Source organism: Miscanthus floridulus, chromosome 6 (genome assembly GCF_019320115.1).
Source record: "Miscanthus floridulus cultivar M001 chromosome 6, ASM1932011v1, whole genome shotgun sequence".
NCBI classification, from domain to species: domain Eukaryota; kingdom Viridiplantae; phylum Streptophyta; class Magnoliopsida; order Poales; family Poaceae; genus Miscanthus; species Miscanthus floridulus.
The window spans coordinates 45,842,146-45,914,234 of NC_089585.1; the positions used below are offsets into that span (position 1 = coordinate 45,842,146).

The window sequence follows — 72,089 nt, forward strand, 5'->3', positions numbered from 1 at the left end:
TGGAAGCTCCCATCACTAATCATGATGGGTCGATTGTAATCGAAGAAATTCTAGCATCTAAGCAAGACGAAGATCCTAAAGATGTTTTTGGAATTGAAGAGAAGAAACACGTCGAAGGAGATTCCAAGTACTGGCAACCCGTATGGTGTCCTCGTGGGTTGAATAAAACTCAATGGCGCAAATTGCAGCGTGCCCGACATAAGCAACAGAAGAGGGAGAAGCTTGCCAAGATGGAGAATGAAATCCTCAACCCCGTATAGGTCGAAATCCCTCTGGAAGTTCAAAACGCCACTACTACTACCGGACCAGTCGGCTAAGTCGACTCTAGAGTCGGCTAAGAGAACTCCTGTGTTGAGCTAATCAGCTAAGCTGACTCCTGAGTCGACAGAGCTGACTTTGCCTGCCCTTACTGCTTCAGAAGGTCCAGAGTCAACTAAGTTGGCTTTCGAGTCAGCTGAGCTGACTCCTGTTGTCCCGGGTGCCAATAAGGTATCCTCTAATGATTTTGCTACTACTATTGCTGCTCTAGTTGGCATGGAGGTTCCTGAGGTTCCTAACAAGGAGATCTGTTGACTATGAGCCTACTCCAGAGAGAGTGGAGGTCAATGTAGTTGTTTTATCTACTAATTACTACATCGTGGCAGATGACTCCACGACAGCAGAATTTAATTTTGCAACGGAAAGCGTTGTATTTCAGAAACCAGATGACTCCATCAACCATCTCAAGCCTCTACATGTGAAGGGTTATATCAATGGCACACCAGTCCATAGCATGTTAGTGGATAGTGGGGCGATAGTGAACTTGATGCCGTATTCACTTTACAAGAAGCTCGGTGGCACTGATGAGGAGCTGATCAAGACTAACATGATGATCAGCGGTGTTGGAGGAGGTGCTCCCATTTTGGCCAGAGGAGTTGCTAACATGGAGCGCACCATTGGAAGCAAGACTTTGGCCACGACGTTCTTCGTCACCGACGTGCAAGGTAGCTATAACTTGATACTTGGGCGTGATTGGATCCATGTCAATCGTTGTGTGCCATCTAGCTTGCACCAATTTCTCATCCAATGGGTGGGAGATGCTGTTGAGGTCGTGCATTTAGATTCATTCGGCTGATGTTGCTACAGCCGATGCTCCTACACTCAGGGGGCATGATGCTATTGCTTGCTTATCTGGTAGAGATCTTTCTAGTTTTGAATTTATTAGTGTTACCAGGCAAGGTTTTGTTTCTATGTCCTTGAAGCCGATTGATAATCAGCTCAATATCATCATGTAATCATTATTGTAATGGATGCTAACATTGAATGGTAAAAACATCGTGTTGAACAGTATCGGGCTAATAAGACTGATGCCTGTGAGGCTATTGATGATTTTGATGAGCTCGATAAGTTGGGCCAAGGTTTTACGTCGGCCTGACCCTTTGGAACAAGTTGATATTGGGGATGGCTTTGTGCCCCGGCCGACGTTTATTAATCAAAATTTGGAAGCCGATTACAAAGTTGAGTTAATCGCGCTTCTCAAGGAATATGTTGATTGTTTTGCATGGGATTATACAGAGATGCCTGGATTAAGCCGAGAGCTTGTTGAGCATTAGCTCCCTATTAAGAAAGGATTCAGGCCATTCAAGCAAAAACCCCATCGATTTAATTCTACAATTTATGATAGGATTAAAGAAGAGATTAATCGGCTGTTGCAAGCGGGGTTTATACAGCCATGCAGGTATGCGGAGTGGGTCTATAATATTGTGCCTGTTGAGAAGAAGGATTCTAGGAAGATCAGAGTATGTATTGATTTTAGAGATCTGAATAGAGCTACTCCGAAAGATGAGTATCCTATGCCTATAGCCGATATGCTTATCAATGATGCTTTAGGACACCGGGTTATTAGCTTTCTTGATGGTAATGCCGGTTATAATCAGATTTTTATGGCCGAGGAAGATATGTCTAAGACGACCTTCATATGTCCTGGGTTTGTTGGTCTTTTTGAGTGGGTTGTGATGACATTTGGGCTAAAGAATGCATGTGCTACTTATCAAAGAGCTATGACTTTGATTTTCCATGATTTAATTGGGGGTGATTATGGAGGTGTACATTGATGATATTGTGATAAAATCGGCCGCCCATAAATCTCATTTAGCTGATTTGCGTCTTGCTTTTGAGAGGATGTGCCGTTATGGATTGAAGATGAACCCACTCAAATGTGCTTTTGGGGTATCAGCTGGAAAGTTTTTAGGCTTCATAATTCATGATAAGGGCATAGAGGTTGATCCCAAGAGTATAGAGAAGATCAAGAAAGTTAAGGCACCTACGTGCAAGAAGGACTTGCAAAAGTTCTTGGGAAAAGTGAACTACTTGAGAAGATTTATTGCTAACTTGCCCGAGAAAATTATTCCTTTCACCCCTATATTAAAGCTGAAGGATGAATCTGAATTCACTTGGGGGGCAAAACAACAAGAGGCATTTGAAAAGATAAAGGAATATTTGTCAACACCACCGGTTCTTCATGCACCTAGGAGAGGAGTTCCTTTCAAGTTATATATTGCTGCCGAAGAGAAGGTAATCGGGGCTGTTTTGACTCAAGAAGACGAAGGTAAAGAATATGTGATTGCTTATCTTGGTCACCATCTTTTTGATCCCGAGACAAGGTATGCCCATATAGAAAAAATATGCTTATCACTGTACTATGCTTGCGCTAAGATGAGACATTATCTTTTGTCTAGTACATGTGTTGTTGCTTGATAATCCGATGTGATAAAGCACATGTTATATCGGCCAATTCTTCGTGGAAGGATAGGCAAATGGGCATACGCACTAATAGAATATGACTTGACTTTTGAACCATTGAAAACATTAAGAGGTCAAGTTCTTGCTGATTTTATTGTTGAGCATGGTATTGATTTAGATGATGAAGTCAATTACCGTACTTTTACTCCATGAAAATTATACTTTGATGGATCGGTTTGTAAAGATGGCCAAGGTGTTGGTATTATTCTTATTTCTCCTAATGGTGCTGAAATTAGAATGTCAAGCCGATTAGATTTCTCTTGTACCAACAATCAAACCGAATATGAAGCTCTATTATTCGGGTTGATCATGTTGCGGTCTATGGAAGTAAAACATGTTGAAGCTTATGGTGATTCTTTGCTGGTAGTACAACAAGTTGCTGGTGAATTTCAATGTTTAGAAACCTGCCGTTACTCGCAAATAGGTGATTAAACTATGATACATGATGAAATAATGGAAAGGTAAATGGTGACCAGGTAGGGATATGGATTTGGTACTGGTGGGTGTGAGGGGTGTGCCCTACGGCCAATAGGGCATAGCTCGGTTACACTTTTTCCTTGTCCGTGTGATTAAGGACCGATCATTGCATATGACTCTAGACAAGTCACAGATTATTGTCCCGGGCGCATACTTGGGTATGGGCGCAGGAAGGCTTGCTGCCCTCTTGTCATGGATCTAGCTAGACCGATTGATGGGAAGAGGAGGTGGTGGAGGTCCTTGCACCACACTAAGTCCAAGACTTAGAGGTGGGGGATTGGAGTCCAAGTTTGGACGGGGACCTAGACACTCGGGATAAGAGAGTGGTGGGTTAGTCCTGCTTGTGCCTAGGGTACAAGCGGGCGTGTATTTTTGGGGCACCCAGCTAGGGCACATTGATTCGCGAATCGCTGGGCGATCCGGTACGGCTTGTCTGCGGTTTAGCACCGTAGTAAGAATTGAAAGAGGAAAAGGAGAAGGAACATAACTGATTGCTCAACCCATGCTTGAAAGTAGAACAAGTGCTTATATAGATTGGCTAGATGAAAACTTAATATGGCTGATAAGAATAATACATGAATAAGGACTCACTGTTAGTATTGCTTTCTGCTAAAGAAAACCAGCAACCATAAAGCCTAGCATATTCCTTGGAGTCAGAAAAGTATTCCCATAGTCGGATAAGTCTTGCGAGTACATTGAGTACTCAAGGTTTATTTACCCCTATCGCAGGTGATGCTTGAAGAGTACCTTGTGTGGAGGATCCTTCTGGTGGGCTCAGACGGAATCCTCATCCCTACCGCTAGATGTTATTTTTAAATTCCGCTATTATCATTCCGAACTCTGGTATTTAGTATTGTAATAATGTACCTTTTAAGAAACTCAATGTATGAAATGTACTTGTGTTGTAACTCGTTCTCATTATTGGATCCTTGGGAAAAATGTGGATCTTTCGGGTTCTCCCTCGTGGTGTGCCCGACGGACACCACTCGATGTAGCTTGCTTTCGGGGTACTTAGTGTCTGGTGGAAGACGAATGCCTCCGTAGTGCGCTATTTTGGGCGTTCTGCCATAGTTGGTATCAGAGCCAATAATGGTTACAAGTTCCTCAGTCTTTTCCAAAACTAAAAATTTGATCACAAACGAATTTTTGCGAAAAGTTAGGATGCGATTAGTGTAGTGTATTTCAGTATAAGCCCTACTATATGGTTTATCTAGGATAGTGGCACTGGTTTTATCTAATCAGTTTTCTATAGGTACACTGACTTACGTTGCGTAAGAAATCGCTGAGTATACAGAAAGTGAGTGTGCGATGTGCCAAAAAATTTATGAATGCCGCTATATTCTGGCTTGAGTGAACGTATAGGTCAAAGCATGCATCATGATAATTGCATTTTACTTGAACTAAAATTCCCCTTCATGTATAAGTGAGTAGTAAATGGTAGGACTAACTAAATGAATGCTTTTAATACTTGTGCTGTCATTCTTTTACTCCTAGATTCTGATTGGGGAGGTGGTGTTCTAAGTATGGTTCATCTCTTCTTACAGATGAATTCAGGTCTGGATGCGGAGAGCACTAGTTCTGGGCGGCGATGAAAGAGGGCCAGGGTGATAGTGCTTGGGCCTTTGAGCGTGGCAACGAGTGAGGTTTAAGAGGTTCCACCTCTGGTTTCTCATCCTTTCCTGACACCGCCACCGCATCCGCCAGATGACCCACGTTGGAACGTGGAAAAATGGTGGAGCTGTTGGATGCTCGAGAGAGTCCGCTTTGCTGCATCACCAGGAGGAACCGCTTCGTGCCATGGAGATTATGGCACAGTCCATCGTGGGCCCCTTGCCCACGGAGGGTCCCTGAGGCAACGGTGGGAATGGGGGTGGTGCTGCCGTCCTGAGGAATAGTCCTACTTACCAGATCTTCCTCAAGACTCACCCCCCCGTTCATGCTTGTCGGATGAGCCTCTAGAGGTGGAGCACTGGCTTCACACGCTGGAGCAGAAGTTTCAGCACTGCTCAGAGTGACCGATGAGTAGAAGGTGCACTTTGCGTCTTAGCAACTTTTAGGGTCCATAGGTGCCTGGTGGGAAACTTTCTAGGCCACGGAGCTACCGGATCATCCGGCAACATGGCAGGAGTTCTCCACCATCTTCTGAGAATTCTTTATCCTTGCTGGTGTTATCAACCAGAAGGTGACTGAGTTCCTAGAGCTGTGCCAGGGGAGTAGGATGGTAATGGAGTATGTGACCTAGTTTAATCACTTGGCTCAGTATGCTGACAGTTAGGTGGATACAGATGACAAGAAGAGGGAACATTTCTTTTGGGGTCCCGCTCCTCTCCTTCAGGAGAAACTGTATCTGGGGAACTATCAGACCTTTGGGGCTCTGATGAACGCCGCCATTGCTCTTGAGGGTTTTTAGCGAGCATCTCAGGCGGAGTGGAAGAGGAAAGCGAGTGGCAGCTGGATCCTCTAGCCACCCTCACACACAGAAGGTACAAGTTGTTAGGCGAGGGCCCTATCAACCATCTGGTAGGCCTCCGTTCGGTCACCCCAGCAGACGTCGTAGACTTCCTCTACTCAGTACCGGGCACCTCTACAGTAGGTGCAGCCTCAGTAGTCTCAGGGATAGTAGGTCCCACCTCATTAGGGGTTTGGGAACAAACCTGGTGCTTGTTTCAAGTGTGGCAAGGATGACCACTATGCCAGGGAGTGTCCTCAACATCAGGCAGCTCAGTCGTCTCAACCGTCTGCAAATTCCAAGCTTATTAGAGGACTATTATCAAGAGGAAGGTGCCTAGCAGATCTGGCCAGGTGCACTTCACGGATGCTCAGGCAGGTTGTGTAGGCAGGAGACAGTTATGGCTAGTATGTTTACCATCGACTCCCATCCAGCTTTGGTGTTGTTTGATTCTGGTGCATCGCATTCCTTTATGAGCATGGGGTTTGTAGAGCGGCATAACTTATCACTATTGGCTATACCGTATGCCTATAAGATTCATACTACGGGTTCATAGATGTTCATCAATACCCACATGGATATAGTAAGTTTGGTATTAGCCACCCACACTTACCGTCTACAGTTCATGATAATGCCTGGGCAAGGCATTAATGCTATTATTGGAATGAACTGGTTGCGGGTGTATGGGGTAGTATTGGATATGCAGAGAAGAAGCATGGAGTTATGGCTTCCTTCTTCTAAGGATAGGATGTCTCTTATTATACCCTCAGAACCAGTCTTACCTGTTGCTGCCCATGCTGAATCTACTCCTGATCTTACCTCTATTTCGGTGGTATGTGAGTTCCCGAATGTTTTCCCTGAAGATCTTCCTGGATTGCCACCAGATAGAGAGGTAGAATTCTCCATTGAGCTTGAACCTAGTGCTGCTCCCATCTCCAGATGCCCGTATCGCATGGCTCCGAGAGAACTAGCAGAAATGAAGAAGCAACTAGAAGAGTTGATGGACAAAGGTTTCATCCGCCTGAGTTCTTCACCATGGGGTTTGCCCGACTATTTTCATGAAGAAGAAGGATGGTACCTTGTGGATGTGTATGGATTACCACCCTCTTAATGTGGTAACAGTTAAGAACAAGTATCCCTTGCCCCGCATAGATACTTTGTTTGATTAGTTAGTTAGTGCCAAGGTGTTCTCGAAGATAGATCTCCGATCAGGCTATCATCAGATCAAGATCAGGCCACAGGATATACCAAAGACAACTTTCTCTACTAGGTATGGGTTGTATGAGTACCTAGTGATGTCTTTTGGTCTCACCAATGCTCATGTCTTCTTCATATACTTGATGAATTCCGTTTTCATGCCAGAGCTGGATAAGTTTGTGGTGGTTTTCATTGATGACATCCTGATCTATTCTAAGAATGATGAAGAGCTTGCCCGACACCTCTGGACAGTACTAACTCGACTAAAGGAATACAAGTTATATGCTAAATTCAGCAAGTGCGAGTTTTGGTTAGATCGAGTGCAATTTTTGGGGCATGTGTTGACACCTAAAGGCGTTTCTATAGATCCCAGCATGGTGAAGATGTATTGGATTAGAAGTCCCCCAAGTCTATGCATTAGATCCGTTAGTTCCTTAGTCTAGCTAGATACTATCGGCGTTTCATCCCTGATTTCTCCAAGATAGCCCAGCTCATGACCAAGCTGCTCCAGAAAGAAGCTAAGTTTGATTGGAGTCTAGTTTGTGAAGAAGCTTTTCAATCTCTAAAGACTTTTCTGACCACTGCTCCTGTGTTGGCCCAACCAGATATTGAGAGGGCCTTTGATGTATATTGTGATGCCTCGAAGATAGGGTTGGGGTGTGTGCTGATGCAAGATGGGCGTGTGATAGCTTATGCTTCGCGCCAACTGAAGAAGCACGAGGTGAACTACCCCACCCATGATTTAGAGCTAGCTGTTGTAGTCCACTCTCTAAAGATTTGGAGGCATTACCTGTTGGGCAACAAAGTGCATATCTTTATAGACCATAAGAGCCTCAAGTATATTTTCACTTAGTCCGAGTTGAACATGAGGCAAAGGAGATGGTTAGAATTAGTAAAGGATTATAATTTAGAAGTCCATTATCATCCAGGAAAGGCCAATGTGGTGGCTGATGCTTTGAGTCGTAAGTCGCATCAGGTTGAGGAAATACCCTTGTCACTCCACCACACAGAGGTGCTAGCTCATATTGCATTGACCTCAGAATTGCTGGAGCAGATTATTCAGGAACAGAAGGAAGACCCTGAAGAGATTCCTCACATGAGGAAGTTAATGGCTGAAGAGCGTAGACCTCATTTTAGCATTGATGAGCGGGGGGTCCTGAGATACAAGGATAGACTGGTGGTTCCATCCAATGAAGAGCTGAAAAGAAAGATTTTGAATGAAGCCCATCATTCAAAGCTATCTATCCACCCTAGTAGCAACAAGATATACCATGGTCTGCGGCAATTGTACTGGTGGTCCTACATGAAGCAAGATATTACCCAGTTTGTTGCGGAGTGTGACACTTGCGGTAGAGTCATGGCAGATCATATGCGTGCTCCTAGATATCTGTAGCCTTTGCCCATTCCTGTTTGGAAATGGGAGGATATTTCCCTGGATTTCATTGTGGGTTTACCCCACACCTCCATGGGCTTTGATTCTATTTGGGTCAATGTGGACCGTCTCACCAAGTCTGCCCACTTTCTTCTGGTGGATACTAGATACACTGCCAAGAAGTATGCGAAGATATACTTTGATCAGATTGTGACCCTACATGGAGTTCCTCTCACTATCATCTCTGATAGAGTGTCAATTTTTATCTCTTGTTTCTAGGAGACACTCCAGGAATGTTTGGGTACTCATCTTCTCAGAAGCTTGGCATACCACCCATAAACTGATGGTCAAACAGAAAGGGTGAACTAGGTGCTCGAGGATATGTTGAGGGCTTGCACCATCTCTTTTCCTGAGAAGTGGGATAAGTGTTTGAAGCTAGCTGAATTTTCATATAATAACAGCTACCAAGAGAGTATCCGCATGGCACCATTTGAAGCTTTATATGGACAGAAGTGTAGGACGCCACTGAACTGGGTTGAAGTAGGAGACCGTGGGTACTTCAGGCCTGATTTCATAAAGGAGGCTCGAGAGAAAGTAAATATTATTCGTGAACACTTGAAGGTAGCTCAAAGCCGATAGAAGGCTTACGCAGACAAGCGAAGAAGGCCTTTGGAGTTTGTAGCTGGGGATTATGTGTATCTCAAGGTATCTCCTATGAGAGGGGTACAACAGTTTGGTGTCCATGGCAAGTTAGCCCCTTGGTATGTGGGTCCATACAAGGTGTTGCAGCAGTGTGGCCCCATTGCTTATCATCTCCAACTCCCTGAAATTCTCTCCGCGGTTCATAATGTGTTCCACGTCTCATAATTGAAGAAATGTCGCGGGTCCTGGAAGAAGCTGTGGAAATTGAAGGACTTCCGCTCCAACCCGATCTGTCTTATGTGGAGCATCCTATAAAAAATCTTGGATGAGAAGGAGAGAGTGACTAGGAACAGTGTGAAAATTTTTTACAAGGTGCAATGGCAAAATCATTCAGAAGACGAAGCCACCTAGGAGCAAGAGAGCTACATATTAAAGCATTACCCCCATCTCCTCTCTGGTTCGGATAGTTAGTTACTGCACCAAATGTACACCCTATCTCTTTCTCACACTAGGCACATGAAATCTCGGGTCGAGATTTTGTTTTAGGGGGGGTAGATTTATAACACCCTCTGTGTTACATTGTATTATTCCTGCTAAACATTTCTTATGCATCAGAATTATGTGCATATGTGTATGACATGAATTAGAATTCGATGTTCGGCACTTGAAACGTTCATACGAAACATGAGACAAAGGTTACGTTTCATATAATACTGTTTAGTATTCTGATCGAATGGTTGTCGAAATAAAAGTGCTATAGAACGTTTGGCTAACGGTGATGAAATTTGTGTGGTCATGGACCAGGATAGCTGGTTAGAACATCGAGTAGGCCAGATTTGGGGTTCGATGCGAAACCGTTCGGAACGACGCCCATTCGCGTAGGCTTGAAAGAAGGTCGACGAAGCTAACTTTGGCCAGTGTTGTAGAACGATCGGCTTAGGAAATAGCGCAATGTCACTACTGCGATTGATAGCTTGAGGTGCCATCTTACGCATCGAACAAGTAGTTTGGCGTTCGGAGCTTTACAAACAAGTTTTCTACTTGCTTTAAAAAGCGTGCACATCACTTGAGTTGGCACTAGGCGCGGTTACCACTGGCCTGGCACGTTGCTGGCTTGCTAGCGCACTGTCGCGCCAGCCACGTCCCATCGTCCCACCGGTGCACGCGCATAGCTCTAGCGCTGTGCGCCAAGGCCATTTGCCTTCACTGCCGACCATGCACTTCACTGCTGCTACCGCCACTGCCGGCCACGACCGCCGCTGCTGCTCGCCTATCGCCACGGCTAGCTCGCACGGCGCGCCAAGGTGTTGTCCTCATCCTCATGCCACCATGATGGCAACGCGCGCTGACCCTGTGTTTTTGCCTTGGTCGTTTACTGCCTCGCTGGCGCGCGGGTCACCTCGCCGGCTGTTGCGCTGCGCCTAGGCTGCCGACCAACTCTGTCGAGCCTTGCCCTGCCTCGCGTTGGCCGTAGGTGCACCAGGTCCTACGTTCACATCGCAGCGACCACGCACGGTACTGATCGTTGGCTTCCCATGGCTGCTCGCTCGAAGGACGTTCGCCTGCTCCGCCTTTCCCTCCGCGTCGCATCACGTTGCGTCCTTTGTCTGGCACTGCTCGCCGCGGTGGCGCCATACCGCACCTCATCGTCTTGCCGCTGTGGCCGTGCGGACAGTCATCTGGGGCATGTCCTGACTATCCCACTGTCACCCGTAGTGGTGTGTTGGCTCGTTGCATTGATGCCGCAGACAGACCAAGCCAAGCCATGACAGGACCCCCCTACCTCCGCTGTCTCCATGGCCGCTGAGACGCTTCTTTCAAATTCACCGAGGTAGCAGTGTCTTGATTCAAATTGATTGCATGTTTGACTTTACCAGATAGCCTGCTGCCCTACCAACCCCACATCACCGCCTGTAGCTCAGTCCTGTGCTCCAATTTTGAATCGCCGCTCGTTGGGTCCTTAAGACCATGGTGTCCTGCACCGTTGGATAGCCACGCAACCGAAGCATTCCATCCCAATTCCTTGCTCACCTAGCCCCTCCTCTAGCTGGTCATCACCATGCTCGCCATAGCCTAGACTCTGTCGCCGTAGAGCAGCCCCTGGCATAGCCATGCCATTGCCATGCGCCGCCGCACCACATCGCGTGCACGTGGTCGGCTCGGCCTAAGCCATCTCCGGTCGAGTCATTGTGTCTTTCGGTTCCATGGTGAGTCTCTAGTGCTCATCTGCTACTTGTTTTGCCCCGGTCATGCTGACGATCACCGGAACGGCGTCGTCGTGCTTGTAGGGTGCCCGCCGTCGTGGTTCGACCTCCCCGCTGCGTTCCGGTTCGCGCTTCCTCCGCCAATCACTTTGCATTCGTTACTAGGTAAGTATCGTCTTGGTTATTGGGGCGAGGATAGCCTGGGGTGGCCGGTAGGGGTCACCGGTGCCAGCCCCACCGTGCCGGTGCGCGCGGGTGGCCGCAGGGTATCACCGGGGGGAAGGACAGGTAGTTCGGAGGGCGTATCTACAAAAGCCTAGACTAGGTAAATAGTGTCATAGAGTTCGCTGTGAATATCGAGTCAATCAGAGGTGTCCGTGCATATTTGCCGTCGCGCACGGGCCTTCCCTCGTCGCGCGCCGTTGGCCGGCTAGGCCGCGCCTCCACGTGGGCCGCGTGGTGGCCTGCTGACGCGCGCGGGCAGGATGGCACGCTGGGCCAGGCCAGCGTGAGTGGGCCAAAGGAGTAAGAATCGGTTTTCATCATTTCCAGTAAATAAGAAAAGTTTATTTGTTTTAGTTATGAATCCAACTTCGATAAATCGTAGTAAATTGCGTGGTTGTCCAAAAATAGTGAAACCAAGTTTGTTAGGTTCACAAAAATGCCATCTATCTGTTAGTGTAGTTAGTTCATAGTTAGCTGTTATGATGATAGGCTCATAAAATCTAAGTAGAAAGCTTAGCGTTATATCGATCAATAATTGTAGGAATTATTGTGGCAAATCGGCAATAGCTTTAGCTTTGAAAATTTTACAGTAGGTTTTCGTGGATATTATGTGCTCGTTGAAAATTTTGTAGCATTAAAAGGTGTCGTTAAATAAAGTAGCTATTACCCTTGTATTGGTATATCGCGTAAATCGGCGTTAGAGGTGAAAATACCGATAGTTGCAGGAATGGCGATGAATGCCTTACTTGATACTTGTCGTCGATAGCAATAGGTAATTGAGCACCGCGGTCGATAGCACTAGCTTAGTAGTTTAATCAATGTACTTCTATTTTAAGAGCTACTGTTGTTATATTATTAAACACTGCATCATCATTTCATGTAGATCACGAACTGGTAGATTTCGTGCCCGTCGGCGAGCCAGAGTATGATGAGGTGATCGTGGAGTATGAGGAGGAGATCTACGCATAGGAGGAAGCCCAGGAGCCTGTTGGTGCTGACCCTGCTAACCCAGCGCCTGCCCAAGGCAAGCCCCGGTGCATAACCCCTATTTTTAAATGATCACTGAATATATATATGATATGCATTTACATTACAGGCATTTTATGAAAACTATATGCATAAATATATCTACCCATGAGTCCTACTAGTATAGGTCGAGTAGTTGCTATGCTCAGGATATCGGTAGCGTGAGTAACCTGCCGTTACTCGCAAATAGGTGATTAAACTATGATATCATGATGAAATAATGGAAAGGTAAATGGTGACCGGGCAGGGATATGGATTTGGTACTGGTGGGTGTGAGGGGTTGTGCCCTGCGGCCAATTGGGCATAGCCCGGTTACACTTTTTCCCTATCTGTGTTGATTAAAGACCGGTCGTTGCATATGACTCTAGGCAAGTCACAGATTATTGTCCTGAGCGCATACTTGGGTATGGGCGCAGGGAAGGCTTCCTGCTTTCTTGTCGCGGATCTGGCTCTTTCTAGACGGATTGATGGGAAGAGGAGGTGGTGGAGGTCCTTGCACCACACTGAGTCCGGAACTCAGGGGTGGGGGCTTGGAGTCCATGTTTGGACGGGGACCTAGACACCCAGGATAGGAGAGTGATGGGTTTGTCCTACTTGTGCCTGGGGTACAAGCAGGGTGTGTGTTTTCGGGGCACCCAACTGGGCACATTGATTCGTGAATCGCCGGACGATCCGGTACGGCTTGTCTGCGGTTTAGCACCGTAGTAAGAATTGAAAGTGGAAAAGGAGAAGGAACAGAACTGATTGCTCAACCCTTGCTTGAACGTAGGACATGTGCTTATATAGATTGGCTAGATGAAAACTTAATACGGCTAATAAGAATAATACATGAATAAGGACTCACTGTTAGTATTGCTTTCTGCTAAAGAAAACCAGCAACCATAAAGCCTAGCATATTCCTTGGAGTCGGGAAAGTATTTCCACTAGTCGGATAAGTCTTGCGAGTACATTGAGTACTCAGAGTTTATTTACCCCTGTTGCAGGTGATGCTTGAAGAGTACCTTGTGTGGAGGATCCTTCTGGTGGGCTTAGACGGAATCCTCGTCCCTACCACTAGATGTTATTTTTAAATTCCGTTGTTTATCATTCCGAACTCTGGTATTTGGTATTGTAATAATGCACCTTTTAAGAAACTCTAATGTATGAAATGTACTTGTGTTGTAACTCATTCTCATTATTGGATCCTTAGGAAAAATGTGGATCTTTCGGGTTCTCCCTCGGGGTGTGCCCGACGGACACCACTCGACGTAGCTTGCTTTCGGGGTGCTTAGTGTCTGGTGGAAGACGAGCGCCTCCATAAGTGCGCTATTTCGGGCGGTTATGCCACAAAGAATGGGGTTGACTACACACAAGATATAGATAAGTTATTTGGGGGTGCGAAAAGATATAGAGAGTGATTTTTTATTCATGACTCTCCAAATGATAATTTAGATAATGAATTTAGGAAAGGCTCTTGGAGATGCTCTAATTACGTCCCTTTTGGTGGAGCTCTCGACGACTCAACACGGGCTCTTCTATGCACTGTACCTACATTACAACACTGAGCTGAGCCATTTTTTTTGTCTCTCTTTTCAAAGTAAGGTAGAAGCTGTTGGTAAATCTTTTTACTTAACCGGCTTCGGATCCTCGACGTATTGTAGCAAGAAACTAGAGCCAGAACCGGTAAACCATGCCAAAGAAACCCTTAATAAAGTTCCTTCTTGACAGATGCATTCTGGTGTTGTTTGATATTCGCCCTGTTCGCTTGGCTTATAAGCCGTACTTTTTCAGCCAACGAACAGTATTTTTCTCTCACAATAAATCAGCCAACGGTACTTTTACCCATGGCTTATCAGCCAACGAACAGGGCAATTATGCATGCCTTGTTGTTTTCTTACAAATAGTAGAAAAATCCTACAATTTACTTGTGAACAGAGCAATATATCTTAAGCTTACCCAACCATCCAGAGTCAAAGTATACATTTAGACACAGGTGCTTGTGTTATTTTCTAAATTATTTTAGTTTTATTTTATTTTTATTTGATTCTTAGGAAAGGGTCACATTATTAACTAGTCCTAGAAATATAATCAATTTCTTGAGGTTCTCAACTGTCCATAGAAATCAATTTCTAAGGGGCGAACTACATTACCAACTATCTCTAGGACTCGATTTTTAGATGTGGTTACTAAAAACACTCAACTTTTAATAACATCTATAGATCAATTTTGACCGCTGATGTGCTGCAAAAAATGATTTGTGCAGTAGTAATTAGAAGGACAAAAAAGAAAGAATGCATTAATTTAACTCCAGCTGCCTATACCTAAAAACCCAAACAAAAAGTTGACAATGAACAGTCTGTAATTGGTTAGGTTGCACAATTGAGAAGCCAATAGTGGAAGTGGATGAGTCTTAGGAACGAAGGCCGACAAGGCTACGATTCATTAAACACATATTAAACTCCTTAAAGCTCCTAGATTCCGCGCTCTCTCAAGGCTTAAAGAGTTTTCTTCTTTTGGTGGTGCCTAGTCTCTTCTGGACCAGATATTATGATACTAGCACCATATCCCAGCCCAGCCCTTTCAGTTTCAGCAAACAGACAGGCTAACCAACCTGATAGTGCGCAGTTAGTTCGGGCCGATCAAACGCACCACCATGTGATGTTGGCAGATAGATTCTCTCAAGCATCTATCTCGTTTTGCACAAGGCTTCTTCTACCTCTCTGAGTAGTGAGGAGGCAAAGGCAACGCATGTTTTACACGACAAATGAGGTGAGAAGATCACTGTGGATGATGACCAGTCACCTGCAGATTATTAGGCCATGTTTGGTTCCAAGCTTCTAAAACTTTTAGGTGCTAAAAGTTTTAGGAGCTTTTAGGAGACTGCCAAAACCTTCTAAAAGAGTATTTGGTTCTACCTCCTAAAACTAACTAAAAGCAATAAATGCACTAGCAAAAAGACCATGCAGCCCTCCTCCTTACCCCTAATTCTTCTCTGCTCCTGTCGTGGCCCTCGCTCTCCTCCTCCTCGCCGTCTCCGCGAAGGTGACCATCTCGACGGACGGGAGCGTGAGCAGCTCCACCACGCGCCGCCGCCTCGTCTTGGTCGCGGCCTTCCCCCTGCCCGTCGGGTAGCACGGGCGGCGGAGCACGGGTGGCGGCAGGGGCCGGCGGATCCGACGGCGTGAGGGCCGAGGACGGGGAACGGCGGGAGGAGGTCAGATGGGCGGCGCCGACTCAGGCCCCATGGCGGCGGGGAAGACGGAGGGTACATGGAGGCGAGCAGCGCCGCCGCCATCTCCAGGTCCAGCGCGAAGGAGTGATGGACCGGTTTGGGGACGGCGGATACGGCGAGGTGAGGCCGGAGGCGTGGGCGGGCGGGGCGCGAGAGACAGATCCGGCGGGCGCCACGCGGGAGAGGAGATCCTCGCGGGTGGCGGCGGCGGGGATCCGGCGGGGATCCGTCGGTGGAGGGTAGGGGCCGCAAGAGGGAGCGCGGGTGGGAGGGAGGGTGGGAGAGAGAGGGGGGGGGCAGGGCAATAAAGGAGGGGTAGTGTGGGTCCAGGATGGACTTTCGGAGCTTTTAGGAGGGGGTGGAGTTCCTAAAATTTTTGGCCTCTCCTAAAGTTTTTAGGAGCTTTTAAGAAAAGATGTTTGGTTCTTTAGACAAATCCTATCTAGATTTTAGCTCCTAAAATTTTTAGGAGAGGTAACCAAATAGGGCCTTATTAAGCAAGCTGCAAGGCATGCTTTGCTTGCTATCTGCAATGATTTGGTTGGCTGGAGGCAAGACCCCGGCATAGTTTTGATTGGCACGAAAGTTTGTCGTTTTCACCCCTGGGCCAAGCAACATCAAGACAAAGTGGAAACGGTAGGCATCCTTAAAGAAAGCTGGAGCTGTTCTTGTCTTTATTTCGTTTCAATTCCTTTGGGGGCTTTGGGAGACGATAGATCGGTCGAGCTAGGGTGTTGGGTACGGTGTGTGTGTTTTCATTTTCAACATGTTTTTGTTAGGAAATGCCGAAAAGTGAGCTCTCGTCCTTCCGGTCCTTAATTTAGGACAATTGAAAGATTTATTTTTTTAATCTATTTTTTTACTTTTTGGGGGTTTACAAAATTTCAAGAAGAGGTCATTATATTCATCGATTATTTTTTTGAGGTCAACTTCGGGGGATCAAAACGGATCCCCATCTGCATTCCATTCCACAGATACCGGGGGAGAACCCGGTTAGTGGAAGGGTGTGGCACCAATCTAGATACAATAGGTCCAGAGAAGTACAATGGGGGAGAGAGGGATTACAACAGCAACAACACCAACAACAACACATAAAATAACAAGAAGAAGAGCTAACATGAGGACTCAAGGATAAGCCTAGACACAAACCGAAGGATGCCAACCGAATGTCGATTTGCACCACCGCAAAACAGCATACTCGCTGATTCACCCGTGACCATTGTGTCCTACACTACTCCTCGTAGCTATGTCGCCCCGCTGCTGGCCTCCATATGAGGGCCAACCAGTGGAATGGGGACTAAAAGTGGTGACGAACACGCAAACCCAAGATGACCAGACACAGTGACCTCCCTTGAAACTGATGGTGACACCTCCAGCACATCTGGGCCCATGTACCACTATTCAACGCCGTCCATGGGGAGGAAACCTTGGAGGGTAATGGCGGTAGCGGTGTAATCTCCACCTGGTATTTGATTTTATGACACCATCAAGGAGAGCGCCGACGGAGCAGAGACGCCAGAGGAGGACACTCGTTGAAACATCGGCAACGACCGACAGCCAGGGCCAGTCTCACCCAAGAGGGGCACACCGAGAAAGGAAATGGGAAGGAGGTGGGTGGAGAGGACGGGGAGAGCTCAAAGTGGCGTCGGGGACATAGATGGCAGCAGGTAACGACTCCTTCAACAAGGAAAGTGACATCCACAGACGCCACCATCGTAGAGCGAAGCATGGGGCATTCACCCAGAGACGCAGCCTTGTCGAGCAGGTAGTAGTAGCAGAATCTTCAACGACGCCTCCAAGGAGGGCCATGACGCTAGGTGCGCCAACATCGTCGGACCAGAACAAAGCCGAATAAGGCTTTCGCCTAGATTCCATACCAACCCGGCATGCCGGACTTGGCCAGCCACCACCACTAGCAGCAACAGGCCACATGGCAACCAAGCCGTGCGCTCCGTGGGCCATCAGCGCCGGGCATACCTCTTGAGTTGACGGGAAAGTTCGCCGGCTTGATGTCAAGGAGGACACGCTCCAGCATACTTCACTGCACCGCGAGCACATCTCCTGTGTTGAGGAGCTGACGCCACAGAGGATGACACGACACCTGTGGGGGCCTGGCAGATAGCACCAGGGCCTCGATGAGGGATGGCCACTGTCGCAGCAGGCCCACGCGCACTGGGACGAGGCCAGTTGGCCGTAGACCAAGGCCGCATTGGCCGACCGGTCGCTGGCCACACGCTGTGCCGCGCGTCATGGTGAAACGGCCGCCCCGTCCCCGTGAAGCCATCGATGAGGTGCAGGTACGCCTCCAGGTCACATCGCCCCAGCAGCAAACGCCGCCGTCGCAAAGGGGCAGGGCACGTCCACGATGGTGTGCCACGCTAGTTCGAGGAGGGACATGAGCCTCATGGTCGGTGCCACCAGGCCCATAGCCAAGGGTAGCGAGAAGCGACGCGCGATTGTTTGCCGGCCACCTCGGTGGGCGCCCGTGATCTCGATCTGCCGGGAGCCACGCGCGACTGTGCGGGCCACCACGACGCTGGGCGCTGCTGGCCCCTGGAGGCCACTGTGGTGTAGGCCAGCAGCCGCCCGTCGTGCCCATGGTGGTGCTGGCCGTGTCGCGCGGCTTGACGCTCCCAGCGCCAAGGGTGGCCACTGTACCACGCTGACTCCATCGAGGAGCGCCAGTCGCCACGCCCCATCGCCGCCATGCGTCAGATCCAGGATGGGAGGAACTGGATCCAGGCTCAGGGGCCCCGAATCTGGTGCATCGAGTCCGCCGTCGACCGTCCAAGCTCCAAAGAGGTTCCCGCACCTAAGTGTCCGCTCTAGTATTCACCTATCACCTGCAACAGTGTAGAACAAATATTGAGTACTTAATTATATTCCACAAGACTTACCCGTTAGGAGAAAAGAAAAGACTCCAAGGATATGCAAGACTATCTGGCTTGTGGATTTATTACATCTACAGGAGCATTGCTAAACGTGCATCCTTATATTCAATTTTATTAGCAGTCATCGTTAGTTCATTAACTAACCATTCTATATAAGCATCTGTGCTACTTTGAAGCAAGTGGTAAGCAATCAGAACCATTTTGTCATCTTTCATATTCTAGTTCTTACTACGGTACTAGATCGTAGACAAGTCGTAAGGTATTACACGACGATTCGTGAATCAATGTAGCCTAGCTAGGTACCCTAAAACACACGTTCCGCTTGTACCCCATGCACAAGCAGGATCAACCCACCACTCTCCTGTCAAGGGATCTAGATCCCTGTCCAAACTTGGACTCCAAGGCCCTACACCTGAGTCTCGGACTCAGTATGGTGCTTAGACCTCCACCATCCCCACCTCCAATCAGTCAGTCCGGAAAGGGTCGAAACCCACGATAAGAGAGCAACGAGCCTTCCCGCCCCCATAAGCAAGTATGTGCTCAGGATAATAAGTCTGTGACCTGACTAGAATCCAATGCAACGGCCAGTCCTTAACCGACACAGATGGAACAAGTGCAATCCAAGCCTCGCTTGAATGCCAAACCAAGTCTAGATCCAAAGTATCATTCCGCCCGATCTTCAATTATCATTTATATATATTTCATGTGATAGTAATATAATAACAACAATAATATTTTTCCTATCTCTCGCGAGTGACATGCAATCACTCGACTTCTATCGGAGTCCTACAACATAGCAATCTACATGATCCTGTCATACAAGTAAGACTCATAGGATAAGGATATATATGTAAGTGGTTTTCATTCAACTCCTTCAAACTTAATGCACAAGCATAAGATAAAGTGCAGAATAATAGGGGTTATGCACCGGGGCTTGCCTGTGTAAGATATAACCAAAAGTTAGCATTCCATCAAGGTGACATGATCATTAAGGCACCATCTTTTCTGCTACATCGGTCGACTCCATGATCCATCGTTGTTCCTATTATGGTATACGTGGATGTAACGCAGAAACACAATTAATCAACGGTAACCGCAACTCTTAAATATACAATTACGCTCCGCAAGCTAACGAGGTAGCTTTAGTGACCAACGTGTTGGTCTGCGTATCCACGTCGTCAAATAAGGCTTTATCTCCGAAACAATGTTTAACTCTAAAATCCCAAGGTATTTTGGCATTTTATTGATTTAAACACATATTTTCGAACTAAGGCTCATTTAGCTACCTTAGCAAACTAATTATTATGGAGCTACAAAAATTATAGTGAGTACCTAATAATGTTAGGAATCTACTGCAAAAATTTTAGAGCCAACACTACTACCAATTTATCACAAAAATTCCTATAAATTTATATCTTATAATATTAAGCATCTTAATTTAATTAGATAACTACTAAAAATATTATAAAAATATGTGAACAAAATATACTAGTAGATAGATCATGATTTTAGAAACTTAACAAAATTGATTCCATAATTTTTGGTTACCTATCAAATTTTATAATAAATTTACAAGTTCACCTTAGAAACTAAATTAGAAAATACATTAGAAATCGAAAAGGGCCGGCGGCAACCGATTCGGTCCAACAGCCCAGGCGGCTCGCACGGAAATGGCCGTGTGTGTAGCAGGCTGGCCCAATAAGCGGCCCGCAACGGGAACCCGTGCGCGCACCCGCACATTTGCAGAAGAACCCCTAGCTTCACAGAATATCACGCGATGTTACGGAACACTATTACACCAGGAAGAGCTTTGCACTAAGGACCCTGGAAAATGCCGCCTTCACCACGAGGAGACACCTACTCTACCCTGCGTTCGTCGGCACGATGACCAGTGGCATAGGCGGCTGCACTAAGCACACGAAGCTTGCTACGATGGGGATAAAGGAGTCGACCTCTGCCTATCGCTAAGCGCGTATTCCTAGGTGATGGTTGGGAGCCTAACGGTGACTTCTATCGTGCTGCTCACGGTGGCGGACCAACCACCATGGTGGCGTGAGCGTTCTAGCAAGCTAGAGCCAATAATGGACTAAAAGGGTGGTGATTGAGCATCCACAGCTTACAACGAACATGATCGAGGTGATGGTTAAGTCAGAGATGGCCCCCATAGCACTGGCCATGTGCGCCCGCACCTCATGGTGGCGTGTCAAGCGGGGCACCGATGTGTCACCACGCCGATGGTGAGCCTCCTAGACAAAACAGCACGAGCACCAAGTGGAGGGGGTCAATGCGAGTCTATGGTCTCAAACAATTGAACTTCTATCGCTCCAGTCCTACCTCTCTTCCCAGTTCAAGTTCACGACGGCGTCTCGACCGACGACGATCAAGATGCCAAATTGACTGTCCGTAGTGCTTGGCCGAGGATGAGGAAGATGGAGCACCTAATTGATTTCCTATGCCACTTACAAGTGCAAAGACCCGAGCTATAAATGCCCTGAGCAAGGTGAATCGATGGGCGGCGACATAGCAATCTGGCTGGGTTATTTCATGGGGGGTACCAAGTGAACTCGAGCAGCTTAAGATGGCGGCTCCAAGAGCTAGTGGCACCGCGAGCACGTGCACCTAGGTGACAAGACATAGGAGCTTGGTGCGACATGCTTGGATTAGAGCGGCAAGGCCTGAGAGGGCACACCAGCGCCGGCTAGTGGGGGCAAACGCGACAAAGAGGCGTCGCCATCGCCACTGTGACCTTAATGCGGCGATAGTGGCGCATGTCGCTCGGTAGGTCAAACAGAGGGTGGGAGGAGCACCACGTTAGCCTAGTGGCGTCGTCGCCGCCTCGACCCGACCTAGCGGCACAGTGACAACAGGAGTTAGGCCGCGACCAGTCGAAACCGGCCAATGTCGGGACACGGGCGCCGTGAAGCACCGACTGATGCTCGAGCCGACCAGCGATAGTGGCCCAGCCACCGTCAGAGCTCCGCACCAGCAGCGCTCGCGCACGGACCATGACCACGGCATATGTCGAACAAGAGTAAGTGGTGAAGTGCACGAGTTTTAAAGCGAATCTAAACTGTCGATTAACTCGACTAAAGTTCAACCAATTACTCTAACCCGAAGCCGGCACTATCCACTAGCTAGCGAAGCAAAACTCACATCCTGAGAGCGACTAGAGAGGGGGATAGAAGCATGCCAACATGAGCTCGTCACGCCGATGCTAGTCCACGAATAGAGCACCAAAACGTGATGCACCACGCGTTCTAAGGAGTTTTGGGCAATTTTTACAAGTACAACGTGACACCCAATATGGCTATAACCTTCACCATGCTCAAGTACACACTTTGACGCAACCAATAGTGCAAGAACATGGATCTAGGGCTTAATCATTTTTGTTGGAATTTAAATGCCAACATGGCATTGTCTATTATCATTTCAGACTTAGAGAATTCAAGGGTTCAGAACTAACATTCCCTAGCACTTTCGCCTTAATTTTTAAAAGGTCTAAACCTTGTTAACTTCAACCAACAATACTTCATGCGATAGTTCATACCTCATACTAACCCATAGGAGCAAAATATTTAAGCACCATTTAACTATTTTGCTCAAAATAATTCATAAAAAATGGTACTTTAAACATAAATTCAAATGTTGCCAACTTAACAAAAAAGAGCTTATCTTAACGTCATATTTGATTTTTGAGCTCCCAAAACACTGGTTAACAACATCTATTTTCCAAAAGGTAAAGTTGCATTGTCATCTACCAAGTTTGTACTTTCAACTTTATTTAAGTGTCACATACATGTTCTATAGTATTTTTGCTTAATAAAAATTGGTTTTAAACCCTAAGTGATGTAACATGACTGTTGAATCAACTTTCATTTAGCATTTATGTTGATCGTTTTGAGTTACAGAAATTGATCTACACACTTTATCACATGCATTGACACATAAACATGAGGCTCATGACATAGTTTAGCAAGTTGTTTAAGCGGTAACATCGAGTGTGTTACAGTTGATATCCTTCTCTCTCTAAAATTTGGGCTATATTTAATAGAAGTTAAGTATGTTAGCCCTTAATGTTTTTCGCCTTTGTAAATTTATTTTTGTGAATTTTATACTGCTCAAGATGATATATAGAGTACATTGGTGTCTGATTTAGCAGTAGGACCAACTGTTCTAGATTTTTTATATGTAGACCTACTAAAAAACAAGACTATTGAAATAGTTCAAGAAAAATAAAGAGGATTTAAGCATATAAAGATATACTTTCATCTTAGTAAAATAAATAGAAAAGAAGTATCACTGAAAGAGTTCGTTGTTCGTAAAGAAAGCTGGAGCTGCTGTTGTCTTCATTTCATTTCAATTCCATGTGAAAATGATAGATTTAGGTGTTGGGTGTTTGTAAATGTGCACTCATTACGTGCATATCCGTAGTTTAGGACAGTAGCGAGTTTTTTCCATTTTATTTTGGAGATTATGTGAGCATTTCAACAAAAGGAGTCTGTTGACAACAAAAAATGTTCATTTTGTGAAGTTGTCAAAATGTGAAACAGACTTCATCATTGTGTTCCTCTCGTTGAGATGGTCAAGAAACATATATGGAATGTCTAATTCGGAGTCCGGATAAAGAAGTTATGCCCTTGGAAAGATGCCTCGGTGTCGGGAGTTCCGACCCAAGTCGGGACTTCCGACTGTCGAAAGTTCCAACATGTGTCGGGACTTCTAGGAAGCCTGAAGAAATCTGCTCAGGTGTCTAGGGTTATCCCTACATCGGGAGTTCCGACAAAAGTCAGAAGTTCTGACTATCGGGAGTTTCGACCCAAGTCGGGACTTTCGACCCTAAGTCAGGACTTCCGACATACCTGACAGAAAATCCTGTTCGAATCTGGCCTTTTGGATTCCAATCCAAACTATTCCAAACTCGTGGGAAACTTGGAAAATAAGGCTTGGAGAGGTTTCCTACTGGGATAAGACCACCCCTCTATATATATGAGAGGAGCATGGCCGATTGAGTTCCCATCTATCCAATCGTCATACAAACCAATCTATCAACTCCTTATGCCCTAATTCCCCTCTCTCAACCCCTCTTGCTGTTCATTGAGTTTCCTGGCAAGATTCAGTAGCATCCTAGGCGGCCTTGCTGGTCCTAGGAGATTCTCCATGGCTCCTCCCTGACGGGTCTTCTCGGGAGAAGTTTAGGAGCTTTTTCAGCCAAGAACAAGCTCTACACCAGTCTCATCGATCTTTAGATTGGTTTGATCGATTACGCTACATTCTTGCTGCGTGCAGGTTGTGTGCAACCTCTTTGGGCGTCCAAGGCCCTACTGGAGTGTTGGTTTGGGGTCATCCTCAATGTCAACATACTTTTTGGCGACTCCACTGGGGAACAGCGAAGCAAATCAAGAATCAATCTACTAGCAACATGGGAGGCAACGATGGTGCTGCCACTGACAAGGGTGACAAGACCAGCCCCTTCAATGAGCTAACATGATCTTTCCTTAATCCATGGATGAGCTTCTAGATGAGTTGCGCCAGAAACTTTAGGCCAAGCTCGATGCCGATGTCAAGGCTTTCTTGGAGAGCTGCACCAAGAATCGGCACGACAAGGTCACTCAGTTCCGTGAACCCTCCTATGGTGATGCAACAGCTTTCAAATCTTCAGGCGCCGAGGAGAAGGGCAATGGAAAAGCTAAGTATGACGAGGAGGTAAATACTGATGCTTATCCTACTCATGCCAATTTTGCTCAGATGTTGATAGATGAAAGAAAATTGCATAGTAATAACCTTTAGCATCTTTCTAATCTACTTCAAGCATGTATGGATAAGTTAGAGGGCAAGACAACCGATTGTGATCAATCAGGGTGCCATGCAGCAACCTCAGTTCGGTATGCCTTTGATTTTTTATGAAAATCAAACATCTCATGCTTCCGCTAGCCAATTTCAATTGGCCCCTTCGGCATCTGAAATCGATAAGGCCGGCCAACCTGGTGCTAGCACATCTACACGTATAGGTGTTGGTGCACAAAGTTTGGGTCGAGCTCTTCGAACCGATTATGGAGCATCAACAAATAGAGCTTCAATAGGGCATAATGTTTTACCAAATCCACCGAAGTCACCTAGCCAAATTCCTACATTTAATGTTACTCCTAATGCTCCTACTACCGATTTTGATGATGCTTTGAATTGGTTTAAGGATGAATTGGCTAAATCTCTTGAGAGTAGATTAGGAGTGCAACTTAAATCTAGTAGGAATACTTATCAAAAGCCGTACCCTTCTACTTATGATTTCATGAAAGCACCTGATGGCTGAAGGGTACCTTACTTTTAGAAATTTAGTGGTAATGATAGTAAATCAACCATGGAGCATATTAGCATGTTTCTTGCACAATTGGGTGAGGCTAGTGCTTATGATTTTATGAAAGTTTGTAATTTTCCTTTATCTCTTACTGGCATAGCTTTTGCATGGTTTACTTCATTACCATCTTGTTCTATTGGTTCATGGGCTAAATTAGAAGAGAAATTTCATAATCACTTTTATAGCGGTGCTCATGAAACAAGATTGTCTCATCTTGCATCGGTTCATCAAGGGCGTGATGAGTCCGTCTATGATTTTTTCAAACAATTTAGAGAGATTAAGAACCGATGTTTCCATTTAAATATTTCTGAAAGAGATTTAACTGATTTATGCTTTGCTGGTTTATGTTCTAGTATTAGAGAAAAGCTTGACCATTATGAGTTTCACAATGTTAATCAACTTATGCAAAAGGTTGTTTCAATTGAATCGCGCTTTAAAGAGTCTCGTGATGCTTATAAATCTCATTGTCAGAATGTGTATTTTGTTAGTGACTGTTCTGATGATTCTGATGATGATAATAAAGAATGTTTACCTGCTGAAATTAAATGGCCAGCAGAAAATAAATTGGTTACTTGTCCTTCTCTCAAGCCGATTCATAAAAATCAGAATAAGAAAATAAAATTTACTTTTGATTTCTCTAAATGTGACCGAATCTTTGATGAATTATTGAAATTTGATTATATTAGAATCAATTATACATTGCCTTCAACTGATGAGTTAAAGAGAAGGGCTTATTGCAAATATCATAATTCTTTTTCTCATGCCACTAATGATTGCAATGTTTTTCGTCGGTAGGTCCAATCAGCCGTTAATGAGGGACGATTGAGTCTTACTGAAATGCACGTTGATAAGACCACTTTTCCGATGCACATGGTTGAAGCAGGGGCGCCCACTGTTTTGATTCGTCCAAAACAAGCCGATAAAACCCAAGGCAAGAATGTGATTATCGGCGAACCACGTGTAGCACCGAATGTCAAAACAAATTCATGGCGCAAAGTGGTGCTTGAGAAGGATGATGAAGGCAAGAACAAGTTGAAGATCACTACCTAGATCAATGCAATATTTGAAAAGGCAGCGGTGGTATGAAACAACGGTGGCACAGTAGAGGCCGGCTAGGCCAACTCCACCAGTTGGCCAAGCCGATTCTAGCACACAGCAGGGCCAGTTGGCTCAACCAACTCAAGGAGTCAGCGTAGCTGACTCTACCATCACCTTAGCCAAGTCAGCTGAGCCGACTGCGCCAGTCAGCTTAGCTAACTCTCCTGGTTCCAACAGCTCCGGCGCCTCTGGTGTTCGTGTTTTGCATACATTTGTTCCATAGTGACCGGAGATTGACACCTGGAAGACAAATGAGAAGAAGAACCAGGGAGAGTTCATGAAGAATCAATGCACCTTTGACAGGCTCATGGCCAAGTATAAGCAACAAAAGGCCGATTCCCAGAATCGACCGTTTAAAAAAAGAGAGTCTACTCCTCCTAAGCGGGAAGGTGACAAGATCAAGCAATTGGTGGTGGTGCAACCAATAGCTCCGTCTCAGAGAGTTGTTCCTCATGTTTCTCACTAGGGTCCCCTCGATTCCACCTTCGGTTACACCGTAATGGGGTCTTTATGGAGTTTGGGTGCCATATCCTTCGGTAGCACCCGTTCATAGCCAACAAAGGTGGGGAGATCCTGCTGGTTCAATTCCTAAGACCCTCCGTCTTTAGCCGATTGAACAATTGTCAATCGAGCTCTAGTGGTACAAGTCAAGATCGTGTGATTACCTCTAGGACTTTGACTCTACAAGAGTCGGGAAAGGCACCAATGCAGCAAGTTTATGTGCCTAAGAAGGTTGAGATTCCCGTCGTTCCCCCACCAAGAGCTAGGCCTCAATCGGTTATCACAATCGGCTCCATGGAAGCTCCCATCACTAATCATGATGGGTTCGATTGTAATCGAAGAAATTCTAGCATCTAAGCAAGACGAAGATCCTAAAGATGTTTTTGGAATTGAAGAGAAGAAACACGTCGAAGGAGATTCCAAGTACTGGCAACCCGTATGGTGTCCTCGTGGGTTGAATAAAACTCAATGGCGCAAATTGCAGCGTGCCCGACATAAGCAACAGAAGAGGGAGAAGCTTGCCAAGATGGAGAATGAAATCCTCAACCCCGTATAGGTCGAAATCCCTCTGGAAGTTCAAAACGCCACTACTACTACCGACCAGTCGGCTAAGTCGACTCTAGAGTCGGCTAAGAGAACTCCTGTGTTGAGCTAATCAGCTAAGCTGACTCCTGAGTCGACAGAGCTGACTTTGCCTGCCCTTACTGCTTCAGAAGGTCCAGAGTCAACTAAGTTGGCTTTCGAGTCAGCTGAGCTGACTCCTGTTGTCCCGGGTGCCAATAAGGTATCCTCTAATGATTTTGCTACTACTATTGCTGCTCTAGTTGGCATGGAGGTTCCTGAGGTTCCTAACAAGGAGATCTGTTGACTATGAGCCTACTCCAGAGAGAGTGGAGGTCAATGTAGTTGTTTTATCTACTAATTACTACATCGTGGCAGATGACTCCACGGACAGCAGAATTTAATTTTGCAACGGAAAGCGTTGTATTTCAGAAACCAGATGACTCCATCAACCATCTCAAGCCTCTACATGTGAAGGGTTATATCAATGGCACACCAGTCCATAGCATGTTAGTGGATAGTGGGGCGATAGTGAACTTGATGCCGTATTCGCTTTACAAGAAGCTCGGTGGCACTGATGAGGAGCTGATCAAGACTAACATGATGATCAGCGGTGTTGGAGGAGGTGCTCCCATTTTGGCCAGAGGAGTTGCTAACATGGAGCGCACCATTGGAAGCAAGACTTTGGCCACGACGTTCTTCGTCACCGACGTGCAAGGTAGCTATAACTTGATACTTGGGCGTGATTGGATCCATGTCAATCGTTGTGTGCCATCTAGCTTGCACCAATTTCTCATCCAATGGGTGGGAGATGCTGTTGAGGTCGTGCATTTAGATTCATCGGCTGATGTTGCTACAGCCGATGCTCCTACACTCAGGGGGCATGATGCTATTGCTTGCTTATCTGGTAGAGATCTTTCTAGTTTTGAATTTATTAGTGTTACCAGGCAAGGTTTTGTTTCTATGTCCTTGAAGCCGATTGATAATCAGCTCAATATCATCATGTAATCATTATTGTAATGGATGCTAACATTGAATGGTAAAAACATCGTGTTGAACAGTATCGGGCTAATAAGACTGATGCCTGTGAGGCTATTGATGATTTTGATGAGCTCGATAAGTTGGGCCAAGGTTTTACGTCGGCCTGACCCTTTGGAACAAGTTGATATTGGGGATGGCTTTGTGCCCCGGCCGACGTTTATTAATCAAAATTTGGAAGCCGATTACAAAGTTGAGTTAATCGCGCTTCTCAAGGAATATGTTGATTGTTTTGCATGGGATTATACAGAGATGCCTGGATTAAGCCGAGAGCTTGTTGAGCATTAGCTCCCTATTAAGAAAGGATTTAGGCCATTCAAGCAAAAACCCCATCGATTTAATTCTACAATTTATGATAGGATTAAAGAAGAGATTAATCGGCTGTTGCAAGCGGGGTTTATACAGCCATGCAGGTATGCGGAGTGGGTCTATAATATTGTGCCTGTTGAGAAGAAGGATTCTAGGAAGATCAGAGTATGTATTGATTTTAGAGATCTGAATAGAGCTACTCCGAAAGATGAGTATCCTATGCCTATAGCCGATATGCTTATCAATGATGCTTTAGGACACCGGGTTATTAGCTTTCTTGATGGTAATGCCGGTTATAATCAGATTTTTATGGCCGAGGAAGATATGTCTAAGACGACCTTCATATGTCCTGGGTTTGTTGGTCTTTTTGAGTGGGTTGTGATGACATTTGGGCTAAAGAATGCATGTGCTACTTATCAAAGAGCTATGACTTTGATTTTCCATGATTTAATTGGGGGTGATTATGGAGGTGTACATTGATGATATTGTGATAAAATCGGCCACCCATAAATCTCATTTAGCCTGATTTGCGTCTTGCTTTTGAGAGGATGTGCCGTTATGGATTGAAGATGAACCCACTCAAATGTGCTTTTGGGGTATCGGCTGGAAAGTTTTTAGGCTTCATAATTCATGATAAGGGCATAGAGGTTGATCCCAAGAGTATAGAGAAGATCAAGAAAGTTAAGGCACCTACGTGCAAGAAGGACTTGCAAAAGTTCTTGGGAAAAGTGAACTACTTGAGAAGATTTATTGCTAACTTGCCCGAGAAAATTATTCCTTTCACCCCTATATTAAAGCTGAAGGATGAATCTGAATTCACTTGGGGGGCAAAACAACAAGAGGCATTTGAAAAGATAAAGGAATATTTGTCAACACCACCGGTTCTTCATGCACCTAGGAGAGGAGTTCCTTTCAAGTTATATATTGCTGCCGAAGAGAAGGTAATCGGGGCTGTTTTGACTCAAGAAGACGAAGGTAAAGAATATGTGATTGCTTATCTTGGTCACCATCTTTTTGATCCCGAGACAAGGTATGCCCATATAGAAAAAATATGCTTATCACTGTACTATGCTTGCGCTAAGATGAGACATTATCTTTTGTCTAGTACATGTGTTGTTGCTTGATAATCCGATGTGATAAAGCACATGTTATATCGGCCAATTCTTCGTGGAAGGATAGGCAAATGGGCATACGCACTAATAGAATATGACTTGACTTTTGAACCATTGAAAACATTAAGAGGTCAAGTTCTTGCTGATTTTATTGTTGAGCATGGTATTGATTTAGATGATGAAGTCAATTACCTTACTTTTACTCCATGAAAATTATACTTTGATGGATCGGTTTGTAAAGATGGCCAAGGTGTTGGTATTATTCTGATTTCTCCTAATGGTGCTGAAATTAGAATGTCAAGCCGATTAGATTTCTCTTGTACCAACAATCAAACCGAATATGAAGCTCTATTATTCGGGTTGATCATGTTGCGGTCTATGGAAGTAAAACATGTTGAAGCTTATGGTGATTCTTTGCTGGTAGTACAACAAGTTGCTGGTGAATTTCAATGTTTAGAAGGATCACTAAGAGCTTGTTTGATGCTTGCCTTGATGTTATTGATTATTTTGCCAAATTTCAAATTCAACATATTTCGAGGCATGAAAATCAAAAGGCCAACATGTTAGCTCAGCAAGCATCTGGCTATGATGTCAGTGGACATAATTTCCATATTCAAGAACAATCGATGCATGAAGATTTTCAATTTTTCCTGTGTAGGTACAGACCAGTCGGCTCAGCCAACTAACCAAGTTGGCTTAGTCGACTACTCTTCTGCTATGGCCAAGTCGGCTAAGCTGACTGCCCTAGTTGGCTAAGCTAACACCTCTAAATCGGTTAAGCCTACCAGCCTAGTTGGTTCAGCCGACTCCCCTGTGACCAACCCGATCAATTCGCTTGAGAAGCTATCGAATCGGCCCGATATAACTTCTAGTGATGTTAGGGCTGATTTAGAAGATTGGAGGACTCCCTTGTTGAGATATCTACGTGATCCAAGTGCCAAAATTAATAAAAGTATTTAGGCGGAGCGCTTTCAAATATATATTGCATAATGATGAGCTATATCGAAGAACCGCCGAAGATTTGCTGCTTAAGTGCTTGGGATCAGATCAGGCAAGTGTAGCTATGGGAGAAGTCCATGAAGGCATTTGTGGTATCGCATCAATCGGCCCCGAAGATGAAAGTGGTTATTGCGTAGAGCCAGTTTCTATTGGCCTACTATGATGGCCGACTGTTTTCGCTACTATAAAGGTTGCGAAGAGTGCCAGAAGTTTGGAAATATTCAGCTTGTGCCTGCTGCTGTGCTTCATCCTATCATCAAACCATGGCCTTTTCATGGTTGGGGGTTAAACTTCATTGGCCAAATATATCCCTCATCTTCGAAGGGACACCGATTTATGTTAGTTGCTACAGATTACTTTACTAAGTGGACCGAAGGAGTTCCTTTGAAGAATATGACACACAAGGAAGTAATTAAGTTCATTACTGAGCATATTATTCATAGATTCGACATCCCTCAAACATTAACTACAGATCAAGGGACATCGTTTATGTCTAAAGAGGTGAAGGAATTTACCGAATTATATAAGATCAAGTTACTCAATTCATCTCCATACTATGCTCAAGCCAATGACCAAGCTGAGTCTAGTAATAAGACTTTGATCAAGCTCATCAAAAAATATTGAAGAGAATCCAAGGAGGTGGCATGAAGTTTTGTCTGAGGCTCTATGGGCACATCGCATTTCAAGGCATGGTGCTACAAAGGTTACTCCTTTTGAGTTAGTATATGGCCAAGAGGCCGTGTTGCCTGTCGAAGTGAATTTGGATGCATACAGGCTTGCTAAATAAAATGATTTATCAGCTATTGTGTATCATGATTTGATGATGGATAATATCGATGAGGTGACTGATGTGAGATTAAAAGCTCTCAAGGAAATAGAGAAAGATAAAGCTCGAGTTGCCAAAGTATACAACAAGAAAGTCAGGAGCAAATCATTCCAAGTGGGAGAATTGGTGTGGAAAACCATACTACCAATTGGATCGAAGAGCAATCAGTTTGATAAGTGGTCACCGAATTGGGAAGGTCCTTACAAAGTGGTCAAAGTTATATTCAAAAATTCATATGTGCTAGAGACATTGCAAGGTGAACGTCTCACGAGAGCAATCAACAGGAGGTACTTGAAAAGGTACTTTCCAAGTGTTTGACAAGAAGCCTAAGTGCTCACCAAACAATGGCCGATACATGTATCACCCTTAGAAAAAATGGCCAATGTATACATCGCCCTTAGCCGCTGAGCAGCCGATGAGATGGGAATCATCGCTGTTTGGTTTTAATTTATTTGATTAAGTGTTTTCAGGTTTATGCATCATTCACCTGAAAACAGGGGGGCATATGTTGACAACAAAAAATGTTCATTTTGTGAAGTTGTCAAAATATGAAATGGACTTCACCATTGCGTTCCTCTCGTCGAGACGGTCAAGAAACATATATGGAATGTCTAATTCAATGTCCGGATGAAGAAGTTATGCCCTCAGAAAGATGCCTCGGTGTTGGGAGTTCCGACCCAAGTCGGGACTTCTGACTGTCGGAAGTTTCGACGTGTGTCGGGACTTCCGGAAAGCATAAAGAAATCTGCTCGGGTGTCTAGGGTTATCCCTACGTCGGGAGTTCCGACAAAAGTTAGAAGTTCTGACTGTCGGGAGTTCCGACCCAAGTCGGGACTTCCGACATACCTGACAGAAAATCCTGTTCGGATCTGGCCTTTTGGATTCCGATCCGAACTGTTCCAAACTCGAGGAAAACTTGGAAAATAAGGCTTGGAGAGGTTTTCTACTGGGATAAGACCACCCCTCTATATATATGAGAGGATCATGGCTGATTGAGTTCCCATCTATCCAATCGTCATACAAACCAATCTATCAACTCCTTATGCCCTAATTCCCCTCTCTCAACCCCTCTTCCTGTTCGTTGAGTTTCCCGGCGAGATTCAGCGGCATCCTAGGCGGCCTTGCTGGTCTAGGAGATCCTCCACGTGCTCCTCCCTGACGGGTCTTCCCGGGAGAAGTTCAGGAGCTTTTCCGGCCAAGAACAAGCTCTACATCGGTCTCACAGATCTTTAGATTGGTTTGATCGATTACGCTGCGTTCTTGCTGCGTTGCAGGTTGTGTGCAACCTCTTTAGGGCGTCAAGGCTCTGCTGGTGTGTTGGTTTGGGGTCATCCTCAACGTCAATAGAGTCATTATTTTATTTGACTAATGTTGCTATGCTTTGGTACAAACGGAACCCAACAAAGAAAAACAGAGCTTCCTCTGTATTTTCTCCTACCTAGTACTCACTATATGTTGCTTCTTTGAGACTGTACTTAAGGAGTTGGTTCCCATAACTTTAAGAGCTATGACGTGCGCCTCTAAGAATCTTCTTGCCTAAATGTATGGAAACCACGGTGTGACACTAAGATCTTGTTTGGTTCACGCTTTTTGCCTTGTTATCAGTTTACAATGGAACTGGATCACGTTACTTCTCGTTTGGTTTGGATGTCACGATATCCAATACAAGCATTCGGAAGCATGATACCGTTCGTCTCTCAGCATCAACGGTTACGTGCTAACCAAGCAAAATTGATTTTCCAATAAATCGTAACCGATAGTAGAGTCACCCTTTGCATTAACATTCCCGCTCCTCCAAATGAACCAAACAACACCTAAGTTGCAACTCTTATGATATGAAAAAGCCATGGCTACAACTTTGAGAGCAAAATATATCAATGAACTTAAGTCACATACTCACATGTGAGGCAGAATGTGGTGTATCTTTATATAGTTTCCTCTCTGAAATTTGGGCTCAAATAGCAATTAAATTCGCTAGCCCTTGATCTATTCTTTTCATAATTGTAATTTTACGAATTTTGCACGGTTTCAGGATGATACTAGAGACATTATAAACTGAGTAGTAGGTCGAAACACTTCAAAATTAGTATATTAAAGGATCTACTGAAAAAATAATGTTTTTAAATGGGTCATGAATGAATGGAAATAAAGAAGGTTTAGGCATCCAATTAGACAGTTATGTTTGAGTAATATGAATAGAAAATAAGGCCTAAAAGGATCATACATAACAAGAAAAAGAGGTTCCACCTAACGCGGAGATGAGGTCTCTTCGAGAAAGATTTATGATATGCAATTGTTAATGAAAATAATGTTTTCCGTGCAAATTTGCCGTTGACAGCAGCAAGTGAAAAGACGTACTAGCATCACATGCCATGTCACTGCAGCTGAGGTGCTATTCAGTCTCCGTGCCACATGTATTTCGCTGTCCGGTGGGACCCGCTCACCGAACCCGAAACTCCACGTCACATGAACGGGAGCGGCAACAGGCAGGCAGGCAGATGCCACACTGCCTCACCAACAACAGCTGCTGCTTCTGTTCTGCTCACCCTCCCTCCCTCGCCCTCTGCGTTTTGTGCCGTTTGCGATTTCTTTGGAGGAAAAGGGAAGCAAAGCGCGGAAATACTCCACAGATACCACTCACCTACCGCTCCTCCAAGCAGCAGAAGCTTTGCATATCTCCCTCGTCCCTCCCTTTCCTTTTCTCCCTCCTCCGTCCGCACAGCGCACGCGCGGGAGGCCGCCGCCGCCGGGAGGAGCTCCCTCTATATCTCTCTCCGCTGGATCCTCCGGCCTCTCGCGGTCTGGTGGAGCGGAGATCCGGCCGCTCGGGCGTCGGCTGCTTCCTCGTTCTGCCGGTGAGTGAGCTGGCCTTCCTTGTTGGAATCCTTGGTGGGTTATTCTTATTTCCTCTGCCTCTGTGAGATGTTCTTGTTCCCAGTCAGATCCAAATGCCCCCCGTTCCCTTCCTCTATCTCTCTGCCCATTGAGTTTGCTGTGGATTTTACGTGTAGCGCGGACTCCATCCATGGTGTGTGATTAGCTTCTTCTGCTTGTTCCACAGCGTTCAGGATCATGCCATTCGGCCCCCCTCTTGGACCAAATTGAGGTTGCTAGTGCATCTTGTTATTTAGAAAAACACAAAAAAAAAAAAAAAAAAATTCTTGATGGCTTCATTCCCCACAGCCGCCACAGCCGCAAACACGATGGATGGAAACTAATGTGCTAGCTGTTGATCCTTGCGTGTACCGGTACCCGTACCGCGATCGCCATCGCTGGAATTTATTACCCCCTGTACACGCATCGGACTGGATTGGAGCACAGCTGGGAGTCCACCTTCCCTTGCTTCCCTTCCAGCCCAAGATAATGTACTCCCGTGTACTGCCCGCCTTAACTGCTCCCATTTAGTCCAGGCAGCTGTCCTTCCTATGTGCATGTTCCGTGGATCCAGATTCATGCATTTGCATTTTGCTGCGTGGAGTTGATATTTCCTGCATTGTGTGATGTCAATTCTTGGCCTACATGGGCAGCTAACTCGTTCGTCTGTTTTTCCCCCTTTGGTCTGTAGGAGCAAGAAGCTGGCATCCCGCCATGTCGGCACCGATGCCCTCCCCGACTCTGCCCTCCCCGACTCTGAAGGATCATCTCTCCACGCCTACAGGCCCCCTGCATCTCAAAGTATGGGAGGTCATATGCATTGCCTTGGGAGCTTTCATGGTGCTCATCTTGTTTGTCACCGTGTGGCTCACGATCAGGAGCAAGAAGAGGGTAAGGCGGCAGGCATCCGCAAATATCCCAATCACCCAAATCCCTGCAATTTCCAAGGAAATCAAGGAGGTGAGGGTGGAGCAAGTGCCGGCAAGCGACTTTGTGGCGCATGATGGCGTCCTCCTGACGATCCAGGACAAGTCCAGCGACCGGGATTCCGACAAGGTCATGGCCCATTCGGGTGTCAGCAAATCGAGGCGTGGTGATGAGAGCCATTCGGGATCATTTCGCTACATGGACAAGGATGCAGGATTCCAGTCAGCTGAGGAAGGCGGCTCTGGAACGTTTCGGCAGGCTTCAGCTAATGCCATAACTGCTCCTTCACCTCTGGTTGGCTTGCCCGAGTTTTCATACCTTGGTTGGGGTCACTGGTTTACGCTGAGGGATCTGGAGCTTGCTACCAATCGCTTTTCAAAGGACAACATTATCGGTGAGGGTGGATATGGTGTAGTTTATCGTGGCCAGCTGATCAATGGCTCCCCTGTTGCTGTCAAAAAGCTTCTCAATAACCTGTAAGCCTTCCTTAGTTCCTTATCTAATCTCAGCTCATTTTTTTTTCTGTTTGTTCTCTCCACATCTTATCTTCGCCATCATCGTACACCAATAGTGCATTTAGTTTCTCCAATTGATGTTTTGTGAATCTATAGAGGTCAAGCTGAGAAGGAATTCAGAGTAGAAGTTGAGGCTATCGGTCATGTTCGACACAAGAACTTGGTCCGGCTTCTTGGTTATTGCGTGGAGGGTACCCAAAGGTAATTCCTATTACATCTGCAATAAGCATGGCATTTTCTGACACCATTTCTAACTTGAAATGAATTTTTCAGGATGCTTGTCTATGAGTATGTGAACAATGGAAACCTAGAGCAATGGCTTCATGGAGCTATGAGTCAACATGGCTCCCTTACATGGGAGGCCCGCATAAAGATTCTTCTTGGGACTGCTAAAGCGTTAGTGCAAAATACACTTTAACCTTTTGTTACCATTGTCTCTTGCATTATTTTCTCATCCGCCTTAGGATATTAATGCTGTAAAAGTTCTAAAGCTCATTATCTTTCTACACGGGGATAATTCTATTATAGGAATTAAACAATACCATAACACCCCTCAATTCAATGTAAGTGTAACTGAGATTAAGCTAAAAACTTCCAATTACTATTTGCATTGCCTTAATTGTTGCTAAACTTGCATAATATGTTTTCTCCTTTCAGTTTTATCATGCATGAATGATTGAAATGAAAACAAGAATTTTTTATATTTGTCCGCAGGCTTGCTTACTTGCATGAGGCGATTGAACCCAAAGTTGTGCACCGTGATATCAAATCGAGCAATATTTTGATTGACGATGAGTTCGAGTCCAAAGTATCCGATTTCGGTTTAGCCAAACTTCTTGGTGCTGGAAAGAGTCATGTCACCACTAGGGTTATGGGTACCTTTGGGTATGTTCCACTATTTGTGACCAAGGTTTCCATGGAATTATGTTAGTACAAGGTTATGATGGTCTGAATTGACTCACTGCAGGTATGTGGCACCAGAGTATGCAAACACTGGGCTCTTGAACGAAAAGAGTGACATTTACAGCTTTGGAGTTGTTCTCCTAGAAGCAATTACCGGAAGGGATCCTGTTGACTATGGCCGCCCACCAAATGAGGTATTGATAAATTGGTCAATATTTGCTTTAGTGCTAACCTATATGTTAAGACATTGCTTGTGTAGTTAGATATGTTTAGGTTTGAAGCATTAGGAGGAGACATCTCACCAAATTGAGTGATACTTAAAAGTTCTGTTACTGTTTCTGTTGGCACTGGAATGCTTTGTGTTGGCAAAGAAATTGCTCTATACATCCAGTACATAGTTCATTTTGTGGCTCCCTGTGGATCCTTCATTCCTTCTCATAATTCATGAGAGAACGTTCATGACAGAATGTAATGTTGACTAGATTCAGTATTTGCTGTTTCCTTCATGTGAACCCTTTGATCAACCTCCTCTCATTTTTTGCTTACTAAAGCATGTGCATGATGCTTGACATAAAAGACAATTTTTTTTAGAAAAAAGACATAAAAGGCAAATAAGAGCTTACTGTTGAAATGGTTGTTGGCGTGTTCCTTTAAGAATTTTCTAACAACACTTTGTGGTTGGTCATGTATAAAATATGCATTGTGTCCATTCATATTGCTTGTTCGAACTGATAGCTTTGCCACTGTTTTACATAATTGGCATTAATTTATTCAGATGAAGTGGTTGGCTATCCTAGAATTGGAAAACCTACTGGCAGTGTTATTAGTTGTGTCAGCCTTCCAGATCATCGTAGCTAATACAAATCTCAAGGGCCAATTTATACCAACTTAGCTAATACAAATCTCAAGGGCCAATTTATACCAACTATTTTCTTGATACAACCAGCGTAAACTAGTAATGTTTCTATATATTGCTATCAGTAACCATTCTTTGATGGATATATTACTGTGTTGTTTAGAGATCACAATAGTATATGCGTAAATAGCACAACCGCTAAAGTGTTGTCCACAATTTCAGTAAGAACTTAACAATGGCCATATCTGTTTGACCCCCATGATGCATTGTTTCATGAAAATAGGAAATGGTATCTTCCACTTCTCTAGCTGAACATATTTTTGCCATTTGCAGGTGAATCTAGTTGACTGGCTAAAAATGATGGTTGCCAGCAGGCGGTCTGAAGAAGTAGTGGATCCCACCATAGAGACACGACCTTCGACGAGAGCTCTAAAGCGTGCACTTTTGACAGCTCTGAGGTGTGTGGATCCAGACTCAGAGAAGAGACCGAAGATGGGTCAAGTTGTCCGGATGCTGGAATCGGATGATCCAATTCCTCGAGGGGTATGTCCTAGCAAAAGTAAAAATAAAAAAATTAACAAAAATCCTTGTTTAGTTCATAGTTAATATACTGCTGGTTTCCGTTATACCTACTTAAACCTTCATACTGAAAATATAAATTCTCGCAAGCAGGACAGAAGATCTAAGCACCACCGTGGAGGGAGCACAGAAATGGATTCGCAAAGGGAAAACAACTCTGACACGGAGAAGAGCGACAATCCAGATTCGAAACCTAGCAGGAGCAGAGCATCCTCGTCCAAATGAGCACACCAGCATTTCACCTATTACAGTCTTCGGTACATTGCATGGTCCAGACTACTTCCATTTTACATTGCTGACGAATTGGTTACTGAAAGCTCTGAAGCTTGTACGAGCTGAAGAAAGATCTACTTTTCTTTTCTTTTTGTTGTAACGATTTATGATTTATTTGTAGAGAAGGTATTGGTTTTTTACTTATCAATGTGTACTTACCGGTGATCTTGACAATTGCTGCTGTAAGTTTTTAACATTGTGTACAGGCGTAGCATCATGAATACTGGCGGAATCCCCGTAATATTTGTAATGATAATGATAATGTTTCAATTGAAAGCCCTCCCTCCCATTTGAGCCAATAATACATGGTCAATTTACTCAGAACAATCATAAACGAAAAAAAAAAGGTCCCGGTAGTTCCAGTGCAATGCTAGATGTCTTTAGTTCAATCATGTCTCAGTCTCAATGACGGAAATTGAGCCACTTGTTACTGATTTAACTTTTCTAGAATTTTTTTAGCACAACCTGGCCTTCATGGCCTTTCATTAACAGATATAGCTCTAAGACCTAATTCGTCAGGAGAAAAGTAATATTTCATATAATAAATTAGTCATCACTATAAACCTTTCCGTATTCATGCCCCTTGCATATTTGTGGAAACGAAAATTTGAAAGTCCTCAAACAAGGTTTAAAATTGTATTTTGAATAACCCTACAAAGCTTCAAAATTCCCTAAACTAAGCTTGGGCTGAATCTCGGCCCAAACCTCCCCTTCTCTCCCTCTCTTTCTTTTTCATTTCTCAACCCATGTCTCCTATCGGGTACGGAACTGTTTCTAGCCCAAGCGAGGGCGTGGGCGGGATGCGGACACGGGGCGGGAGCGCTGCGTACGGACGCGAGATCTTGAGTGCTAGCCATTGAGTAAAAAAGACAAGGATGACACGCGAGCCCCGTGTTAGACTTGTCTCCAACCCGGATAGGTAAACCCAAAATACGTGCCATACAGTGTTTTTACCTATCCAAAACAGCCTCCAACCGATAACCCAAACACGTTACCCATTTTGCCTACGAGCCCAATCGATATGCACAAATGCGTTGCCTCTCCTCGCAACGCAAATCTGCCCGCGCACGCCTCCGCGTCGGAGGAAGCCCAGGCGCTGGCGCTGTAACAGAACCGACCAATTATACGAAATTAAGTAAGAAAATCATCCGCCAGAGCAGACGATTTAGCAAACTTAAGCCCGTATAACCCGGTAGTCCGTGAAATCACGAAGGATTTCAAACCAACTTCCATTCCAGCCAAGATCGTAATAAGTTTAGCGGTCACCATCACAAATTAAATAAAAGTTCGCGATCTCAGATACATCAGAGTTTCAACATAGTTATTACAAAACCAGTTCGAATAAAAGTAGCGAAAGTCATTTGTTCAAACCACACACACTCACGCGGAGTTTAAATATAGTGCCAGCGAATGATCATCTCCAACAAAAGCATCAGACGAGACGTAAGGAATGACCATGCCCATGGTCCTAAGCATCACCCATCGCAGGATAAAGGCAGTTGATACAGTAGCCGTAATACATCTGCCCATCTGCAACAAGTGGGAATAAAACCCTGAGTACGAGAAGGTACTCAGCTAGACTTACCCGACATAACCAAAAATAAATGACACCAAGGATTATGAAGGACTTTATAGTAGGGTAGCTGACTCATTTGCAAAAAGAAGCATTTTTAGCATTTCGAGAACCTTTAGAAAAGCATTTTTGCCAAGTTAATTATTATTAACCTGTTGACTAGATTTGCACCTATACTAGAGTAAACATGTGATTAAGCAGATAATGATAACCAATGATCATTAAATAACTTCTATACTGTCATATTCATTATAACTGTCCAAGTGTTCCATAAACATTTACTACGATGAAGTAACTCAAGTCAAGTGCTCACTATCCAGGAGCGATGGCGATTCGAATCGATTCCTAACCAGCTGGTGATTTATTCCTTACACAAACCTCACTCACCCGCTAAAGTGAGATATTGATCACCGAGTCAACTTTCCAGGAATCTCGAGTTTGCCAGGAACCACATGTACCCGGGGGCCGACCGACTGCACTTTGGTCTTATCAACCCGCCCCCGTGTCCTACCACACCTGCTCCGGCACAGTGCGTTGCGGGCAATCTACTCGGCCCAAAAAATTTCCCAGCTTCGCGGTCGGAAGGTACTTTATCCTGCCAGCTAAATGTAAAGCATGCGTTCAACATGACTCGAGGCCCAACAACGGTCGGTCCTTAATCGACACAGACGGAAACACTACAGTCCAAAACTCTGCAAGTCTCCGTCCGGTCTCAACTTCATTTAACACTTAGTTATACCATGACTTCATAGTCATCCAAGCAGATCCAGGTAACCACCTATAGCTCGCAGGTGACAGGAAATCATCTGACTTCTACCGGTCTAAGCCAGCTAAGCATTGACTTGACTGCGGATACCAGGGTAACAAGGATATAGTATAACAAAGGTAAATAAGGTATAATGCAGCAACGGTTGCAAACAACTCCTGAACGTAATGCATCAATTAAAGTAAAGCATTTAATTAAATGATTGCAAACCGGGAGAAAATGCTCCGGGGCTTGCCTCTCTCGAAAGAGCTCGGACGGTGATCGGGGCACTCCGGGAGTTCCTCAACGTCCTCCTTGTCGGCTTCTAGCACTTCCTATGGCTGCACCTCGAGCTGCTCCTCGGGCTCCTCGGGTATGACGACGGGGTTCTCGGTTTGCGATCCTGTATGATGCAATGCGCGTAAGTGATTATGCAAACGGTGCATCGAAGGAGATGAATGCAATGGATATGTTTAAATGCAAGGTAGTCAACATCATCCAAGAAACTATACTACAAGCACATGTCATCTACTGCATTCTCTTCTACTACTAATATGTTAAGTCAACATATCTTATGAAATGCTTCAAAGATACACCAAAGCTTTACTAATTTCTTAATCACACTTAAAGCAACACTTGCTTAAACCCTAATTAATAATAGGTTTGAATGGCAACATATATTTCTGATGCTCCTAAAAATCTGAGAAAATTACAGTAGCATAATACTATCCTAAACAAACTACCATAAAAATTTCATGGCATTTGGATAAGTAAACTATCCTACACAAAAATGACAAGCTATAGCATTAAAATGAGCATGAAATTACTTTGTACTATGAAAAGTGTCAAACAACAGAATTAATATTTTTCCTAGGTTCTTCATAGCATATAATGACTGTCCAAAAATTATCACATGCATGTTTTATACAAAGTTTGCTCTCTAGCAAAAATAACAAAAATCAGCCATTAAAGGTACTTGAACTACACCTAAAACCTTTCCCACAGTACATGCATGAAACATATTTTTCCTAGGAAGTAAATGACATAAGAAGATTAACAAACTTGAAATCATATTTTTCTGAAGCCTATAGATTTTTCTACATATTTTTCAAGTTATCAGCAATATACATGATTAAATAAAATCCTACGGAAAAGTATCCCAAAAATGACATACAATAATTTTCCCAAGTAGATTTGATGATAAGGAACCTAGCAAAATTTGTTTCAATAAATTTGGATCAAATTTGAGCACCCAAACATTTTTCAAACCATTTCAGATTTCAAATAATAAAGAATAAATGAAAACAAATCACTTAAACGTTACTGGGCCAGCCCGCTGGAATCAGCTGACCCACGGCCGTTTTCGGCCCGCACGGCCCGAGCGAAAGGGGAGCGCGGTGGCCTGGCAGGGCTTCGGCCCACGGCCGCTTTGCCTGGCCGGCCCGGCTGGCTGGCGGAGGCAGAGGCCTCGCCGGTGTGCGCGCTGGCGCGGCGGCGCGGCTCGGCCAGCGGCCGGCGGCCATTATCGGTCGGGCCAGGGCAAGCAAGTGAGCGCAGGAGGTTCGTGAGGCATTGGCGAATGCGAGCAGGCAGCTAAGCTGGGCAGAGAAGGGGAGGAAGGGGACGTTCCACGGCGGCCGAGCATGGTGGCGCCATGGCCGACGGCGGCGAAGCTTGGAACAAGCGCTACCTTGGCTCAAACGACGGCACAACCGCGAGCACCAGGTGCTGGAGAGCGAGGCGGAGTTGCTGGCGCGAGGAATCGGAGAATGGCGCGGTGGTGCAGGAGCTCGACACCGGCGGAGCTGCGGGTGCGGTGAGGGCGGAGCTTGGGGCTCTCGGCTCAGGAGGAGAGGGAAGGCAGCGCGGGCGGGAGTGAGCGAGCGCACGGGCACCAGCAGGTGAAGGCGGGCGCGTGGGCGCTTGCGCAGGCCGGCTGCGACGCGCGACGACGCCGACGGCGCATGGCCGCCACGCGGCGGGCGGGTTCTGTCGCGGTCGGGCGCGCGGCGCGGCGTGACAGCGAGCAGGCACGCGAGTGCGGGCGAGCGGGAGGTGCGGCGTGGGCCTGGGCCGACGAAGCGGCTGCGGGAGCAAAGGCACGGCGCGGAGGCAGGCCGGGCCGCCTGTGCGGCTGGGCCGAAAGCGAGGCGGCGGCCCACCAATGAGAAAAATCCTTTTTTTCCAACTATATTTTCAAGAAATTTTTAAATGCTCTCTTTCAAATATTATTTTGAGCAAGAAAATGACCTCTTTTGAAAATGTACCAAAAATGAAAGTTGTTTAGAATTTAATTCTCTACAACTTTGCTTTTATGACCAAAGCCAAATTCTTTCTAGATTTTGAATTGTAACATCAAAGTCCACGTTTAGCTCAAAACCCTAATTTTTGGAATTTATTTTTGAAGCCAAATTTTGAATTAATTTGAATACAAACATTGCTCCAAAAATTGAACTAAACATTGCTAGATGATTTACAATAGTAGCCAAACATGTTTTACTAACCTAGCAAGACAACTTTAGGGCAAAACAATTCTTAAACAGGTGTATGCAACATTTAGGTTTCACGCATGTTTCAGATGTTTCAAAACAATGTTTCAATTGGTATGCACATGATTAGGCATGTATGATTTGGATGCTTGATGATGCATGATATGCGTGATTTGAAGTGCCTAAATGCAGGCATAACACCGGGGTGTTACAGCCCTCCCCCCTTATAAAAATCTCATCCCGAGATTTGGGTTACGAACCATTTGTTATAAAATTCTTCATAAGCTTTTTGTAGATACTCTCCTGTTTCCCAATTTGCATCTCCCTCATCATGATGATCCCACTGTATCTTGTATGTTTTCACCACACTATTCCGAGTAGCACGTTCCTTCGTGTCTAACACTCGGACTGGTTGTTCACGATACACCAAATCTGATTTGAGTCGAATACCTCGAGGTTCTATTCTTTCCTCCAGAACACGCAAACATTTCTTGAGATGTGATACATGGAAAACTGGGAAAACGGTACTCATTGTTTCAGGTAACTCTAACTTGTAGGCTACCGGACCTCTTCATTCCAAGATCTTGTATGGTCATACGAATCTCGCGGCAAGCTTTCTTCGGATTCCAAACCTTTTCTTCTTCATTGGCATGACTTTCAGATAAACATAGTCACCAACTTCAAACATAAGGGGTCTCCTTCTTTTGTCTGCATAGCTTTTCTGACGTGATTGGGCCGCTTTCATATTCTGCTGAATAATATGAACTTTCTTCTCGGCTTCTTCTACAAAGTCAATGCCATAATACCTTCTATCACCAGGCTCGATCTAATTCAATGGTGTTCTACATTTTTTGCCATATAAAGCTTCGAATGGGGCCATCTTGATGCTTTCTTGATAACTATTATTATAAGAAAACTCAGCTAACGGTAACCATGACTCCCATGATCCCTTAGAAGATAATACATAGGCTCTTAACATATCCTCCAAAACAGCATTCACTCGTTCAGTCTGACCATCTGTCTGAGGATGATAAGCGGTACTGCGAATCAAACTAGTTCCTAAGCCTTTGTGTAAATGTTCCCAAAAGTGGGCCGTGAACTGTGAGCCTCTATCAGATACTATGGTCTTTGGTATACCATGCAACCTCACAATTTCTGCGATATACTTCTCGGCATATTGAGGTGGTCGATAATCTGTTTTGACAGGCAAGAAATGAGCGGTCTTGGTAAGACGGTCCACAATTACCCAACTCGAATCATGTCCTTTTTGAGTAGTGGGCAAACCCGTGATAAAATCCATACTTATATCGTCCCACTTCCAACTAGGGACTGATAAGGGTTGCAACATACCGGTAGGTTTCATGTGAATTGCTTTCACTCGACAACATGTGTCACATCTGACAACATATGCTGTAATTTCTTTCTTCATTTTGGTCCACCAATAGCGAGATCTTAGTTCTTGATACATCTTACTACTTCCGGGATGGATAGATAGCTTAGAAAGGTGAGCTTCATCCATGAGTTTATTCCTAAGCTCTCGATCCTTGGGAACCACAAGACGGTTGTCAAACCACAACACGCCCTGTTCATCCACTTTAAAGTGTTGAGACGGCTTTTCTTTTATTTTCTCTTTGATATGGAATATTCCCTTGTCGGTTTTCTGGCCTTCTATTATCTTACTCTCCAAAGAGCAACTAATCTGAATACTATGTAACACAGCAGGATGCATTAGATCGAACCCATCTTCAAGTAATGGCTGCACATTTAAATAATGTGACTTTCTGCTCAAAGCATCTGCCACTACATTGGCTTTACCAGGATGATATTGCACATTCAAGTTGTAATCCTTTATCAATTCCAACCATCTGCGCTATCTCATGTTTAGCTCTGGTTGGGTAAAGATATACTTAAGACTCTTGTGATCCGTGAAAATATTGCACACATTACCAAGTAGATAATGTCTCCAAATTTTTAGGGCGTGCACAACTGCAGCAAGTTCAAGATCATGTGTTGGATAGTTGACCTCATGCTTTCTCAATTGATGTGATGCATAAGCTATGACTCTCCTTTCTTGCATAAGAACACAACCCAATCCAGTCTTCGATGCGTCGCAAAACACATCAAATGGTTTCTCGATATCTGGTTGTGCTAGAACAGGAGCAGTGGTCAACAGTTTCCGCAAAGTGTGGAAAGCTGCTTCACACTCCTCTGTCCACACAAACTTGTGACCCTTCTGTAGGAGGCTTGTCATTGGTTTGGCGATCTTCGAGAAATCTGGTATAAAGCGACGGTAATAACCCGCTAGTCCTAAGAAACTTCTAATCTCAGGAACTGTGGTTGGTGCTTTCCAATTCATAACTTCTTACACCTTACTTGGATCGACTGAAACTCCATTCTCTAACAGAATGTGACCAAGGAAAGGAACTTCCTTCAACCAGAATTCGCATTTGCTAAACTTAGCATACAATTGATGATCTCTAAGTCTGGTCAAGACAGTTCTTAGATGCTCTTTATGATCTTTCTCATTCTCGGAGTATACCAGAATGTCATTGATGAATACTACCACAAACTTATCCAATTCTGGCATAAAAACTGTATTCATAAAAAACATAAAGTATGCAGGAGCATTTGTCAAGCCAAAGGACATGACAAGATACTCATATAACCCGTATCTGGTGGAAAAAGCAGTTTTTGGTATATCCTGTGGCCTAATCTTGATCTGATGATAACCGGATCTCAAATCTATTTTTGAGAACACTTTGGCCTTGGATAATTGGTCAAACAGAACATCAATATGTGGCAAGGGGTATTTATTCTTGACGGTCACAGCATTGAGTGGCCTGTAATCTACGCACATTCTCAACGTGCCCTCTTTCTTCTTTTTCACAAACAAAGCGGGACATCCCCATTCAGACTTGCTTGGCCGAATAAACCCCTTTTTTGATAGATCTTCTAATTGCTTCTTCAGCTCAGCTAACTCATCTGGAGGCATCCGATAGGGTCTCCTTGAAATCGGAGCTATTCCGGGGACTAGCTCAATTCCAAACTCAATCTCCCTATCTGGCAGAAAACCAGGTAGCTCATCCGGGAATACGTCCGGGAATTCACACACTACCGGAATCTGATGAATAGGAATGACTGCCGTAGCATAGGTAACACTTATCAGGTCTGTTCTCCAAGGCAATGGTACTTGGAAAGTACCCTCACCTAGGGGATCCTTAAGGGTAAGTACTCGACTTCTAGTATCTATGACTGCTCCCTAATCCTTCATCCAATTCATCCCTATAATGACATCCAAGACTAACCCAGGCATAACTATCAAGTTCACTCGGAACTTCCTGCTACCTAATTCAAGGGTTGCCCCTTGAACCATCTGGTTGGTCAAAACATCAGCCCCTGCTGAGCTTATATGGTACCCATAACCCAATTCTATGCATCGTTGTCCATGTTTCTGTGCAAATGCTTGACTCATAAAAGAATGCAATGATCCAGAATCAAATAGAACAACTGTAGGGTTTTCGTTGACAGGAAACTTACCAGCAGTGACGGGCTCTCCCTCTGGAATTTCATCCACTGTCGTACTATGCACTCTAGCATTATAAGTCTGCTGCTTCTTCTTGGGCGGGTATGGACAAAACCTTGAGAAATGACCAGGCTGATCACAGTTATAACAGGGTCCTCTCACTGTCCTGGCAGATCCCACAGCTCCCTTGGAACTGCCTTGTACCGTAGTTGCGGCTGCTTTGTTGGGCTGTACTGCCATCTTGTACGGCTTTTGAGGTCCACGGAAATTCTGACTTCTTGGATGAGGTGGCCGAAACCTAGCGCCAGGTACCGATGGGCGATATGGGGGACGACCTCCCATAGGGGTTCTAGCTTGAGACGGCCCACCTTCAAAGGCTCTCTTGCATGTCTTGGCTATGGTGCTAGCGTTGTTATTCTTCTCCTGCTTCAGACAGTCGCTGATGAAGTCATTGAATCTGACGCGGTTGTTGGTACCAACATGCTTCATCATTTTTGGATTGAGACCCCTCTTAAAACTGGCTATTCTTTTAGCATCTGTGTCAACCATGTTGGGAGCATAGCAACACAAGTTGTTGAAGGCATGCAGGTATTGCGTCACGGTCTTGGTGCCCTGGTTCAACGCCAGAAACTCTCCCAACTTCATTTCGGTCAGCCCAGGTGGAATATAGGCTCCACGGAAGGCCTCAACAAACTCTCTCCAAGAAATCTAAGTATTTGGAGGGAAGGTGGTGCGATGGTGTTTCCACCACATTCCCGTCGGTCCTTGCAATTAAAGTGCAGCATACTCCATTTTTAGAACCTCAGTCATCCTCAACACACAGAATTTATCTTCCATCGTGTTGATCCATTCCTCAGCATCGAGTGGCTCTGTTGCTTCCTTAAATACTGGCGGCCTGGTGTCCATGAAATCTTTGAAGCTGCTATATTGGTTCACTCCCATGCCACCACCTTGATTGTTACCACGTTGAACGTTGTTGGCGATGGTTCGAAGAAGATCCTCCATGTTCTTCTAGGATTGTTCCGCATTGCGCTGACTCCTGAGCAGCTGTGCAAGGAACATCTCGGGGGTAAACGGGGGAGGAGGTGGCAAATGCGGTTCATGGGGAGGTTCATTGTTGTTGCCATGGTTTCCACCACCACCACCACCACCGGTCCCTGCACCGTTGGCACCGGGCTCAGCGGCCTCATACGTGGTTCGGCGAGTGTTTGTCATCTGCATATTTCAGCAACAAGTAACGATTGAGTGAAGCTGTAATAATTGCGAGTGAAGGAAAAATTTATGCCGTACTGAATTTACTGGAGAGAATAAACTCATACAATAAAATAGAGGCACAACAATCGCTTCCCAATTAAAACAACAGCACTTAATCGAATTACTTCAACGGCAAACATCGCGTCCATACAATCACATTGCCAGCATACATACACTGGACTTTTTATGCGTTCAGATATCGCATTCGAAAATCAAGTTCCAACCACATGCCAAGTCTCATACGTTCGAAGCAACATATGATAGATTACATGCCAACAAAAAAAATGCCATCACGATGTGACCTAGACACTAGCACAAGGCAACTAGCCTACTCCTCAGGGCCATCATCAGGATCGGAGACGTCACCATCGCCCCCAGGTGAAACTGCAGGCTCGTCCTCGTTGTTGTTGTCAACGTCCATGCCAGCGGCGACTGGTTATGGGCCAACCCCATTGTAGAGCGTGTGAAACTCCTCGTGCAAGTAGCCGTTGTATTCCTCTAGCTCATCGACCCTCTGCAGCAGAAGGTTTCTTGCGTTCCAGGCTTCATTCCTTTCCTGAACCAGCTGTCCAATCATGCGGTCTGCATTGTTGTTGGCTTGAGTCAACGTATGCACTCGCTGCATAGCTCTATCACCTCTCTCAACCGCCTGATCTCTCTGTAAGTTCATATCAGCCAACTGCCCCTGCAAGCTAGCTATAGCTCGTGCCTGTCTCTTCTCCTACTTCTTCCCTTTGAGCTTATCCTCACTATGCAAGCCAGTCAAAGTCCAGTAGGTACTCTCGAGACCCTCATACGCTCTGATGGCGGCGAACATAGCACTGATTGCCTGGTTGTCGCTAGCCTGTCCTTCAGCTGGACCTCTAACCAATGCGCTTCCCTGAGGCTGAACCCAAATGGCATCACGAGGATCATCCCTAGGAAAAGTACCAGCTAGAGCTGCTGCAAGCTCACTGAGAAATCTGCTCATAATGTCCCTGATGACACAGAAGGCTGCTCCCTCTGCACCCTCAGCTGGAGTGCGACCCTCAAACTCCAAATGCCAACCATCCCAATCTAGAGCATCACCGAGAGCAGGAACCGTGATCTCCACCACTGCAAGTCCATCCTCTGCTAACTGGCTCTCATTCCATGAGTACACCGGCTCTTGACCCTCTAGGTACCCCACATCATGGAGCACTCTCCAAAGCAAAGTTGGCATGCCAAACTCGCTCAAGAAGGTGTCCGTGGTGCGGTGCTCCCTCAGGGCCAACAGACGTCGAGGTGCTCTTCCTCCGATGGACTTACGGGCGGTCTGCTTCGTGCGGGCCATCTGTAGCAAAAGTTCTCTTATTACCTCGGGGAAACATATTTTTGGTGATACATCTTTTATCAAAATGAGACAATCAATTTATAAGGGGAGGAATGCATGAGATGTATGAAATGCACAAGTAACATGATGTATGTACGTGTCGTACGTTCTCACAAACTTAGGAAATAAATAATTTCTAACGACGAATTCGGTGGCATACAACGATCTCTCAATACGTAGCTAATACGTTCTACATGATAGCGTTGTTATGTACCTGCAGAAGATTCATTTCAGCCCAAATTTCTAATGAATGCATAAAAGTAGTAAAGTTTTATCTACACGCTCTACACAAATCTCCAGATACGTGTACAACGGTAGTAACTACCCGAACCATCGTCCTACTGACGGCATCGCCTCAACAGACGAAAGACCCATTCATGAGATACCTTTGTAAAACATGTGTAGAACATGTAATTACTCTAGCATCATATAAGCATTCACCCTAGATTGGTGGTGTATCCGATCATGCTCTCACAACTCACACTTACCGAGGCGTAGAGGCAAATGATCCATACATTACCACTCAAACAAGTGGCACTCATACAATAGCACGCCGTATGAGCGACGAAAGAGAAATATGATGCAAGAACCGCAGTCAGTATTTAATTAAGCCACCTAAAGTCCTTAACTGGGCATAAAGGATATGATCACTGGCACACTTTATAGTTTTAAAATCACGTTTTTCAAATACCTTTTTGTTTTAAATACACTTGTGAACAGTAACACGCTAAACCATGCTCTGATACTAGCTGTAACAGAACCGACCAATTATACGAAATTAAGTAAGAAAATCATCCGCTAGAGCAGACGATTTAGCAAACTTAAGCCCGTATAACCCGGTAGTCCGTGAAATCACGAAGGATTTCAAACCAACTTCCATTCCAGCCAAGATCGTAATAAGTTTAGCGGTCACCATCACAAATTACATAAAAGTTCGCGATCTCAGATACATCAGAGTTTCAACATAGTTATTACAAAACCAGTTCGAATAAAAGTAGCGGAAGTCATTTGTTCAAACCACACACACTCACGCGGAGTTTAAATATAGTGCCAGCGAATGATCATCTCCAACAAAAGCATCAGACGAGACGTAAGGAATGACCATGCCCATGGTCCTAAGCATCACCCATCGCAGGATAAAGGCAGTTGATACAGTAGCCGTAATACATCTGCCCATCTACAACAAGTGGGAATAAAACCCTGAGTACGAGAAGGTACTCAGCTAGACTTACCCGATATAACCAAAAATAAATGACACCAAGGATTATGAAGGGCTTTATAGTAGGGTAGCTGACTCATTTGCAAAAAGAAGCATTTTTAGCATTTCGAGAACCTTTAGAAAAGCATTTTTGCCAAGTTAATTATTATTAACCTGTTGACTAGATTTGCACCTATACTAGAGTAAACATGTGATTAAGCAGATAATGATAACCAACGATCATTAAATAACTTCTATACTGTCATATTCATTATAACTGTCCAAGTGTTCCATAAACATTTACTACGATGAAGTAACTCAAGTCAAGTGCTCACTATCCAGGAGCGATGACGATTCGAATCGATTCCTAACCAGCTGGTGATTTATTCCTTACACAAACCTCACTCACCCGCTAAAGTGAGATATTGATCACCGAGTCAACTTTCCAGGAATCTTGAGTTTGCTAGGAACCACATGTACCCGGGGGCCGACCGACTGCACTTTGGTCTTATCATCCCGCCCCCGTGTCCTACCACACCTGCTCCGGCACAGTGCGTTGCGGGCAATCTACTCGGCCCAAAAAATTTCCCAGCTTCACGGTCGGAAGGTACTTTATCCGGCCAGCTAAATGTAAGGCATGCGTTCAACATGACTCGAGGCCCAACAACGGTCGGTCCTTAATCGACACAGACGGAAACACTACAGTCCAAAACTCTACAAGTCTCCGTCCGGTCTCAACTTCATTTAACACTTAGTTATACCATGACTTCATAGTCATCCAAGCAGATCCAGGTAACCACCTATAGCTCGCAGGTGATAGGAAATCACCTGACTTCTACTGGTCTAAGCCAGCTAAGCATTGACTTGACTGCGGATACCAGGGTGACAAGGATATAGTATAACAAAGGTAAACAAGGTATAATGCAGCAACGGTTGCAAACAACTCCTGAACGTAATGCATCAATTAAAGTAAAGCATTTAATTAAATGATTGCAAACTGAGAGAAAATGCTCCGGGGCTTGCCTCTCTCGAAAGAGCTCGGACGGTGATCGGGGCACTCCAGGAGAATAATACTATCCTAAACAAACTACCATAAAAATTTCATGGCATTTGGATAAGTAAACTATCCTACACAAAAATGACAAGCTATAGCATAAAAATGAGCATAAAATTACATTGTACTATGAAAAGTGTCAAACAATAGAATTAATATTTTTCCTAGGTTCGTCATAGCATATAATGACTGTCCAAAAATTATCACATGCATGTTTTATACAAAGTTTGCTCTCTAGCAAAAATAACAAAAATCAGCCATTAAAGGTACTTGAACTACACCTAAAACCTTTCCCACAGTACATGCATGAAACATATTTTTCCTAGGAAGTAAATGACATAAGAAGATTAACAAACTTGAAATCATATTTTTCTGAAGCCTATAGATTTTTCTACACATTTTTCAAGTTATCAGCAATATACATGATTAAATAAAATCCTACGGAAAAGTATCCCAAAAATGACATGCAATAATTTTCCCAAGTAGATTTGATGATAAGGAACCTAGCAAAATTTGTTTCAATAAATTTGGATCAAATTTGAGCACCCAAACATTTTTCAAACTATTTCAGATTTCAAATAATAAAGAATAAATGAAAACAAATCACTTAAACGTTACTGGGCCAGCCCGCTGGAATCAGCTGGCCCACGGCCGTTTTCGGCCTGCGCGGCCCGAGCGAAAGGGGAGCGCGGTGGCCTAGCAGGGCTTCGGCCCACGGGCGCTTTGCCTGGCCGGCCCGGCTGGCTGGCGGAGGAAGAGGCCTCGCCGGTGTGCGCGCTGGCGCGGCGGCGCGGCTTGGCCAGCGGCCGGCGGCCATTATCGGCCGGGCCAGGGCAAGCAAGTGAGCGTAGGAGGTTCGCGAGGCATTGGCGAATGCAAGCAGGCAGCTAAGCAGGGCGGAGAAGGGGAGGAAGGGGACGTTCCACGGCGGCCGAGCATGGTGGCGCCATGGCCGACGGCGGCGAAGCTTGGAACAAGCGCTACCTTGGCTCAAACAACGGCACAACCGCGAGCACCAGGTGTCGGAGAGCGAGGCAGAGTTGCTGACGCGAGGAATCAGAGAATGGCGTGGTGGTGCGGGAGCTCGACGCCGGCGGAGCTGCGGGCGTGGCGAGGGCGGAGCTTGGGGCTCTAGACTCGGGAGGAGAGGGAAGGCAGTGCGGGCGGGAGTGAGCGAGCGCACGGGCACTAGCAGGTGAAGGCGGGCACGTGGGCGCTTGCGCAGGCCGGCTGCGACGCGCGGCGATTCCAACGGCGCATGGCCGCCACGCGGCGGGCGGGTTCTGTCGTGGTCGGGCGCACGACGCGGCGTGACAGTGAGCAGGCGCGCGAGTGCGGGCGAGCAGGAGGTGCGGCGTGGGCCTGGGCCGGCGAAGCGGCTGCGGGAGCAAAGGCACGGCGTGGAGGCAGGCCGGGCCGCCTGTGCGGCTGGGCCAAAAGCGAGGCGACGGCCCACCAATGAGAAAAATCCTTTTTTTTCCAACTATATTTTCAAGAAATTTTTAAATGCCCTCTTTCAAATATTATTTTGAGCAAGAAAATGACCTCTTTTGAAAATGTACCAAAAATGAAAGTTGTTTAGAATTTAATTCTCTACAACTTTGCTTTTATGACCAAAGCCAAATTCTTTCTAGATTTTGCATTGTAACATCAAAGTCCACGTTTAGCTCAAAACCCTAATTTTTGGAATTTATTTTTGAAGCCAAATTTTGAATTAATTTGCATACAAACATTGCTCCAAAAATTGAACTAAACATTGCTAGATGATTTACAATAGTAGCCAAACATGTTTTACTAACCTAGCAAGACAACTTCAGGGCAAAACAATTCTTAAACAGGTGTATGCAACATTCAGGTTTCACGCATGTTTCAGATGTTTCAAAACAATGTTTCAATTGGTATGCACATGATTAGGCATGTATGATTTGGATGCTTGATGATGCATGGTATGCGTGATTTGCAGTGCCTAAATGCAGGCATAACACCGGGGTGTTACAGGTGCCCTCCTCCTCCCCCCTCTCCCCTCCCAGGCCTGACCCGACTCACCCGTGCATGGCGCCTGAGCGGGGCGAGGCGACTAACCGGAAATGGCCCGCGCCCTCGCTGGTGCGTTGCCGCGTCGGGGGGCACCCTCGCCCCGCGCCCATGGCCACAACTGGGGCCTGCCCACGCCGGGGACTCCCACGCCTGGGGCACCTGCGCCGGTGCACCGCAAATGGCGAGGTGGTTCCGAGGTGGAGCGTGGTCAGGCAGACCACAACGGTGAAAGGATCAAGATGCCCAAGAGGGGGGGGGTGAATTGGGCTAATTCTAAATTTTCTTTCAATAATTAAATCCTATGGTTAGCCCAATTAAACCCTTGTGCCTAGAAAAGTGTTTCTATTAATCTAATGCACAAAGAACTTGCAACCTATGTTCCAAACTTACTCTAGCATGGCAATTCTATAAATGTAAAAACAAGTAATGAATTGCTCAAAGTAAATACTCAAAGTAAATGCTCAAAGTAAATAGAGAGAGGAACGCGGCGATGTTTTGCCGAGGTATCGGAGAGTCGCCACTCCCCACTAGTCCTTGTTGGAGCACCCGTGCAAGGGTGTAGCTCCCCCTTGATCCGCGCAAGGATCAAGTGCTCTCTACGGGTTGATTCTTCGACACTTCGTCGCGGTGAATCACCCAAAACCGCTCACAACTTGAGTTGGGTCACCCACAAGCTCCCCCGAGTGATCACCAAGCTCCCAATCACCATCAAGCCGTCTAGGTGATGGTGATCACCAAGAGTAACAAGCACGAACTCTCACTTGACCATGCGAAGCCTAATGAGAACGGTGGATGCACACTTTGCTACTCTTGATTCACTAATGAGGCTACTCTCTTGGATTCTCAAATCTCAATCACCTCACTAGGACATTGCTCTTCTTGGCACTCACAAACATGTTTCTCAGCTGTTGGAATAAGCAAAAGTGACTCTACACACGAGTGGAGCTTCTATTTATAAGGCAGCCTGAAAAACGAACCGTTATGAGCTTCTATGGGGTGACCGGACACACCGGTCATGTTGACCAGATGCTCCGGTCAATTCAACCCGCACACCAGTGTTTAAGTGTTGACCGGACGCAGTCAGGGTCCGATCACCACTGACCGAACGTGTCTGGTCGCATTAAACCCTCACTGGAACCTTACTGTACTCGACCGGATGCTGAACCCTCGGGGTCCGGTCAGTACTGACCGGACACGTCTGGTCATAGATTTCCTTCTCTAGAACCTTACTGGCGTCGACCGGACGCTGGACCTCAGCGTCCGGTCACTTGACCACTCCAGCGTCTGGTCGCACCAGACGCAATCTCCTTGATCAAATGAACTGACCGAACCCTGCGGCTAGCGTCCGGTCAACATTTGACCCTCATTCACTTCCAACTCTCGATCATAAGTGAATGAAGTTCGCTCCAAAGGATCTTAGGCATATTGAGGAGCTACCTAGTGCTAGTTTTAACAAGTGTGCACCACACCTAACTCACTAGACTCACCTAGGTTAAGCTACCCGTCCATACCCCCCTTAATATTACAGCCAAAGGAAAAACAAAGTCCTAAACTACTCTAAGTGTCTCTCCAACTCCAATCGACACTTAGAACTAGTCATCCTTAACCTGGTCGTCCATCCTTTGAAAACCGAAACGATTTTCATCATAGGGGCATGACCACCTCGATTGCCCAATTGATCTCCATTACCATGACCCAACTTAATTGCCTCTGCAAAACACACGTTAGTCATAGTAATCTTGTATTGTCATTAATCACCGAAATCCAACTAGAGGCCTAGATGCTTTCAATCTCCCCCTTTTTGGTGATTGATGACAATACCACCTTGAGTATGTGAAAGAGTGAGGTTTTTGACTTGCTTGGTTCATATAATCTTTTGTCAATAGGAACAAAAGAGTTAGGCAAGCTTATATGACCCAAGCCAACATGATGTACTCAAAAGATATGAAATAAGCATGAGTACAAGTAACAAAGCTCATTTGCATCGGAGTATAAACACGGAAGTAAAGGCAAATGAGCATAACACAAGTGATATGACATATAAAAAATTCAATGTAGAGAGCACACATGTCATATATCACAATCACGTAGATATCACTATCACATAGATATAATAGTATGCATGAAAGTAAACACACGAATGCATAATAGTAATAGTGTATCACACAAATAAAACTCCAAATATATATAATAGACTATTAGCTAACTAGGATCCCCCTAAAAGTCACTCCCCCTGAGTCTACATACTCGAACCCTCTCCCCCTTTGGCGTCAAACACCAAAACCTAAGGGTCAGTCGGCGGGGCTGCAGCAGACAAGCCAGGCATTGAGGTACGAGGGGCAAGCTGGAACTGGGCGCCATCACCATCTAACCTTGAGCTCTGTACTGACTGACCCTCTGTGGCTAGAAGCATCGCTAAAGTGGTCTGGGTCTAAGCTAGGGTAGATGCTGCCTGTGATGCTGCTAGTATATCTATCGTAGGATCTGAAGATGCGATAGAAGAAGGGAGCCTCTGAGTAGTCACGACGATTGGAGCTGCTGTAGAAGGACTGACGACATGCATATGTGGCGGTGTAGGCATCCCTGTCAACTCGCTAAAAGATGCTCCAAGACTCCTGGAGACTGACGTGTCAGGCACAAATAGCGAGGGTGACTGATCTGGTGTGAAGCCCATATGATATGGTGTGAAACGCGGGGCTACCACTAGCGAAGATAACCATAGGGACATCTATACTGTGGGAGAAGCAAACGGAGCTGGAGGCTATCCCTGACTCTGAAGCCCACTGGGCTGTACTGCTGGAGTCGTCGTAGTGGTGGTAGGCTAAGCAAGCTGGGGTGAAGGCTGTGACTATGGAGCCCCAAGTGCTGTTACTACATGCTACATAAATCCCATAAGCTGCTGCTGCATGAGTAACTGCTGCTAATGCATCTGCTGCTGCTACTGCTGGCCTACTGCTGGCGTTGGAACTTGTCCTGACGAGCCTGAAACTATGCAAAGTTGGTAGAGGTCTCCTGAGCCTGTTGTGCCTGATCCTGCTACATCCGCTCAAGAATAGCAATCAAAGCAGGGTCCATCTGCGGTGCAGGTGGAGCTGAGCTAGAACTGCCTGCCTCTGCATCATGTCTACGTGGAGGCATCTGAGGAATAGGCAGGTAGTCGTCATCTGAACTGTCACTGGACTCGATCCTCTCCTCCTGAGCCTCAAGCTGCTCCTCCTCAGTAGCGGCTATGCCACTGATAGTCTCATCCTACTAAGCTGCGAACTCTGGTACATCTAGACGACGGCGAGGCTGAGTGGGTGCCTGTGGTGTGCTATGCCTGATCCTCTGTGCCATGTTATAGGCTGGAAACTCTATGATGGCACCTCTGTACTCTGCAACCATCTCTGGTGTCCTAACTTGCACAACCTTCAGCATAAGGAATATGATCCAATGTGCATATGGAAGCTATCTGCGACCCTTGAAGCCCTCAGCTATCGTGTGCTCCATCTCACATAGAAGAAGATCCCAAATATCGAACACTGTCTGCTACATCAGGGCGTTGAGGAGCCAAAGCTGAAGGCGAGTCAAGCCCTCTCTGTATCCCATCCTGGGAAGTAGTGTCCTCCTGATGATAGCCTCTAGCACTCGAGCTATAGGAGTAAGGTCACTAGGGTTCCTCCTCGACCCCTCACCAAAGGGCTCCTTGAAACAATAGCGCACAAGATCTGTAGGGGGCACCAAACCACCATGAGGACGCCTAGGAGGCTCTTGCTGTCCATAACATACCTCATGTAACCTGACAGGCTGCTCCTGTAGCCTTAGTATCTCCCTGGCCCTCTAACTCATCATCCTATAGTCTCTGCCTCTGAATGCAAAGTGTATGAAGTTATTGTCGTAGAACCGACCAATTTATAAGAATACAAGTACAATGGCAATCCGCAAGCGGTCGCACTGTCATACTTGAACCCATATAAACCCGGTAGTCCGTCGAGTACCACGACGGGTCTTGATAAACAATTTACAACAACCAAGATCGTACAGGATTCAACATACATGCCACATATTACATAAAGTTCATAGATACTTTTCATCATTAGAGTACGAATAAAGGTTATTACAAACCAAGTTTGATAAATAAAGCGGAAGCAAATAAGTTTGAAGATAAAGTTTCCAACATAGTTTGATACAGTGCTAAGCCAGATCACGGTCCACAAAAGCAAAGATAGGAATTACTAAAGAAGCCTACCCAAGGCTTACTCCTCATCCACGGCGGGATAGAAGCAACTCTTGCAATAACCATGATACACAGCGCCATCTGCAACAATGGGAAAATAAACCCTGAGTACAAAAAGGTACTCAGCTAGACTTACCCATCATGAACTAGAAATAAAATGACTCCAAGGATTATGCAAGGCTGTATAAGTGGACGTAACTTGACAACATTTTGCGTAAAAGGCAATTGAGTCATGGTACAGTTACAAATTCCTTACCAGGTTAATTATGACTATCCATTTCTAGGTTGGCAACTATCCTGTGCCAAACATGTGGTATATCATTTAGAAGCATACAATAGTAACCATAGCAGGTATTGTAATTCCCTTTTTATCCGAACCATCATGTTTCATAACACAGTTACTACGATGTTGGGACTAGCCAAGTTTCTCACTATCCGGGAGAGACGGCGATTCGAATCGATTTCAACCAGCTGGGAATTTATTCCTAACACAAACCCAGATCTACCAGCCACGATAGTCTTAGGTCACCTTTGGTACAACTCAGGTACACATTTCGTGGGTCCATACCGTGCCGCACAATCTGGAACACCAGATGCCAGGATGCTCAGGCCAAGCCTGCCCTTGGGCTCAGTCTGATCGTTCCCCAGAAGGAGCGCACAACAGAACGGTTCCCGGCCTGAGTTGAATTACTCGGCTTCGCGGTCGGAACAAGTTATCCGGCCAGCTAAGTGAGAGGCATGCGTTCAATCTTGTCAAAAGCGCCAACAACGGTACGGTCCTTAATTGACACAGACGGGGATAAGTCCACACCCAAGACCTCCATGTCTTGTTGCTTCTCTATCGACTTCTCGTCCGGTCTCAATTTACTTTTATCCCATGGTTCTGTTCCATGATAGCAGATATAGCCAATCGTGCTCCGATATCCACCTATATCTCGTAGGTGACAGGACATCACCCGACTTCTACCGGTCTAAGCATGGCTAAGCATATATATTCGATCCTGGACCTATACCAGTTAAAGGTGTAATATCTGGACAAGGAATGTACATGCATCAAGTGGTTTCATTCAACTCTTATAACCTAATGCATCAATCATAAATACATAGTAAACATTTGTAAATTACTGGGAGACTTATAATGCTCCAGGGCTTGCCTCATAGAAAGGAAGTAGGGCGATGGTCAGGACACTCCAGAAGCTCTTCAGGGTTCTGCTCCACGCCTTCGGGAGCTGCGGCTTGCGGATCCTCCTGCTGGTTCCCCTCCTCTGCTTCTTCGAATTCCGGCAACGTGATCTCTTCCTCTGATCCTAGATGCATGAGTATGGCATGAGTATTATGAATGCATATATGTTAACAAGTGCATCAAGTTGATTAAGTAGGTGCATATCTCTTCTCGATTATTACTTAACTACTTCTACAATGCATCGACTATGCCACAACCAGTAGCTACTTGTTTCACTCATAACTGAAGTTCTACTAATCTAAAAACAGTGATCCTAGACTTTCTAGAAAGCTTATTAAATTCTCTACAACTTTGTTATTAACCATTTTTACAGTACACATCAGTTTCAACATGCAACTCATCACACTCTAGAATCAGTCTGGAAACTATTTAACATACAATATAAAGTAACAATACTTCTACTTCATGTAATCATTTGAAATTTGACAACATAGAATTTACCAATAGTTTAAGCATACCAAATACATTTAAGATAATATAATGGTGAAGCCCAAACTATTTATTTAATTACCTTTATTATTTTATTTAGATATCTAGGTTAAATACTAAACATATATCAGACATACTTATTAAATTCTCAAAAATTTACAATGCCTTACTAATGCTATCAAAGGACTACTATAAAATTTTCATGTCATTTTACTAAGTAGAACATTCTATACAAAAATGACAAGGAAGCAAGGCTTGAAATAGCATAAATGGAAAATCCTATTGAAAAGTGTCAAGCAATAGATTTCCTATTTTTCTTAACATCCATATGGTACTAGGATTACCTCCAACAAATTTCATGAATTTTGAACTCATAAATAATTTATAAAAAATCATGCAAAGATTGACTATTCATAAAAGAAAAATCTATAACTATAAATCTACCCATGCACTGGTCTTCAAATTTTTACCAGAGTTCATATATGCTAAGACTAGCTTACCACAAAAATTTCATAGTTTTTGGAGCACAGAAACTCTATATATAAAATAAACAAATTTGAATGCATTCAAAAGCACATTTGAAATCCCTATTTAAATCTCCAAAAATTTCTACTGTACAAGTCAAGAACATATTTTTCCTAAATACTACATTTCCTAAGGAGCACTCACAAATGTATTTCACAATTTTAGGAGCTATCAAACTGAAGGTACAAAAATAACAAAACACACTTGAATCTGGAATTTTTGAACTATCCCTAAAACCTAGAGTCGCTGACAGCAGGGACCCACGCGTCAGTTGGGCCCACCGGTCAGCGAGACCAAAATAGAGCCGGCGGCGCAGAGTAAGCTCGCGCGGCCATAGCTCGTCGACGGCGAATCCGCCAGCAGTGACGTCATCATGGCATGACCTACGTGACCTGGCGCATCCATTGAGCTACGTGGGTGGCCTTCTCGTCGGAGCTAGCGGCTACGACGGCGACTATGGCGGCACGGCGGGGCGGAACGACGGTGGCACGTTAGAGGAGGCCACGGCGAAGCAAGGTCAAGCTCGGACGAGCACATACTACCCAAGACAAACTCAACGCGCTAGCTAACGCCTGGAGAGGTGGACGGTGGCGCTCCGGCCACGGTGACGAGGCTCACGGTGATGCTCCGGCGAGGTTGTACGCGGCACGGTGGCTTACCGGGCGCTGTTGGTGAGCACAGGCAGGTGCGGTGAGACTCGGTGACGGCAGTGGAGTGGCTGTGGTGGCGAATGACGAGGTGGAGCGAGCCGGTACCGGTAATGGCGACGACGGGTGCTCGGCGCTGTGGTGGCTACTGCGGGCGAAGAAGGAGGCCGAGGCGAAGCGAAAATGGAGCACGGCTGAGTGCGGGCAGGTGCGGGGGTGTTAATGCCGCGCTCTAGCCGGCCTAGCCGCAGTGGGTAGGGCGTTGGCGACACGCGGCCAGCCATGACGTCCACGCGGCGGCTCTGTCCTGCCGGTGTCGGCCACTGATGACTGAATCGAATGGCCGATTCAGCTTAATCAGTTAAGCGAAGCCGGCCTGACGACGAGTTTTCACGGTCGTTTAACTGCAAATCCGTAGCTCCTAAGCCAAAATGATCTACATGATTTTTGTAGCCCGAAGTACCAGCTCCAACTATTGTTCAATAACCTCGTGCTAATTCGCCATCAACACTGAGTTACATCGTACCAAAGGTCGGCTATCAGTCAGTCAAGGTTCAAGACTTAGCAAAAATTTGCTAAGTGTTGAACTTGTTATTTTTCTGATTTTTGTGATCCAAATTCACACAAGTTTGGAGCTGAATTAGTCAAAGAACCCAGAATCAAAGTTGTTCCTTATGTCAAACACTACAACATTGCTTTAGTGAACTCCTCCATGCAAGGTCTCTAGCACCTAGTTCAACTTTAGTCAAACATGTCACTTTGAAATCATGATACATACTCAAACTATGACTAAATGACCAAACTAGCCCTAGCCTTAAATACCAAAGTTGTTCATAATGATATCCTAAGCATGTTCAAGCAATTTGCAAGGTCATTCAATCACTTTATGTAGTAGTCACTCATAGAGCTATTTAAATTAATCACATGAAATATGCCCTAAAGACTTGACCATGAAAAATGACATTCATGATCCATGTTCTAATTGTGAACCTAAGCATTGCCAAAATATTTTGGTGACTCAATTCTACCAAGTACATGTTTACATTCATGAACATTTACATATGTGCAAAGAAACATGCAATAACAAGCAACGTTGCATATGTTTCAATTCAATGTTCCAATTGTAAATGCTTGTTTATGAATGCGTGATGATCATGCTCATGTTATGCAAGTCAAGTTATGCAAGGCTAACACCCGAGGTGTTACAGTCCCTCCTCCTTATAAAAATCTCATCCCGAGATTTGTAAGACCTACCATTCTTGAAAAAAGGTGGGATAAACTTCTCGCAGATAATCTTCTCTTTCCCACGTAGCATCTTGTTCACTATGATTGTTCCGCACCACCTTATAGAACTTAATAATCTTACTCCTTGTCACTCTCTCCATCTCTTCTAATACTCGAATTGGCTTTTCTTCATAGGTCAAATCCGATTGAAGCTGCACGTTGGTGGGTGCAATAGCTTCTTCTGGTACTCGAAGACATTTCTTTAGCTAAGAAATATGGAACACATCAAAGATTGCACTCATCTCTGGTGGAAGTTGTAACTTATATGCAACATTTCCTTTTCGCTCCAAAATTTTGTATGGCCCTACATATCTTGGTGAAAGCTTCTTTTTCATCCCAAATCTTTTCACACCTTTCATGGGTGATACTCTCAAGTATACATAGTCACCCACTTCAAAAGTCAGTGGTCTTCTTCTTCTGTCAGCATAACTCTTCTGTCTTGATTGAGCTACCTTCATATATTGTTGGATGATACGTACTTGCTCTTTGGCTTCATTGACAAAATCAATACCAAAGTATCTCCTTTCACCGGGCTCAATCCAATTCAATGGAGTTCTGCACTTTCTGCCATACAAGGCTTCAAATGGAGCCATTTTGATACTCGCTTGATAACTGTTGTTATAGGAGAATTCAGCTAAAGGTAACCATTTCTCCCATGAACCTTTTGAAGATATAACACACGCTCTAAGTAAATCTTCTAGGATTTGGTTCACTCGCTCTGTCTGTCCTGAAGTTTGCGGATGATAAGCTGAACTTCTGATTAGCTTGGTTCCCAAAGCCTGGTGTAAGTGCTCCCAGAAATGAGCTATGAACTGTGGTCCTCGATCTGAGATTATAGTCCTGGGTAGTCCATGCAATCTCACGATTTGGGAAACATATATCTCAGCGTATTTTCCAACTATATACCGTGTGTTCACGGGTATAAAGTGTGCTGACTTGGTGAGACGATCAATAATAACCCAGATTGAATTGTGACCTTTTGGCGTCATTGGAAGGCATGTAATAAAGTCCATGCTGATTTCCTCCCATTTCCATCCTAGAATAGGCAATGGCTGAAGTAATCCAGCGGTTTTCATATGGACGGCTTTCACTCTACTGTAGTTATCACACCTAGCAACATAGGCTGCGATCTCTTTCTTCATCTTAGTCCACCAAAAACGGGTTCTTAGATCTTGGTACATTTTACTACTACCCGGATGGATAGACAATTTGGACGAGTGAGCTTCCTCTAAGATTTGATTCCTTAGCTCACGGTCTTTTGGTACCACTAGCCGGTCCTCAAACCATAATACACCTCTTTCGTCCAATCTAAAATGTTTGGTTTCTTGCTCTTGCATTTTTCTCTTAATGTGACTTATTCCTACATCTGTCTGCTGTAGCTCTATGATTTTGCCCTCAAGCGAACAACTAATTATGATATTGTGTAGTACAGCAGGATATAGCAAGTTGAATCCATCTTCCAATAATGCTTCCACAGTGTTGCAATGGGACTTCTGACTAAGTGCATCGGCTACTACATTTGCTTTACCCGGATGGTAATGCACTTCTAAATTATAGTCCTTAATCAATTCTAACCATCTTCGTTGTCTCATGTTCAGTTCTGGCTGGGTAAAGATATACTTGAGACTTTTGTGGTTAGTATAGATATGACATACATTGCCCAACAAGTAATGTCTCCATATCTTTAATGCATGAACAACGGCTGCAAGTTCCAAATCATGTGTAGGGTAGTTGACTTCATGTTTTCTCAATTGCCGAGAGGCATATGCAATTACTCTCCCTTCTTGCATAAGCACACATCCCAAACCTATTCCTGATGCATCACAAAATACATCAAACGGCTTTTCAATGTCCAGTTGTGCTAGAACAGGTGCGGTAGTCAACAAAGTTCTGAGGGTGTGAAAAGCTGTTTCACATTTTGGTGTCCATTTGTACTTCTCATCTTTCTGAAGTAGTCTAGTCATAGGCTTAGCTATCTTTGAGAAGTCTGGAATAAACCGACGATAGTATCCTGCTAACCCTAGAAAACTCCGAACTTCATGAACCGAAGTTGGGGATTTCCAATCCATGACCTCTTGTACTTTTGATGGGTCTACTAAGATTCCATCTCTTGATAAAATGTGACCTAAGAAAGGTACTTTGCTCATCCAAAATTCACATTTGCTAAACTTGGCATATAGCTTATGCTCCCTTAGTCTAGATAGGACAATCCTCAGATGCTCTTTATGATCTGACTCATTTTCTGAATAAATCAATATGTCATCGATAAACACGACCATGAACTTATCAAGTTCGGGCATGAATACCGAGTTCATCAGGTACATGAAATAGGCTGGAGCATTTGTTAGTCCGAAAGACATAACCAAATACTCGTATAAGCTGTACCTAGTAGAGAAAGTAGTTTTAGGTATATCCTCTGGTCTGATCTTTATCTGATGGTAACCTGATCTCAAGTCAATTTTGGAGAATACCTTTGCCTTCGCTAGCTGATCGAACAAGATGTCGATGCGGGGTAACGGATATTTGTTCTTGATGGTCACAGCATTGAGTGGTCTGTAATCTACACACATCCTCAGTGACTTATCCTTCTTTTTCACAAACAATGCTGGACATCCCCACGGAGATGAGCTAGGTTGGATAAGACCTTTGTCCAATAGATCTTGCAATTGAACCTTAAGTTCTGCTAACTCATTGGGTGGCATTCTATAGGGCCTTCTGGATATGGGTGCGGTACCTGACACTAATTCAATCTTAAATTCCACGTCCCTATCTGGGGGTAGACCTAGTAATTCTTCTGGAAATACATCCGGAAACTCACAAACCACGGGGATATCACATATGGTGGTGGTTTGGATAGCACAGGCTAAATGTTGGGGTTTGAAATCGTGGGAGAGTGGGACTAGAAAAGCATTCCCTCCCGTGGGTTCTCTCAGCATAATAGTGCGTGTGCTAGTGTCAATAAGAACACCATGATCCTTCATCCAATTCATGCCTAAGATTACACTTATTGACAACCCCGGCAATATTATCAAATCTGTTGTATACTCCCTCCCTTGTATCAAGATGAGTATATTTTTGACTATCTTTTTGGTAGTAACAGTTTTCCTTACTGAACTTATGTTAAAACCCCCTTTACATACTTCAATTATTTCTTGATCATGTCTAGATGCAAATGCTTGACTCATAAATGAATGAGAAGCTCCCGAATCAAATAAAACAACAGCGGGATGCTTGTTGACGAGAAACATACCAACCGTGACAACTTCTCCGGTGGGCACTTCCTCCATAGCGGTATAATGCACTTGTCCCTGATGTGCCCTGGCATTCACCTGCCTCTGATTATTCTGATTTGGGTTGCCATTCCTCTTGGGGTGGGGGCACTCCTTGGACCAATGACCTAGTTGGTTGCAGTTGAAACATGGTTGATTACTTCTGAATCCGGTGGAGCTGTCCTGATTGCCATTTCCTTTTGGTAAGGCAATAGTGAACGCCTTATGAAATGGTTTCTATGGCCTATTATTCTGAGCTTTCGGTGGTGGAGGCCTGAACTTAGGTGCAGGTGGACGGAATTGTGGCCTAGCTATGATAGGCACTTTTGACTGGAAAGATCCGGAGGCACCGGCTTCATACGTCCTTTTGCGACCCTTAGCAACTGCATGCATGTTGTTGTGGTTTTCTTGGGTCAAGGCATCACTAATAAACTCATTGTACGTGGCACATCGAGAATTTGCCATAGTCTTCATCAGTTTGGTACCCAAACCTCGCTTGAAACTCTCTATCTTTTTCTCCTCGGTATCCATGAAACTTGGAGCATATCTTGACAAGTTGTTGAATGCATGCATATATTCTGAGAGTGACTTTGTTCCCTGAGTGAGTCTCATAAATTCGGCTGCTTTCATGCGCATTAGGCCCGGGGGAATATGGTGTCCCCTAAAAGCCAGCTTAAACTATTCCCAGGTCACTCGCATATTAGCAGGCAGGGATGACAGGAAATGTGTCCACTAGATCCCTGCTGGTCCTTGCAATTGATGAGAAGCATACTCTGCTTTCAGATGCTCTGTGACCCTCAGCAGACGGAATTTCTGCTCAATGGTATTCAGCCACTCATCGGCCTATAGTGGTTCCTCAGCCACCTTGAAGATCAGAGGCTTCATGTCCAAAAACTCCTTGAAGGTACTGTGCTAATTTGGCTCGGCCCCTGGTTGATGTGGGTGGCCACGAGCAGTGTTTTGCGCGATAAGGTGCAAGGCTTCTTCCATTGTCCTCTGGCTACCCAGAAACTGGGTAAAGAATTCCTGAGCAGATGGCGGCGGTGGGGGTGGCAAATCATCCTGGTTGCCATCCTAGCTGCCACCAGCTCCAGCACGGGTGCGCGTCATCTGTGAAGTTGCAACAATAAGCGATTATTGGTTGATGCCAAGAGATTGCAGATGAATTAGGTACTCATGCCAAACTAAAATTACTGGAGAAAATTCTCAAAAGCACAATAAAAGCAGAGGCATAACAATTCATTCTCGCAACATGACATCACCAATTTGACCACTTATCGTGCTCATAACGCATGCAAATTTAAAGCGTGATTACCAACAAAGAACTAGAATTGCATTGACGTTCATCCAAACGTGCGATTAACATTACATGATAGTCTGGTTACTAATGCCAACTTCGAACTACAGGTCCATTACATGAATAAAGGTGATACATTAGTCTTTCCACTAAGTGCTAAGCGATCTAATCCTCATCATGATCACTATCGAGGTCAGACGCAGAATCATCTCCTTCCTCAGGTTCTACTTCTTCTTCAGGCTCCACTTCTTCTTCCTCGTACCCTTCTAGATCCATTTTTGCAGCTCTAGGTGGGACATAAGGGTGGAGCTGATTGTTCAGTAGATGAACCTCTTCATGTAGATTATCGTTGTATTCTTCCGCATTGGCTAACTGCTGTCCCAGCTCAAACTGTTGAGCTCTTAGGACATCTTCCTTGAACCAAGCTGCATTCCGCTGGTGAGTTAACTGAGTCATTTCTTCAGTGAGCCTTTCAATCTCAGCATCATGCTCCCTCTGAAGTTGATGTCGGTCCTCACGGGCATGACCAAGAGCACCAGACACACGTCTGAGGCTACCTTCTACTCCATCTAACACTCTCATCATTGTGAACATGGCGCTCATGGAAGGGTTATCGCTGTTCTGCCCTTCTGCTGCACCAATCTCTAAAGATCTTCTTCTTGCCTACTGCCATGAGTCATTGGAGGGGTTACCTCTTGGAAAGACTCCAACCAAAGCGGCTGCCAGCTCTTGAGGAAAACGATCCATGATATTCCTCAAGATCCCAAAGGCTGCCCTGCCAGCTGCTTCTTCAGCAGTCCTGCCAGTTGACTCATAACACCAGCCTGTCCACTCCGAATCGTCACCTCGGGGATGAATAACGGCCTCCACAGTAACTAAGAGACCTTCTCCCAACCGCTCATTCACCCAGAAGTAGCGGGGTTCCATTCCATTAGGATAGCCTACATAGCTGAGCACTCTCCACAAGAGTGTAGTCATCCCAAACTCTCCAAGGAACGTGTGACGTTGATGGGTACGTGGAGCAAGCTGATGGCTAGGAGCTCTGCCTCCGGTGGACTTGCGAGCAGTCTGCTTGGTGCATGCCATCTGCACCATTAACATGTACCCTTTGGTGAGACAACGCCATAATGGATAAGAGTTACATAACCGAGTAAGAATTTTATAAGGGGAGGAACAATGTAATTATGTGAATGGTAATTTAACATGATACATGCTCATGCCGTACGTCCTCACAAACTTAGGAAAAATTTGTTTCTAACGGTAGACACGGTGGCATACATACGTTCTCTCATAAATAGCATAACTAGTCGAGCTACACATTTCGTTGTTAGTGTACCTGCATAAAACTTCATTTCAGCCCTAAACCCAAAATGAATATGCAGAATGTAATTGTAAATACTTCCATATATGTATACCCATACATATACTTCCGTATCAATCTACCCGACAATAATTTAAACCCACAATTAAATACGTACCATATACACATGCAAGCATGCATACATAGCCGTACCAAAGCTACTCTTCTCGACCGCACGCTCACATCTTGCGGTCATACACTCATCTTACCTTGGCGTAGAGGCATTTGATCCATACATTACCACTCAAGTGAATGGCATCCATACTATAGCACGTCGTATGGACGATGAAGTAAAAACCCCCATGTTAGTACTTAAATAGCCACCTAATAGTCCTTAATTTGGGCATAAGGAAAGTGATCATTGGCACACTTTAGATTTCAAATACCTATTATATAACTATTAGTTGCTAGTGAAGGGTTTTTGGAAAATAAAAACTTTTGTTTTAAATACACTTGTGACAAATAACGTTGAATCTTGCTCTGATGCCAGCTATCGCAGAACCGACCAATTTATAAGAATACAAGTACATTGGCAATCCGCAAGCGGTCGCACTATCATACTTGAACCCATATAAACCCGGTAGTCCGTCGAGTACCGCGACGGGTCTCGATAAACGATTTACAACAACCAAGATCATACAGGATTCAACATACATGCCACATATTACATAAAGTTCACGGATACTTTTCATCATCAGAGTACGAATAAAGGTTATTACAAACCAAGTTTGATAAATAAAGCGGAAGCAAATAAGTTTAAAGATAAAGTTTCCAACATAGTTTGATACAGTGCCAAGCTAGATCACGGTCCACAAAAGCAAAGATAGGAATTACTAAAGAAGCCTGCCCAAGGCTTACTCCTCATCCACGGCGGGATAGAAACAACTCTTGCAATAACCATGATACACAGTGCCATCTGCAACAATGGGAAAATAAACCCTGAGTACAAGAAGGTACTCAGCTAGACTTACCCGTCATGAACCAGAAATAAAATGACTCCAAGGATTATGCAAGGCTGTATAAGTGGACGTAACTTGACAACATTTTGCGTAAAAGGCAATTGAGTCATGGTACAGTTACAAATTCCTTACCAGGTTAATTATGACTATCCATTTCTAGGTTAGCAACTATCCTGTGCCAAACATGTGGTATATCATTTAGAAGCATACAATAGTAACCATAGCAGGTATTGTAATTCCCTTTTTATCCGAACCATCATGTTTCATAACACAGTTACTACGATGTTGGGACTAGCCAAGTTTCTCACTATCCGGGAGAGACGGCGATTCGAATCGATTTCAACCAGCTGGGAATTTATTCCTAACACAAACCTAGATCTACTAGCCACGATCGTCTTAGGTCACCTTTGGTACAACTCAGGTACACATTTTGTGGGTCCGTACCACGCCGCACAATCTGGAACACCAGATGCCAGGATGCTTAGGCCAAGCCTGCCCTTGGGCTCAGTCTGATCGTTCCCCAGAAGGAGCGCACAACAGAACGGTTCCCGGCCTGAATTGAATTACTCGGCTTCGTAGTCGGAATGAGTTATCCGGCCAGCTAAGTGAGAGGCATGCGTTCAATCTTGTCAGAAGCGCCAACAACGGTACGGTCCTTAATTGACATAGACGGGGATAAGTCCACACCCAAGACCTCCATGTCTTGTTGCTTCTCTATCGACTTCCCGTCCGGTCTCAATTTACTTTTACCCCATGGTTCTGTTCCACGATAGCAGATATAGCCAACCGTGCTCCGGTATCCACCTATATCTCGCAGGTGATAGGACATCACCCGACTTCTACCGGTCTAAGCATGGCTAAGCATATATATTCGATCCTGGACCTATACCGGTTAAAGGTGTAATATCTGGACAAGGAATGTACATGCATCAAGTGGTTTCATTCAACTCTTATAACCTAATGCATCAATCATAAATACATAGTAAACATTTGTAAATTACTGAGAGACTTATAATGCTCCGGGGCTTGCCTCGCAGAAAGGAAGTAGGGTGATGGTCAGGACACTCCGGAAGCTCTTCAGGGTTCTGCTCCACGCCTTCGGGAGCTGCGGCTTGTAGATCCTCCTGCTGGTTCCCTTCCTCTGCTTCTTCGAATTCTAGCAACGTGATCTCTTCCTCCGATCCTAGATGCATGAGTATGGCATGAGTATTACGAATGCATATATGTTAACAAGTGCATCAAGTTGATTGAGTAGGTGCATATCTCTTCTCGATTATTACTTAACTACTTCTACAATGCATCGACTATGCCACAACCAGTAGCTACTTGTTTCACTCATAACTGGAGTTCTACTAATCCAAAAATAGTGATCCTAGACTTTCTGGAAAGCTTATCAAATTCTCTACAACTTTTTTATTAACCATTTTTATAGTACACATGAGTTTCAACATGCAACTCATCACACTCTAGAATCAGTCCGAAAACTATTTAACATGCAATATAAAGTAATAATACTTCTACTTCATGTAATCATTCGAAATTTGACAACATAGAATTTACCAACAGTTTAAGCATACCAAATACATTTAAGATAATATAATGGTGAAGCCCAAACTATTTATTTAATTACCTTTATTATTTTATTTAGATATCTAGGTTAAATACTAAACATATATCAGACATACTTATTAAATTCTCAAAAATTTACAGTGCCTTACTAATGCTATCAAAGGACTACTATAAAATTTTCATGTCATTTTACTAAGTAGAACATTCTATACAAAAATGACAAGGAAGCAAGGCTTGAAATAGCATAAATGGAAAATCCTATTGAAAAGTGTCAAGCAATAGATTTCCTATTTTTCTTAACATCCATATGGTACTAGGATTACCTCCAACAAATTTCATGAATTTTGAACGCATAAATAATTTATAAAAAATCATGCAAGGATTGACTATTCATAAAAGAAAAATCTATAACTATAAATCTACCCATGCACTAGTCTTCAAATTTTTACCAGAGTTCATATATTCTATGACTAGCTTACCACAAAAATTTCATAATTTTTGGAGCAGAGGAACTCTAGATATAAAATAAACAAATTTGAATGCATTCAAAAGCACATTTGAAATCCCTATTTAAATCTCCAAAAATTTCTACTGTACAAGTCAAGAACATATTTTTCCTAAATACTACATTTCCTAAGGAGCACTCACAAATTTATTTCACAATTTTAGGAGCTATCAAACTGAAGATACAAAAATAACAAAACACACTTGAATCTAGAATTTTTGAACTATCCCTAAAACCTAGAGTTGCTGACAGCAGGGACCCACGCATCAGTTGGGCCCACCGGTCAGCGAGACCAAAATTGAGCTGGCGGCGCAGAGCAAGCTCGCGCGGCCACAGCTCATCGACGGTGAATCCGCCGGCGGTGACGTCATCATGGCACGACCTACGTGACCTGGCGCATCCATTGAGCTACGTGGGTGGCCTTCTCGTCGGAGCTAGCGGCTACGACGGCGACTATGGCAGCAGGGCAGGGCGGAACGATGGCGGCACGTCAGAGGAGGCCATGGCGAAGCAAGGTCAAGCTCGGACGAGCATATACTACCCAAGACAAACTCAACGCGCTAGCTAACGCCTGGATAGGTGGACGGTGGTGCTCTGGCCACGGTGACGAGGCTCGCGGTGATACTCTGGCGAGGTCGTACACGGCACGGTGGCTTTCTGGGCACTGTTGGTGAGCACAGGCGGGTGCAGTGAGACTCGGTGATGGCATTGGAGTGGCTGCGGTGGCGAATGGCGAGGTGGAGCGAGCCGGTGCCGGTAATGGCGACGACGGGTGCTCGGCGCTGCGGTGGCTGCTGCGGGCGAAGAAGGAGGCCAAGGCGAAGCGAAAATGGAGCGTGGCTGAGTGCGGGCGGGTGTGGGGGTGTTAATGCCGCGCTCTGGCCGGCCTGGCCGCGGTGGGCAGGGCGTTGGCGACGCGCGGCCAGCCACGACGTCCACGCGGCGGCTCTGTCCTACCGGTGTCGGCCACTGATGACTGAATCGAATGGCCGATTCAGCTTAATCAGTTAAGCGAAGCCGGCCTGACGACGAGTTTTCACGGTCGTTTAACTGCAAATCTGTAGCTCCTAAGCCAAAACGATCTATATGATTTTTGTAGCCCGAAGTACCAGCTCCAACTATTGTTCAATAACCTCGTGCTAATTCACCATCAACACCGAGTTACATCGTACCAAAGGTCGGCTGTCAGTCAGTCAAGGTTCAGGACCTAGCAAAAATTTGCTAAGTGTTGAACTTGTTATTTTTCTGATTTTTGTGATCCAAATTCACACAAGTTAGGAGCTGAATCAGTCAAAGAACCTAGAATCAAAGTTGTTCCTTATGTCAAACACTACAACATTGCTTTAGTGAACTCCTCCATGCAA

General features: G+C 44.9%; 1 protein-coding gene across 1 annotated transcript; it reads left to right on the plus strand.

Moving 5' to 3' along the window:
• Positions 1 to 33,993: 33,993 nt before the first annotated feature.
• LOC136455998 (probable receptor-like protein kinase At5g18500) lies at positions 33,994 to 38,485 on the plus strand. The gene is made up of 8 exons (XM_066455748.1): positions 33,994 to 34,126; positions 34,837 to 35,548; positions 35,684 to 35,788; positions 35,861 to 35,983; positions 36,302 to 36,472; positions 36,555 to 36,684; positions 37,680 to 37,889; positions 38,019 to 38,485. The coding sequence occupies exons 2-8, from the start codon at positions 34,860 to 34,862 to the stop codon at positions 38,148 to 38,150; spliced, it is 1,560 nt and encodes a 519-aa protein (XP_066311845.1). The 5' UTR covers positions 33,994 to 34,126; positions 34,837 to 34,859; the 3' UTR covers positions 38,151 to 38,485.
• The last annotated feature ends 33,604 nt before the right edge of the window (positions 38,486 to 72,089 follow it).

Bases quoted from the DNA above. Each gene is read 5' to 3' on its own strand.
- LOC136455998 (XM_066455748.1), top strand. From the start codon at position 34,860: ATGTCGGCACCGATGCCCTCCCCGACTCTGCCCTCCCCGACTCTGAAG. The intron at 35,984-36,301 runs GTTAGTGCAAAA...ATTTGTCCGCAG, and splicing joins CTTCTTGGGACTGCTAAAGC to GCTTGCTTACTTGCATGAGG. The intron at 36,473-36,554 runs GTATGTTCCACT...GACTCACTGCAG, and splicing joins AGGGTTATGGGTACCTTTGG to GTATGTGGCACCAGAGTATG.